We start from the raw sequence: 72089 nt of genomic DNA, 5'->3' as shown, positions 1-72089 counted from the left end.
CTGGCAAGGGGTTGTACAGGCAAGTGGACAGGTGGGGCAATTAGCTTAAGTGCACAATTTCTGAAAGGAAAGAGGATTTTTATGCAAAGTAGCAACTGTAGTGAGTCATCTGTAGAGGGATCTCACTGTATTCGATGTGCTGCGTCCACTCAAGGTGATCGGAGTTACTATTTAGTGTAAGTGTTATTTTCTTGAAATGAACAAGAGTTCTGGGGCTTGTTGGCAGGATCCTAAGTCTGGGTGAGCAGAGGGCCCTCAAAGGGGCATCCTGCCTTACTCTTCTCACAGAAACCCCCTGTGAGTCCTTAGGCGTTATAAAATGTCATGGCAAAATGCCACCTGATACAGGGGGGTGAAATTATATCCCTCCAATGGAAAGCAGAGCAAGAACTCTGTGGGTGTCACAGCCCTGCTGTTGAGAATGATCTGGCTCCATTGCCTTGTCTTCTCTGCAGCATCCAATATATTCAGTGGGTTTTTATCTGGGGTGGGTTGTGACTACATTACCCCTTTAAGAGATGGTGTGGAGTGACTTTTCAGGGCTTGCAGAGGACGACTGTGGAAGGAAAGGACAAAGTAAGTTCTGCCACCAATATCATCGGGACCCATTATTGAGATCTATAGGTCCTAATACCATTAGGACCCACTACCTCTCCCTCCTCCTTCTAGGAGGATTAGGTTTAGGTGGGATGCCATCTTAGGACACAACTGCTGTTTTTATTATATTTATGGAAGTTCTATTATGATGATTTTATATACGGTTTTATGTTGTACACCGCCCAGAGCCCTTCGGGGATGGGGCGGTATATTAAATTAAATAAATAAAATAAAAATAAAATAAAATAAAAATTTAATATCTGTACTACAATCTGAAAAAGATTCCCAGTGTGAATGACATTACAAAAACACAAACATTTGAAACCTTTTAAACCATATTAAACTGTACACTTAAATTCACCAATTAGTCACAAAATTGGTAAAAGTGAGCAAACCGATACCCAGGAAGAAAAAGGAGAATCAACCATAAGGAGTCTCAACCATAAGGAATCTAAATACAGCCTATAAACTCCTTCCCTTCCTGTCCCCACAACTGACACTTCATGAGGTATGTGGGGCTGAGAGAGTTCCCAGAGAACTGTGACTAGCCCAAAGTCACCCAGCAGGCTTCATATGGAAGAGTGAGGAATCAAACCTGGTTCTCCACATTAGAGTTCACCACTCTTAACCATGCTAGCAAGTAGGCCTATATGAATATGTCTTAAATGTCATAGGAATATATCTTAAGTGTCAATTGAGAAGTAATTTGGCTGCCTGACATGTTTTGGTAGGTAGCAAGCTCTCCAGTAAAGGGAGTAAAAACTGAAAAGACTGCTTCGTGTAACTATCTCCTAAGCTTCAGGGTTGTTGGGTACTCTCAGAGGTGGGATCCAGCAGGTTCTCACAGGTTCCCAAGAGTAGGTTACTAATTATTTGTGTGAACCGAGAGGGGGTTACTAATTGGTGATTTTGCCACATGATTTTTGCCTTAGTTATGCCCCTCCTCTCAGCAGTAGTGCACAGAACTTGAAGCAGTCTAGCAGGAGGTGCACCGGCATGTGTGGCAGCCTGCGCCTGCGTGCGTTCGTTTCCTGCCCAAGGACCGGTGCAGCAGCTGCATCCTTGCCACAGCCCCGCCTAGGAATGCCCCACCCCCGGAATGCCCAGCCATGCCCCTGTTGTGCCCCGCCCACCCCCATTGGTGCTACGCCACAGTTTGAATCCCACCGCCATGGAAACCTGTTACTAAAATTTTTGGATCCCACCACTGGGTACTCTGCAAGTCTCAGTCTAACAAAGTAAGCATATATCAACATATATCAACAGCTCACTGTGGCAAGGACTGATCTGGTGGTGAGTTGGCTGAAACTGAATCCATCAGAGATGGAAGTCATGTGACTGTAGACTGCTAGGTTGATGGGGGTTAGAGCTCTTAGCTATTGATAGGATCCAACTGACACTGATGACCTGAGTGAACAGCTTGGGTATATAGCTTGATATGTCACTTTCTCTGGATACACAGTTGTCCCCAGTGGTGACATCTGCATTCTTCTATCTTCACCAGGCCTGTCTGCTGGCCCACTATCAATCTGATCTGGCCACAGAGAATCATGCTGCAGTTACTCTAGATTGAACTACTGCAATTCACTCTACACAGGGTTTCCCTCAAAGATGCTGTGCATTCTTCAGGTTATGAAGAATGCAGGCACTGGTCTGTTGACTGGTTCATCTTGGTCTATGCATATACAGCCAATACTGAATCAACTGCATTGATTGCCAGTTGGTTTCCCAATCAAATTTGAAATGCTGGTTTTAACCTTTAAAGCTCTAAATGGTCTGGGATTTGTGGTCTGAAGGATCGCCTCTCCCACAATGATCTCTTACACTGCCTCCATTCTTCATCATGCAATCTTTTGATGGTGCCCAGCCCTCAAGTGTCTTTCCTTTCCTCCATCAGGGTTAGGACATTCTCTGTGATGGCCCTTTCCAGGTGGAATTCTTTACCAGAGAACACACATGCTCTGTGTGACCCTTGTTGGCATTTGTGGGACTTGCAAAACAGAGCTCTTTCAAGAGACTTTTAATGAGTTGTTGTGCATGTGTTGTAGTTCTTGTATTGTTTCCACTGGATAAGATACAGCCATGTTCAATAGAAAATTTATATGCAGCCCTATCCACAGGGCTGAGGTGGTTAGGCACAATGCTGCTGCCATGCCTCCACACCACCTACTGAGGGATTTCAAACAATGCAGGGGGGGCAGCAGCAAAGAGAAATTCCCTGACCACCTGCAAAACCCTTTATAACCCAGAATGGTGGTGTAACTCCAAACAACAGGCCACAGCATACCTGGCTCCAAAGCCTGTGTGGAAGCCAAAGTCTGTTCCACCCCTACAAATGCCCTGGCCTGTCCCCTTTGCCCTGGAATCTGATTGGATGCCAGCATAGATCCGCAGTAGCACCTCCTCCAGGGTTTTGCTGCTGCAGAACTATGGGACACCTAGATGCTGGCATTTGTGCCCTCTCTGTTGGGAAGGATGCCCCTTACACCAGTGGAGTGGGCAAAAAACAACAACCTGATGCAACCCTGCTGCTCCCAGAAGCTATTCTGCTTCCCCTGGATTGGGCCAATAGTTGGTTTTAAATTGTGTTGTATATTTATTATTATTATTATTGCTTTTAAGCCTGTTTATTGCCCTGTATTTTATTTTAACCTAAGCCACTCCAAGCCTCACTTGTCAAGGGACTGGTGGAGCATACATTTGCTGAATAAAAATTTAAAATAAATACCCTTACCAACCATAATTGGACACCACAGATTTAAATAATGATCAGTCTGCCATTTCTACAGAAAAGTCTTGAAAAGGTCATAGTGAAACAATTCTAGGTACTCTTGGATGGGAGGAATGATTTAGATCCTTTTCAGTCTGGATCTAGCTTGGACATGGCATGGAAATTACCTTGATTGTTCTACTAGTGTGTCTTCACTGATCAATTTATTGATCAGTTGTTGTCCTCAAACGCTTAATGGTTGCTGATGCTATTTGACATTACCATTCTGATTGACCTGGTCAATCTGAGCATGAGAGGCAATGAGAGGGTAGATCCAGAAGGTATTGCTGGGGGACTTTTGTTCTTTACCATGACCAATAGCGCGGGGGGGGGGGGGGGATCAATAGTGTTCCCTCTTGTCTACCTTATTTATTTATTTATAATGTTTAGATGCCAGCTTTTCTTCCAAGCATGTCCAGAGCTAAAGTGGGCACCAGCAACAATATAGAAACAATTTGATAAAACAATAACGTTTAAAAGAATAATAAAAATAATGTTATAAAGAATGCATCTGCTTGGTTATTATTGTCTACCTGTGTCCCACCACAACATCTTTGCTCATCTAAGTATTTATTTTACAGAATGTATACCCTGCCTTGGTGTCCTTATAAGGGCCACCAAAGTGGCTAACACACATTAATTAACATTGAAAATATGCACAATAAAATCACATCTTAAAAGCCATTAAACCCTACCAACAGAAAACATATCATTAAAACAATTAAAACCAGATCTCAAATAGGCACACAAAGCCATAAAAACCACTATTAAAACATTGTGCAGGTAGAAGACATAACTGAAGGCATGCCAAATGAAACAAAAAGAAAAGACTTTAACTGATGGGGCAAGATGGTAATAGAAGGGGACAGATTTATGTCCCTGGGGAGACAATTTCAGAATTTGGTGATGGGACCAAGAAGGCCAAGGCTACCACCTGCATATTCTCAGAAGGCAGAGGTATCCAATGCAGGGCCTCATAAGATGATGCCAGTGGTTGGTTAGGTTCATAAGGAACTGGGTGGTCCTTAAGGTATGTTGGTCCCAAACCATATAGTCAGTGTTTTGAAAGTCAACTCCAGCACCTTGAATAGTACCTGGAACTCGATTGGGAACCTTTCTGTAAGTGGTCCATGTAATTTTCTACAGCCACCACACCACTATAATTTTGGAAACTATTTAAAATAAAATTATTCAAGAGGCCATTTTTATAAATGAAATAGGGGTACATAATGACCGATTTTAAAGGACAGCTATATTTCAAAATTTTTTGTAATTCCTTGTATTAAATTGCTTACTGTATAACTTTTGTGTAATCTGAATGAGTCTCAGTGAGTGAGATTATCAATTAATCAATCAATAAAACATAATTATATTATATTATTATATTATATCATATATATAATTTTCCTAAAATGTGTTAAGGAACATTAACAATTTGGGATATGCTGACAACACCATGTTACTAAAAGAAAACAGTGAAGACTTCAAACAACTATTGATGAAGCAGGAAGTACCAAAGCAGGATTACAGTTAAATGTCAAGAAGAAAAAAGTAATGATTATTGGGGAATTCACAATGAAGAAATTGAAATTGTTCAAGATTTTCAGTTCCTCGGCTACATTCATCAACCAAAAAGGCAACTGCAACTGAGAAGGAGAAACTGGGAAGGGCAACCATAAAGATCGATAATTCATACCATAGTATCCCCCTTTACTATCTATGGGTGTGAAAGTTGGGCAATAAAGTAAGTCAACAGTGCAACCAAACCTCTTACAGTGGACTGTGGCATGCTCAAGGATTTTTGAGTATTTGAAATCTGCTTTTATAAAGGAGCTGATTCTCTGTAGTGTGCAATGGAATAGCTCTCTTGTTGCACATCACCTGCTTATTCCATCTGAGTTGCACAGGAGCATTTCCGAGTGGATTTGGCCCCTTGCTTTTCTTCCACTGTATTTTAAACAAGATTGTACAAAATAGCATCTGGCAATTATGCTAAACAAATTAATTGTGCAATCCTATGCCGAATTACTCTAATCTTAGCCCATGGAAATCGATGGATTTATATTAGGATAACTCTGCATAGCATTGCCCCGCAATTGTTTATGCCTCCTTCTCCCTCGCTCTCCTTGTAGTTCTTGCCAACTCTCTTCCCACTGAAATCTATAAATACCAAGAAAGCAATTACTATAACAATTTCTATGTTTTATAATAAATTACACTGAACCGACTATTCTCATCTCAGAAATATGTTTTCCCCCCACTAAATGGCTAGCTAGAAATATAGATTGTAGCAACACAGATATTTTCCACGGGAAGTGGCAATTTGACATAAATTACAAGCAATAACATGGCATGTTTTTCTAGTGGTGTGATATAGGCAGCAAATAATTCTAAAATTATAAAGTCACTGAACTTGGGTGCAATAGATTATCTTTAACAGTTCTAGCACACTATTGCTGAGTCTTTGATTTATACTTGCAGCTTCAATTAAAATAAATAAATGAATAAATATACTGAGTCAGGAAAAAATATAGTCCTTGGTAGGGTTAAATGGTTTCACCTTTTTTTCCAAAAGGCATGATTTTAGAACAATACGTCCATGTTGGCATGCTTTGGACAGTTCAGTGTTTTTTTCCCCTTATTTTCTTGTGGCACTACGAAAAGTATACATTATTTTATTGGCATTGTGTCACATTTCAAAGTGCCTAATGGGACAGCATTGGCACTTTATGGTGTGTGTTACCTTGTGCCCCATTGTAAAATATTGTGATTCTTTCTCATCCTTTTTAATTAAAACAGCAGTCTTAGATGGACTTGAAGCGACCAAGTTGGCACCAAAGCATTTCCAATCTGGACATTTAACAAGATGGAGTACTTGGATTTTATCCAGTTCCATCTAATCATGGAGCCAATGTTCAAAAATATTCACCTCAATATGGTTTCCCAATCATTATTTAAATACAAATATTATGACTTATGTAGTGATTTGGTGCTTGCGCAGCCCATACACTTCGAGATGCTTTAAAAAGGCAGCTGTCGCATTGTAAGTCCATGTTTCTTGATTGCTGAAATTGACTCACACATCATAAAATGGGTATTTAATTTACAGAACAATACTTTGTCTCCTGAGAGTCATGACTCAAACAAACCAACATGGACAGGAACTTCACTTTCACAGTGTGACCTCTACAAAAAGTTAGGAGGCTGATCATTTTGGAGAAAAGCTGTTGCCTCATGAATACCAGATCGACCACCCATTTTTTAAAAATGATAGATAGAAGAAATATGTTAATTTAAAATTTGCAACATTTGGTCTAACCCATATTTCCCCTACAGTGTAATTCCCAGTCCTCATTAGAAGAATGTTCATGTGCAATAAAAGACAAGCCAATGGAAACTTCTCAATGAAAAGTGAGCTGTTGTTTTAGCATTCATAGAAGCTGCCTGCAATTTGTTACTTATTTATGGGTTTGATCTGAGAAGTATTTCACCATCGCTCATTGTCAATAAACAGAAGTCAATTGATACCTCACATACTTCAATATGATATTACAATTGATACTGTTTCAGAGTAAATAGTTTGTGGGCTGAAACCTTTAGCTCCTATCCAGTAATATTTGCATGCTGCAATTCTAAATACTGAAGATGTGAGAAGCAAGCATAGAATTCAGAAGTATTTCCAATCGTGCTGAGAAATGAACAGCACAGAAGAGAACAGACATATACTACTGGGATTGGGCCAAATAGCATGCACAACACCATGTTGAGCCCAATTCTAAACATGTAAGGACTTACCGTTTTAAAAGCAGATAAGTAGATCAGATAATTTATTTTTTCCATCAGCATGTAGTATCCATATTTATTTATCCAGATAATTTCTGTGCAGCCTCTCCAGGGAACTTGGCATTTTGTGAATGCACAATTTCCCTCCTGAGACAGAGTGGTATTTACTGATTTTCCAATAGGTAGCTTAGTATTGGGATTTGGAGATGATTAAGAGGTGGACAATCATGATCACTCTTAGGCCAATGATGCACATAGTGTCTGCTATGCTGCAGGAGTGAATATCGGGGCAAGATTTCTTGTACGGATGTATTTCCCTGAGCCTCGCTTTTACTTTCCAGTTTCCCTATGCCAAGCGATGTCACTTAAAGCGTGAGTTTAACTTTCTTTGCTCCCAAAGCAAGGGAGATTTGCCAGTGAGCATGGCTTTGTCCCAGATATATTCCCTCTGCCTACCACCAGCCTATGTAGCTTCACCCCTCCCACTGTTGTCCATGCCTTCCCTCTTTCCGCTGCTCCCTGTGACCAGTTCCTTCCTGCTTCTTCCTCATTCCGCCAGATTGCTTTTCCCTCACCTGTTAATTGCCCCTGACCCTCACTCCTCCTGTGGTAGCTGGGTGGACGGCCATATCCTTTGATCTGGACCAGAAGAGAAGTGTTTTTTTGGTAGCCAGCAAATGGAAGGTGAAGCAGCAGCAGCAGCAGCAGCAAAACAACACAGGCTTAGCAAAATGTACCAACCTTTGAATTCTCATATTGATATTTCAATATTTTAATATAAAAATAAGAGAGAATCTTGGGTCATCTTGGGTTTGCTTGATCCCCAGATCTATTTTTTCCATCACACACCCTATGTACCTGTGCACTCAGCCCCCCACTTTTCAAGGGATGGTGGAGATCTCCCCCATGCACCACAGTGGTGGCTAGGACTAGGAGCAGGACTCTGTGAAGAGGGATGACGAGGTTGTATGGTGCTCATTTACATCCAGTGACAAATTGAAGTTTCTATGGATATTCCAAACATGATGAGTTTATAAAAGTGGGAACAACGGGTCATTATTTTATGTAGTGTTGGGGGCCCATCAGCAGGGGCCACCAGTATAGATTTGATCTTTACCCCTAACCAAAGTCCACTGCCCGCCTTTACCTACACCCCTGGCTAATGGGAGGGGCAATAGAGAATCCTCAATTCTCCCTTCGACCAGTCTGTAGGTTTGCTGGGTGCTTGAATTAATGGGATGGCATTCCCTGGACTGGCTGAAGGTGGGAATTTAGAACGGTATATATGGTGCTGTTCTTTGCTGCCATCATTTAACTTGCAAGAATCTCTAGCATGTTTCTCCTCGACTACTTGCCTTCCACGGAACATCATGGCAACTGCCCGAAAAATGATTTGTGTATGTGGGGGCTCCTGAATGGAGTAGGAGACCCAGGGAGAGCACCAGGTGCAAGAGGCTGTGGGAAGCAAGCATCGACACATTTTCAAACAAATCTTGGTGGAGATGGCAGCCAAGGACCATAGCCAGTCTGCCACAGAGTGCAGGACCAAATCAGAACCCCTCCAACAGGACTACAAACAAACCAGAACACCCAACGAGGTGTCCAGGAACTCCCCCAACACCTGCCCCACTATGCACAGCTGCATTGCATTTTCAGGGTTGACAACAGCATCATACTCCAGAGAGTCTCACACAGCCTGGATCTCTGAGTGGTTGATCATCTGCACAATTGAGGACCTGTGAAAACAAGCAGAGATTACCCTTCCCTGGACAAATCTTTGGCACAAAGGAATACAGTCAATGCAAATGCACATGTCCTCAAAAAAACAGCTGGGTTGAAGAGGACAGGGCTGTCGATCTAATGAACATGATGATGCCTCAGTCCTGCGACAAGAAACATCACAAAAACCTGAGTAAAGGATAATGGCTGCCCCACTGTAGACAGGGTGAGAAGCATGGGGAAACCGGCCAATGGGTACTAACAGCAAACATGCCCCAAACAAAGACTGCATGGGGGATGCTACTTCTGATCACAGTAAGTTTCTGTGAGTAATGGAACTTAGATGGCATTTCCTCAAACCACTTTTTGACTAAATGGTTTCTCAAAGAATTTTTGAAGCAATGAAACAGTCATTTGGAGTGTGAGTTTAAGAAGTCTTATGGCCAGCTTTGCTCTTCTGCCACCACTGTATCTATAAAAACATGTATCAACCATGCTCTGATAATGTAGTGTCAGAACATACAATATTCTGGCCGTGGATCCTCTTTAGAGTTCCAGTAATACCTAGTTCAGCCATTAAAATGAGACATATTAGTTCCAAAGAATAAAGGGGCAATTGTTGCTAATATTTCCCTTAAAAGGAAAGCAGTGCCATTTTTTGGATGTCATTTACAGAAGGGTCATTTTGACCACATTATAATGTACAGGCTCCCAGATAAACCCTGTTACTTGCCTCTGAGGCTTCTGCTCTGGTTCAGATAGTACATCTCCCTCCTGTGCTGGCAGGAAGAATACTGAGTGCAAACAGAGATGTATGGATGTGGAATAATGTAGCATAAAACAGTAATAATTATACAAAAAAACCCCAAGGAAAGGGCTAAAGTAAGGGTAGTGTAGAAAGAGTTTTGATGTGGTGTCTATAGCATCTTCTTGGAAGTGGTCCAGAGCCTGCATGTTTTATTGCTCATTGTGTCATAAGATCTTTTTAAATTTTACAAAACATGAACATGAAATGTCTCCTATTCCAAATCTACATTCTCATATAGCAGCCAGCCTCTCAAATAAATGGAGGCCGGGCCAACATGGAGACAGATTCTTAATGCTCTGCATTCTCTACATCTCATAATATTTAAACTTTCCCTATATAAGGGGGTAAAAATATCCATCCATTGTGTGGAATGGGTTTGGGGGACTGTCGATGGACTAGCTCCCTATTGTAAATGTAACTGGGTAACTCCCTATGCTTCCACATTGTGCTGTGGAAAGTGAAGATACCACAGCACAGTCCAGCAGCACAAGAAGTGCTGGCATGATTGTCTTGAAAATGGTGGCTTGTAATGACACAGAAGTATGTATTTCTAGGACTTGGACAGTGAATTTTGGTAGCTAATAAAGCTTATATGTGATATGAAGGTGAATATTATGAACCTGAGGTCTTATCTGACTCATATTGAAGATCCAGGTCAGAGAACAGCTGTCCCATATCCTACCCCTCCTCTCCCTCACTTTGCTGATGCTGTTATAATGACAAGTTGGCTGTGGCAGCAGCCAGACAAGTAGACAATGGATGGGTGGAAGGACATTTGGTATGTGCCATGATTGCCTGGAATCTCACAACAAAGGACAAAAAAGGTGGGGACATAGCTGTGAAGAAGCAGTGAGCACTGGCTGCAAATAGGTGAATAGTTGAAAGTCAGGATTTCAGGGAACACTGCAGTGACTTTAATCTGAAAATCTGCAGGTGAATGTTCAGTGCAGCCCTAATCTATATGATAATTTACAAGAAAGAAACTTACTGCAAGATGAATAACCCTGCATGAATAGTATCTGCTTATATGATGAAGAAAAAATTACATCAGATTACTAACCAGATATCCATACAAACAAGAATGGGTTGATTTCTGTGTACCACATCTAAGGCTGCATCCACATAACAATAACTGTCTGTGTTGCTTGCATACTGCTGCAAATGTGTGCTAGTGATGCAGAAGGGGAGTTTTCTGCATACTTTCTTCCCCCAGTTTTTCCAAACTTTCTCTTCCACATACTTTGCATTGAGTCCATATTAGCTTTTGGGAGAGTGGCAACTCACTGGCAACTCACTGCCCCCTATTTTAAAGATGGTCTTATTACAGGTACTACAGTATTGCACTACGCTAATATTTCTGCACCTGAAGTGCTGCCATTTTCCTTTTCTTCCCCTGATACATAGAGAAATTATTGTGTGGTACGGTTTGAAATAATTAAATTCCTGCCCTTTTTTTGTGCTTGTTTTGTGCTTGTGCTTTAGAAGTATATGTCCCTTTCTTGGAATACATTGGGAGGTGAATGGCAATGCAGTGAATCTTTAATGCACTGACAGGAAGAGTACATAGTTGGAGACCAGCAATCGGATTTTGGGTAACTGGACTTAACATAAATATCAAGCACAAATACCGCTTCTTGAAATGTAGAAATAATTGCCTTTTGTCTTATCCCTCTAGAGTTTTTGGGAAGAACCTTCATAGTATATGCTGCCATTTTTAGCACTTATACTGAAATTAATTTGGGGGATGTCATTAGTCCTGTTCAAATTACAAAGAATGAACCTACATCCAAGCATGTATGTGCATACATACATGCTTGCATACATGCATACATACATGCCTGCATACATGCATACATGAAACCAGAGACAGTATCTGGATAAATGTGTGGCTTCCATCATATGTTCAGCTGTATATGTGTTGAAAGCAATATGATCATTGTTCCATACATGCATAAAAACAATAAAGGGTGCACTGTAGCTTGTGAACAGGGCTATTGTTACACAAATTCTGAACATTTCATATTGCTAATTCAAAATTTGAATTTGTGATTTAATTTGGTCTGGTTTATACATTATATATAGGTACAATTTATGGGGTACAGTAATCTACCAGGAAATCTTGCCCTTGTTTATATTTGACTTGGCTACTCTTCCCCACAAGTTACTTTTAAAAAAAATTAACTCTAGACGATAATTTCTACAGTTAAATATTGCCTGGGAATGTACAGCCATAATTCCAACAGAAACCCTTTCCTATCCCCCCCCCTGGTATTTTATAAAACTACCAAAATTACTGTATACCATCTGATTTATTATTTCAAATATCTGAAATACATTCCAGAAACTCCACTGATTAGAAGGTACATTTCGGCCATTGTATGGTGTTGAATAGAAGTAGCATTCTTCTTCCTGATAAGTTTCACTCTGGCATCTGTGGCTGGCATCTTCAGAGGATCAGATCCTCTGAAGATGCCAGCCTCAGATGCAGGCGAAACGTCAGGAGAGAATGCTGCTAGAACATGGTCATACAGCCCGGAAACCAGACAGCATCCCAGTGATTCTGGCCGTGAAAGCCTTCGACAATACAACTCCACTGTTATTGCAGAGGTTAGAAGCAAACACCTAAAAGACTGCCAGCAACATAGGTCTTTGGTTTCCTTAGAACAGAATTGTAGAGGACATTTTGGGCTGCCACAGAAGAGAATTTGGAAAACTTGTTCTTTGCAAGTACAAGTGACTGCACCTGTGAAAAAGCTGGTCAGGATCTAATCCTTGTCCCAGAAATCCTATACAAGTGCTATAAGGAATATATCAGTTTGAATCAAAGCAATGACAGCACACATTTGGATTCCAGTACTGAAAAAAATGCAGGTATGTCTAGGACACAAGGGAGCAAAAGAGATGAAGTGGCTAAAATAAATGAGTCATTCTTTGAATGGCTTTTAAAGATGAACAGATTGCATCAGCCTTTGTTGAACCCAAAAGATGTTTACTCTTATAATGGGACAAAGCATGTAGGCTGCCAGGCTCCAAAAATCTACCTTCCGCACATCCAATGTATTTTGTGATTCCTGCACTTTGAACAGCAGAATCTATGCCATACTGAACATTAGTTTCAAAAGTAGGTTGATATGTGACGTGAGGAGGCTGGGAAAGGCAAACAATAAACAGTCAGTATGACAATTGATTTTCCTCCTATAAAGCTGACTTTTTTCCCTTGGTCATATTTGTAGAATGCTCAAGTACAAGATGGCATATACAAATGATCTAACAAGTCTGGCAATGGAAAACTGGCTGGCTAAAACTGGCATGATCACCAAAGGTACTAGTGAAAGACCAAGTTTAACCAAAAGTGTTGCCAGCTGTGGGTTGAGAAATACCTGGAGATTTTGGGGGTAGAGCCTAAGGTGGGTGAGATTTGGGGAGGGGAGGGACTTCAACCGTATATAATGCCATAGAGTCCACCTTCTGAAGCAGCTGTGTTCTCTAACTGAACTGATCTCTGTCACCTAGACTTTTCTCATTCCCACAGTGGTGTGCTGGTTAATGTGTGAGTCTTAGGACTGAGGGAGACCTAAATTCACATCTCCATTCAGTGATGGACCTCATTAGGCAATCTTGGCCAATTTTGTCAGCCTTACATTCATGGCTGTTGTGAAGGCAAAACAGAGGAGTGGGGTGTCATGTATGTTACTATCAGTTCCTTAGAGTAAGGGTGGGACAAACCTGTGGTCAATAGATTTTACTTATATGCTGGAAGGTTAAATAAGGTTATCTGTACAGGGTACTAGGCAACTCTACAAACCGAATTCTGAAGTGATGTTGAGCCCCCAAATTATGGTGTTTAAGGTGGTTAACAAAAGACTTTTACTTTCCTATAGTGAGAGTGCTCAAGAACAGGCATGTTTGGAAATCAACAACTGTTTGAGAGGCAAAGTCTGCAGAAAAGTGCTATCAATTCCTCAGGTACTGCATAATAAGGGATCTGTAGCTTCAAAAATAAAGGACAGGTCTGGATCGTTGTCTTCTTCTTTGACAGTCTTGGAAGTCTTAGATCTTGTGTTCCACCAGTCTACCTGAGGAATGTTAAAGATCTCCCATTTGCCTGGGAATGCTTGTCCTGGGAAGGGCTGACTATGTACCACACAACATATTAATAACTCTGCAAGAAGTGAGTCTTGCAGTCTAAAACTGTTAAGACAAAAGCCGTTTTAAAATATTTAATGTGTTTAATATATTAAATAATTAAATATTTCATTGTGTTTATGAAACAAAAGCCCGCATACACTACACACTGAAAAAGGATGTTAATAGCGTGGGGATGAGCTGAAGTTTTAAATTCTGACTAGACTGGACACAAATAAACACTCAGATACTAGGCAGAAAGTCTGGATGTATTATTAAGTCTGGAGCAAAATACACAGAATGTTAGAATCCAAGAGATCATCTTCACAAATTTACAATGATACATAAATGTATTTATCCAATTAGTACCAGGGTATATCCAGATCTTTACCATACCTGTAATAATGAGAAAACCCTGTACTAGTATGTATTGAAAGAGAATCTTGACAGCTGCAGTTGGTACTTCATATAAACCTCACCATATATTCTTATATTTTAATTTTTAAAAAGAAAACATGTCTAACAGTATGGAAAGCAGAATTCTAACAAGCCCAATGTTGGGTTCTGAGCATATTTGTAATGTCAAATGAATCTTTATAGACAAACATGGATTGCCATCTGTCAGTAGTGCTGTTGGTGTATTTGCTGATAAGCTTTGGGATTAAAAAACAAATTTTAAGCCTTCAAAAGACCATGAAGAATAACATGGGGTGGACTTTTAAAAAATATTGTTATACCATAAATACAGATCCAGTTGTGTAATTGACAGTTGGTTTGATAGACATGCATGCTGCCTTTTCAATTGGCTTTAGACAGTATTCCTAAACTTGCTTCCCTCCGAGGCTAGCTGTATGTACTCAGCTGCGAGGAAATCTTTTAATGTATTTATTTGGATTTATAAAGTCTGCTGTCTCCCTGTAGCTTAGGGTTTGAATCACATCAGTGTTATATAAAAGGCAGGCAACACACTAGAGTCGATGAAGGACTTCAAGCCAAAGCTCACTGACGGACTTGGGACACCAGAAGAGGAAGAGCAAAGAAAAAGACAGGACTGTACAACCCCTTCCCCCCACAAAATGAGATGCATTCAATTAAAAAAGCTCACAGCTGCTGTGAGTTCTCCTTATTCTCCCTTTCCAAAGGCCCTGAAAAGCATATCTATTATTAATAACATGCATATTTTAAAAATTCAATGTAGAATAGAAGTTATAGTTTAGAAAAACAATCTCAGTTGTTGTTTGATTTCTTGCTCATCATTTGATTTTAAACATTTAACCACTGAATGCTGAATGTATTATTGTGTAAATAGCTGCCTTGAACCAAGAGGTAAGTTGGAGTACAAATATTTTAATAAACAAACATACAACAAACAAATAAATAGATTTCAATATGTCGGTGCTTGCTGTTTTGTTTTCCTAATCTGGCATCTCTGTTGTTTGTGGAAAAGGAAAATTTAATGTTTGACCTAAGTTACAGTATATACAGTACAATGATTCACTTGGGAATCCAGGTCTATTGCACTTGCCATGCCAGATGGAGCCCACCAGCCACATATTGTGACACACTTCCTGTTTCTGTCATTTCAAGTAGACAGCAATGCCTAATCCAGCCCCTGAGAGGCCACCATATGAGACTGGTGGGCTGTGTTCAGCTTGGTGGGTCATAAGCTAATTTATCTGTTTATATTCCATTCCCGTAAGAGAAAAGGTTTTCAAGACTGCGCCAGTATAAAAATAAAAAGGCAATTAAAAATAGATAAAAGCCCATTAAAAAGCAGGAAAACACCATCATTTACCACAAATTAGAACAGCAACTAAAAGTTAGGGTTTTTATCATTATTTATAGTCTGTCTTTCTTGGACTCAAGGCAGATTACACAGTCAATAAAACCAACAGGATGGGATAGTCAATAAACAGTACAATAGGATTAGAACCCATCAGAAATCAGAAATGAAGCACAGCATAAGTGTGAAAATGACACATTAAATGATGCAAAACTTACATTATAGAATCCTAGTTTCAACAAGCTGTACATAGTAATATAGAACATCATCCCTAATGATTTATCCAAGTTACTTTGTGAATAATTTAGTACACTGCATCTCTAATGCCTGTGTAGAAAAGTCCTCTTGAAGTTTCGTATAGTTTGTGGAAAGCGGGGAGAATGGGAACCTTCCTGATCTCCTGAGGCAGGCTGTTGTGTGGAGGCCATAACAGAGATGGCATATGTAGTTTAAATACAATAAAAAGTTAATTCAATATAAAGATGCAAAATCAGCCAACCTGTTATTAATAGAACTACATATACAATAACCATGTAAAGAGAGAAAGAAGGTGGCATGTTCACAAGGTGGTATATTCAGAAGATGGTCGAGGGGTGGACACAACCTCCAATGGAACAACTACTTAGGTTGGAGGAAACCTTCAGATTTTGTGCCATGATCTGCTCAGTTCTGGCCCAATCCTGCCATGTCCTCTGGGCAGGATGTAGGATCCTCTCTCCATAGGCTGCCTCCTCCTTCCCTGTGACTTCTATCTGTTCTTTGTCTCTAGGTTTTGTTTTCCAGGTGAGGACTAATCTGCTCATTAGATACCTGCTGGCTTTTGCACTTCAAATTGCTGGGAAGTTTGGGTTGTTTTGTGCTGAGTGAAGGCTGTACTGTCGCCTTCCCATGAGAATGGAGGGGCACCATTCCTTGCTTGTAAACTGATGCTGAAGGGTGGTGTTATGTAATGTGGTGGGGGCATGGAATGGGGGTATAATGGAAGATGCTTTGGCGCTTCATTTTAGTTCTGGAAATAGAAGTCTAAATGCTCTTTCCTGATGCTGTTTTCTATTTAAAAAATTGTCTGAGCATGAAGTCTCATTATTGAACAGACCAGGGATACACCACTTTGCTTACTGAAGTGGTAGGCTTGGGTTGGATCTACCCCAGCAGTTCTAAAACCTCTAATATGATTGGGAATAGTCTTATTATGCCAGCTCCCATTTCCCATTCATAGGACCTGCGGTTCATTGTAGAGGGAATTCTAAGAGCACTTTTGGGGGGATAGGCCTCACAGAAAATATTGATTTCAAGACAGCTCTTCTGAACATTATTTCCTAAATGGTTGTAGAGAACTAGTGAATTAATCTGATATACCCTCTAGTGAGAAATGTGGAAATGTCAGCTGATTTAACATGTATAGTGCATTTACTTGGATTAAAATGTTAGATTAATTGATAACAACTCAACATTTTGTGTACAGAAATTCCCATGTTCAGTCCCTAACATTTCCAGTTAAAAAGATCTGGTCACTGCAACGTGAAAGACCTAAGACTTTAGAGAGCTGTTGCTGAACAGAGTAGATAATGTTGAACATGATGCACCAGTAGTCTATGAGGCAGTTTCAGGTGATCTTGCAATCAAGTTACTGCAATAAGATGGGTTTTCCCAGAGGATAGTTCATTTAAACAATATGCTATTTATTAAAATGTCTATGCCTTTCCTTTCAGTATTCCTGGTCAGTTAACAAAAACCACATCAGATGAAAATGTTAAAGCAACAAAGCAAAGACAATTACCAAATGGATATAACTTGAAGTAACTGCACTTTCTTGGGCGCTCCAAAGCTACCTGGCAGAGAATTGCCTGTCTAAAGCTCTAAAGGAGACATACCTACTGTGGCAGTTCTACAGTTTTGACATCATTACAAGGAACACTTACTCCCCCATACAACAAATGCAGCTGTGCTGCCAAGAGTGATCTTGATGTGCAGGTGGGTTTGTATGGGATTAGGTGGTCCTTTCTCTTGGTTAAGTAAGGCGTGATTTAATTGTGATGCTTATTTGCATGGTGCACGTGATGGGATAGACTCAGAGAATAGGCCTTGGGAAAGATATTGTTAAGTTTTTAATATTTTGTACACTCAGGACCACAGTAATAGCAGTGTTCTAATCTCCCTCACATTATAGTGTGTCATTTAAACCATGAAATGTACATGAATAGTTCTGGCAACACTGAAGCAGTTCAAAATCCACACTTCAATGATTGAGTCTGCTATCATGCTTCAGCCTTACAAAAACTCTACACTTCCAATAAAACAGTTCTAATTAATACCCATTGAACTTCGTGGCTCAGTTGGTTTGGCTAGCTGGATCCAAAAGTGTTTAACTATGCACAGGACTAAACTCTTGAAGCTCCTAAGTCCGCTTCTCTTAGATGTCCCGTTGAACTTTCCTCTCAAGTAAGGTGAAATAGGATTGCAACTTTACCTCAAGGGTGCCAAATGGCTGCTTTCTAGAAATATGAACCATCTTGGATTAGAACTGAGTTGATGCCATTCACTAAAACCATCCCTGCACATTCACACTTCAGTTTCAGTGGGTGGAGGATTTGACTCAGGGTGAGCTTTACCTTTCCCCCATAATCAATAGCAAGATAAAATAAATAGTCCAGTGAATACATCACAATGTGGTGATACCATCTAGCTAGAGGTTGAGAAACCCATTAGCCTTTTAAAATTTTTGCATGTGCAGTTGGGAACATCTGCAGGTGTTCTTGGGAGAAACTGTTAGCACCCCAAAGTCTGATGAAAGGCCTTCTTGTGGTTATGGGAAGAAAACATCAAACTGGGCACATGTTATGGAGAGGAGGGGCCCTAATCATGCACAGGCTGCATAATAATCTCTCTGTGAACTATAAAATAATAAAAGCTAGGGCCATTTCGAACATAATCTCTATCAGCAAGATGCCAGCGCTTTCCCAGATTTCCTAACGGGTCTCTGCTAATTCCATGCCAAAACTAGCAGTGGATTTCTTCCTTTTAATCTCCCCTAATGCCTTATTCGATTATTGTCACAGCTCTCCGACCGGGCGGGCACCGTCCCTTCAAACTGTAATTCCACAACCGAAGGCTGGAAGGCTTTGGGGGGAAATCAGTACCCGCTTTCGGGAGGAGGAGGAAGAGGAGGAGGAGGGGAAGAGGCGACCCGGGAAGGTGGGGCCGCCTCCATCTGCCCATTCGCACTTCCCTAAAGCCGTAGTTGCACGGAGTCAGCCGAAGGGGAGGACGACAGGGAGATGGGCTCCAGTTGACCGGGTGGGCGCCAGGGGCTTGGGGCAAGGCGCAGACATGGCTTGGTGGCTCTCTTGGGCGTGCTTCGTTGTCTGGTAAGTTGTCACTTTGGTGGGTTGGCTGGGCGGGACAGGAAACGTCGGGGGCTGGTGGTGGGGGGGTGTCATTGAAGAAGAGAAGCAACTTGTGTAGGATGGGGCGGGGGACGGTTTGGATCGGGCGACGCTCTGGAGCCATTGCCTTGCACTTGCAGCCTCCAAGAGGTGCTGGCGGTAGACTTGCACGCCTACGAGGGCAACCTGTACTCCGAGAACATCACTCGCATCCTGGACAAACTTTTGGATGGCTACGACATTCGGCTTCGACCCGGTTTTGGAGGTCGCGGCAACCCAGGTACTTTCTCTTCCACTCCCCCCCCCCCCGTGTTTTTTTTACCCTTTTGGAGGGGAGCTTCCAGCATCTAACAAGGGATTGACCGCTCCCTTGGAGATTGCAAGTTGTTTAAGGAGGCAGCTGTTAAACTTCTGAAGGCGCCAGTCTGGGCCTGCAACAAGGTTTACTCCCGAGGGGGCTTACCCAGGTGGGTGCTGGAGAGAGGCTCTTTGCCTCCAGGCGTGGCCTGCTGAGTCTCCCCACCTCTGGCGCGTTTAGGCACGTTGTTTGATAAGGACCAAGAGCACAAATCGCTTTGAAGTTGGAAGGGCGCTTCTGTTGGGGCAAAGTTTGCAGGGCTGCAGGTAGAAGCGCGGTCCCATCACCAACCTGCTGAATTCTCTTTCTCTCCCGATGCCGACTGCATAACAGGAGCTGTGACAGAAGTCAAGACCGACATATATGTAACCAGCTTTGGTCCTGTGTCCGACGTAGAAATGGTGAGAATCAGACCCCCCCTTCCCTGGCGCTCCCCCCGCCGCAAGTTCCGTCTAAGTGGTGACATGGGCTATAAATGCCAGAGTGGATCAGGTCCCTTTCTCTCCCCCCCCCCCGACCCCCCCCCCCCGTCTGCCCTGTTGTGCAGGATTCATTACGGTAGCATCTGAGTGGACTGTCATTAGAGCAGATTACTCGCTGTAATCTCCTTGGCAGTCTGCCCCGGAAGGATCTGGCACTGCTTTGCTTGCTGGGGCTGTGCAGAGAGAAGGGCCAAGCAAGGCTCCTTGGGGATTTTATTTTGGGGTGTTCTGAATTTCAAGGGGGTTGTCAAAGTGAGTCCTTCCCTTACCCCACTGCTTTCCTCGTTTCTCTCGAGCCTTATGGCATGGTGCTTCCAAGGCTTTTTGTTGGCATCAAGGAGGCGTTTGAGTTGTGGAACTGAAGTACAACTTTACTCAGATGCATTCCAGTCAAAGTTGGAGTGTTTTCTTTGCTCAGTGGAAGTCCTGTTGGATAAATAAATTCCAGCAACAGCTCCAATAGTCCAATCTTGTTAGAGCTTGGAAGCTAAGCAGGGTTGCTGCCACAGGAGGTGGTGATGGCCACTAACCTGGATAGCTTTAAAAAGGGCTTGGACAGATTTATGGAGGAGAAGTCGATCTACGGCTATCAATCTTGATCCTCCTTGATCTGAGATGGCAAATGCCTTAGCAGACCAGGTGCTCAGGAGCAGCAGCAACAGAAGGCCATTGCTTTCACATCCTGCATGTGAGCTCCCAAAGGCACCTGGTGGGCCACTGCGAGTAGCAGAATGCTGGACTAGATGGACTCTGGTCTGATCCAGCAGGCTTGTTCTTATGAGTTAGTACTTCAGTGGGAGACCACCAAGGCTGATGGGGGCAGGAAGGCAAGGCTGCTGTTCTTTGGTTGGAAATTTCGCTAGATGGAATTTAATGGGATCACTGTGAGTGGGTTGAGACTCCATGGAACACTTGATAGATACTAAATAAATAAATACTAAAACAAATATAATTAAGTTCAGGTTTTAAAAACATTAGTTTTTTTAAACTTTAGTTTAAAAAAACTTTAGCTTTTTTATATACTCCAAAAGGCTCAAAGGGCTTTTTACCTACAAAAACATTTAGCAGATTCTTGTCAGCTGTGCAGCAATGAATTGCGAAAGGATCTGAAATGGGGAGAGTCATTAAGTCTTCCTACAAATGTCTGACGGATCCTATAGACCTAGGTTCAGATCTTTGCTTGGTAACCTTAGGTTAATCACCATCTGTTAGTCTTTACTTAACAAAATGGTTGTGAGGACAAAATGGAGAAAGGTATGTCACATTGCGGTCCTTAAAGGAAAGACAGGATGAAAATGCGCCAAATCAATTCCTCAATATTGTTGTGATGCCATAAATATTAGTAAGACTTTTGGAGTGAAAATGATTGGATTTATTAAAAGATTGGGAACCATTGAAATAAAGTTTTCTATGTTTATAGCCAGTTTAGTTGCTTAAGAGTTGCAGCCTGTCTTGTCCCACAAAACACAGAGTAACAGCTCCACAGTGATATTTGCAAGAAAAGGGATGATCAAAAAGTAATCTTGGGCCTGCTTATCTTTGCTTGTAGCCCATTCCTCTGAAATTAACTTCCTCTGCACATTGCAAAAATAAACATCCCTCATTATATCTCTTTACATCCCCTTCCTTGGTTCCTTTCCTGGGAAAAGCTTTGACTGATTCACAACCCCATTAAATCAAAATATTTGCTCAGATCACACCTTATATCACACCAATAATGATATCAGGAATTAAATTCTGTTTCAGGAATAAAAACAAGATCTCCATTATAATGGAGGAAGATCGTTTGTTGATTAGTTTGGAGCTACTCACCATGAAATGGGATGTGTGGTATTTTTTTTCCTCATAGGCCAACTCGTTAGCACCTGCTTAAGGGTGATAGGTTTCAGTAATAAATGCGGTTAACATTTATGTAAGCTTGAGTAACCATAAATGCTGCTGGATTCTCATTGTGGATTGTCTTGTTTTCCTCAAGGAATATACAATGGATGTTTTCTTTCGGCAAACCTGGATTGATGAGAGGCTGAAATTTGGTGGGCCCACTGAAATTCTGAGACTAAACAATTTGATGGTCAGTAAAATCTGGACCCCAGACACCTTTTTTAGAAATGGAAAAAAGTCCATTGCTCATAATATGACGACCCCTAACAAACTTTTCAGAATAATGCAGAATGGGACAATTCTCTATACAATGAGGTAAGGTCTCTATCTATTTTTTCCTTTCATATTTATTTCCCCCCTCTGATGATGATTCTATTTAGTCCAATTCTGCTTTCCTCCTTTCCAGACTTACCATTAATGCAGACTGTCCAATGCGTTTGGTAAACTTTCCTATGGATGGGCATGCTTGTCCACTGAAATTTGGGAGCTGTAAGTCTGCAACCAGTTTATATCTTTCAGTAGAAATTGTGCCTTAGTAATTTGTAAGTGCAAAGAAGTCTGCAATGTCCCACATCCCCAACAACTTTGTTGTAAGGTGTGAATTTTTAAAATAGTATATTTTGAATTGAAAATGATACCTAGAAAGCATATAAACAGTCATGCCATTTGACAGAGAATATTCCCCCTTTCCCTGCCAAATCAGAATGAAAGGACTATATCTGGACGTCCTGAGGGTCTAATGAAACCAAAAGGAATACAGGCAATAGTTGGAAAACAGACTAACGAAGTCAAAGGTGGATTGTAAAATAGGCAACTTGACAGAAGAATACTAGCAAAGACTTTTACAAGTTAAGAGAATTCTGATTAAGGAATACAACACTAAATTGTACCTTTCCCCCAAATTATTGTTCCTCTTAGGCAGTCTGAGCTTATTCCTGGTATCTCAGAAGTACATCTCTCTGGTTTTAATGGGATTTACTCAGTGGTGGGATCCAAAAATTTTAATAACAGGTTCCGATGGTGGTGGGATTCAAACAGTGGCGCCGCCGCACACCCGCACCTCCAGTCCCTATTGGGCAGGGAGGTTGCTTTAGTAACCCCTTCTCGGCACTCAGAAAAATTAGTAACCACTTCTAGAGAAGTGGTGAGAACTGGTTAGATCCCACCTCTGGATTTACTCCCAAGTAAAACATAAGAATGAAACCTTGATTGTTCCATATATAAGGATGTGCTTATATGTGCTTTTTATCAGTTTTCATCTCTCTTTTGAATGGGTGGCCATTGTAGACTAATTTATTGAATTCCAAGGAACACAGTGACTCTGTTTCTTTGCACATAAGTGAATAGAAGTGTGGGATTTGACTGAAGAAAGAATCCTTAGTTTTCTGGAATATTTTTTAAAATCAATATAATTAGGAAAATTAGGTGTTGTCTAAGCAGCTAGAATTCTCACTCTGGAGGGCTTTTAGTGCTGAGTGGTTCAACTAAGATATGCCTTTAGTTTGTGACCATTCTGCCTCTCTTCCCATTTAGGAAGATGGGAAAAATTCACATTATGGACCATGGTTACAGTAGTGTTACAATATAGGAAAAGAATCTAAGACCAAACCAGAGGCTGGATGAACATATGTTGGGAGTGCTTTGATTGTGTGTTCCTAAATTACAGAGGGTTGGACTTGATGGCCTCTTCCAACTCTATGATTCCATGATTCTATTCTATGACCCGGGTTCAAATCCACACACTGCTCTGAAGCTCACCTTGGGTAACCTAATTCATAGAGTTGTTGCAAGGCCAAAATCATTGCAAAATTGTTATGAGGCTCAAACAGGGAATTTCTGTTGTCCCGAGCTTTCCAGGAAAGGAGGTATTAAAATGTACTACATAGATATTCTTGAGAACTGTTGGTCTGAAGACAGAATATATTACTCCTGTCCTAATTTCTCCTTCTGTTTTTTGCTAGAGCAATACGTTTGCGCAGTCGTGTTAGAGTGAGAATGAAATGTCTGTGATACTCTATTTTTTTATAAATCAAATGCAGCATAAGAATGAAAACCTTACTGCAACCCAAACTACAATCAGTGTTGCACATTTATATGGCATTCACTGACACATTGGGCATGTCACTTGGTGAGAGCCAGCTATGTTTGGGAACAATACCTGCCTGATTTGGCAGCCTTTACTCTTGGATAGATATTTGTTCAATGTGGAGAAAGGGAGTGAACATCTCCTCCTTCTGTTCTCCTTGGCTCAGTCAAACCAGTAGCCTGGAAGTTTGCTACACCAGGAAGAAATACTAGGAAGACAGAAGCTTGGCCAACTATCCTGCACTCAGTCTTGCTCCCATGGCTTTTATTAGCCCCTGAGACTGTCCATTAGGCATGCAAATTATCATACTTCAAGTTTCAAGTTTAAAATAACCATCCCATGGAATTCAGTTTGGAACTATCCATTAATTCACTTTGTGTTCTTTCTGCCTCGTAGGCTTTCAGGAGAATCAAATACAGACTTTTAAAGTTGGATGTTCAAACTCTATTTAATGCTGCCTTCAAGATCTGCTCTCCTTTGGGTTTGGGGACTCCAATTAAATATGGTCAAGCAGCTGATTATCTTTATCATCTGCAGAACCCTGTCCAATGCAGCATTTTTTCTCGAGCTAGATTTAGTGTTATGCCTTCTGTGTTACTGTATGGAAGATTTCATAATGTTCGTCGGGAAGAGAGGCTATGTTCCTGTGGGATGGGTGGTGTGAAGACTGTAATTAACATTTTCTTTTACTGTCCTTTTTATGATGTAATCCGTGAGAAATATATAGTTGCCATTTTAATCTATAGAGCTGGACTTCCTGATATTGTACAGCTATGTTGTTTATTAAATACTTCTGATCTATCCATATGTGAAGACATAGTTAGTTTTTTTGCAATCAGCAATAGAGCTTCATCATCGTGTTAATCTATAGGGCTTCTTAGTACAGTTTGTTCCATATTTTTTACTGATTCCAGGACTGATTTGATGGTTCCCTCACTCCTCTTTTTAAAATATTGTATTTGGTGTTTTATAACCTAATTTTAAACCCATGTAACTTTATTTTTGAGATCTGTGGTTTATATTTATGTGATGTCAGTAAAGGCTATAGGATGGAATGGAATTCAGTTCATCCAGCTTGAAGAAAAAATATAAAATCAAGACAAGATAAAATATTAGACTTTACATCTTCCTAGTCAATTATTTGCTCTTATGAAAGTTGGAATTACCTATCAGCTTTCAGTATCTAAAGGGAGACATGTAAGTTCTCATTTGCAGACCCAGAGTGAGGAAGTGAGTCTAAAGATGAAGTTGAGAAACACACAATGTTCTCACTGCCTAGTTCAGACCCTGGGGTGGCTGGGAACGGTACCTCCAGAGGTTCTTCCACAGTGGTGTGGGGAGGCAGTGAAAAGCAGAAAACCCCCAGCTGTCTCTTTAGGGTTTAATGGAGTTATGCCACACTTTTTGTCAACCGTCCCGCAGGTGTTTCTGGAGCCAAAGCCCAGTGCAAGCCAACTAGTATTGGCTTCACCTCCAGGAATGCCCCCAGAACACCCCAAATTGTGTTAACCTCCATGTTAGGCCAGCGCAGTTGTGCTGCAGAGCTCCATGACACTTGCCTGTCTGCCTATTTGCCCTTCCAGCTGGTGTAAGGGCCACTTATGCCAGCCAGGAGGGCAAATGCATCGGTGTGAGCCCATGCTGTCTCCTGTTGCCATTCCCCTGCCCATCTGGATTGGGTCTCATTGCTCTTAAATTCGTATAAAGATAGACATATATTTTTTGTCATATCCAGATATGTTGATGATCATGAAGAAAATGATAATGTTATTAGAATCAATAGGAACTGACAACTTCTTAATTGCAATAACATGTTAAAAATAAGACTCAGATTTTCACTGTTCTTCAAAATTAAATAGCCCAGGCTAGCAGTGGCGTAGGAGGTTAAGAGCTCGTGTATCTAATCTAGAGGTACTGGGTTTGATTCCCAGCTCTGCCGCCTGAGCTGTGGAGGCTTATCTGGGAAATTCAGATTAGCCTGTACACTCCCACACATGCCAGCTGGGTGACCTTGGGCTAGTCACAGCTTCTCGGAGCTCTCTCAGCCCTACCTACCTCACAGGGTGTTTGTTGTGAGGGGGGAAGGGCAAGGAGATTGTAAGCCCTTTTGAGTCTCCTGCAGGAGAGAAAGGGGGGATATAAATCCAAACTCTTCTTCTTCTTCTTGATCTGGTGAAATCTTGGAAGCTAAACAAGATTGACCCTTATTAGTATTTGGATGGGAGACCATCAAAGAAATCCAGCAATGAGATGCAGAGGCAGGCAATGGCAAACCCCCTCTGAATACCTTTGGCCTTAAAACCACACAGGTCCCCATGTCAGCTGTGACTTGATGGCAAAAAAGAAGTTCAGTATGCAGATTCCATCGCAGGAGGAATTGAAAACATTAGTAATATTGTCCTTCACTTTCACCAATGAGATGACGGATAGTATTTATTATTTATTTAATTAATTTATACTACACCTGGAGACTCAAAGCAGCTTACATCCTCCTCCCCTTCTCCACTTTATACTCACAACAATCCTGTGAGATACGTTAGGCTGAGAAAGTGTGTCTGGCCCAGGGTCACACAGTGAGTTTCCATGGTGTGAGTAGAAATTCAAACTTGGGTCTTCCAAATACTAGTTGACTTTTAACACTACACCATACTGCCCATTTTTCCTGTGAGATAAGCCTGAAATACATTGTTACTGGCCTAACAGGGGTAAGGGTTTTATTGAAGGGAATCTCCACCAGCTGCTAAAAGTGTAACAGCACACATATGGTTTTAAAAGTAGTAAAGGGGAATGAACTCACATTGGCAGCAAGAGGGGCCAAGAGGAGATCTTTTAGACAGTATAATATGGGGAAGGAATTCTGGCAATGAATATTCCACAGAGTAATGCAAGAGTCCAAATGGAGTTTAAACATTTTATATAAATTTGGTTAAAAAATGCATACACACAGTAAGACACAAAAGCACATACATTCAAGTTTCCTAGGATATAAGCAGGTTTGAAAGATAGATTGGATGATAGAGAAGGGAATGGGGGTTGTTGCGGGGTAATACGTTACCTAACGATTCTTAGAAGAGTAGAAGTGGAAGGCAGGGATTCCATGCCAGCACAGAAACCCAATGAAGGACAAATTCATGTCTCAACACCAACAAGAACATGTGGCAATGAGCAAACTGTTGCAGGTGAACTAAACTTTTATAAGGTGGGTCGTTCCTTGGTGGGAAAGGAACCAATCACACTAAGTTTCACATCTGTGCTGGGTTTGGGGGTGCTGAGGTAATTAGTCAGCTCATCTACTGCTAAACCTGGGACAATGGGGCCAAAATTGCTTTGTTAAGCTAAATGAGGAAACGCTGAAAGGCTTCCATGCAGATTAACTCTTGAGAGTCACTGCCCAGGATATTCAGATTTGACAGACATTTAGATCAGGATAAGGTGAGTGGTTTAGGAGAGTCATAACAAAGGAAAGGAAATGCAAAGGAACAACTATTTGTTGCTGACCTGGGTTCCCAGAAGAGATAGGAAGTGCAGTGTTTGATAGCAAGTTGGCTTTCCATATTCTTTGTCTTTAACAGTTTCTATAGCAAGGTGTGGTAATCAAGCATTCTAGTTACTCAAATGAGACCTCCAGGTTATGCTGGAGTAACTCATTATCTTAGCTTTTGTTAAAGTAGTTTTGACCTTTTGGCTGTGGTCAGGTGATCATGCGGCTACATACACCCATAGGAGTGCTTTTTGGCAACTGGCTTTTGCCAATATTATTTTAAAGCAGAAATATATATAAATAATATTCTGGGGGTCCTTTGGGTTGTTACAACATCAATATGTGGCATAATTCATGGCAATTCTGGATGCCCATATACTTCAATCCTAATATGGTAAGCTGGAAACCCAAGTCCTATTTTGTATTTCAGCAAATTGGCCTGGTGGATATCATTGCTGAACTAATTGGTAGGACATTGTGTTTGTGAGAACAGCGCATAGAGCAAGAATCACACCATTCCTAGTGTTCAAGGAACACCTACCAACAAATGTAGAGTTGATTCTTGTTTTGGTACTGAAAGTGAAATGTAATGATTACTTTACATTACTTTAGATGCCTATCCTAAAAGTGAGATGATTTATACCTGGAAAAAAGGACCACTCTATTCAGTGGAAATACCACAAGAATCTTCCAGTCTTCTCCAGTATGATCTTATAGGACAAACAGTTTCTAGTGAAACAATTAAATCCAATACAGGTAAGATAAGACTGCATGAGGAGTGTTAACATTTATTTGTTTATATCCTGCCTTTGTTTGTGGTTCAAGGCAGCCTTGACCCTGCGCATGTTGATGACGACATGGGTGGGGTCAAGGGCGCCCGAAGATGACGAGGTTTTGCCGTCTTCCCGGTCATGTGGAGGGTGGGGGGAAGAGCCATCTTCCTGGTCACATGGGGGGCCAATTTTGTGCTCTCCACGTGACCAGATGGTGTGCGCCCGGGGACATGGAGTACCCCATGTCACCAGGCAGATATGCTTCTGTCTATAGGCAATTGTACAGTTCTCACTTGCCCAGGCAGGTGTGAATTTCCATTCTTTAGTTACTCAAAGCTAGCAAGTGTCTATTTTTGAACAAAAATAGAACAAACTGGTGAACCCTTCTCCACCTTAAGTCGTTGATTTCTGACTCAACAGACTTTTGGTAGTGGAGCGTAGCTGGAGCTAAATGCTTCAAGCTCCAGATTAAGACAGAGTGGGGTTTAGGGCTTAGTTCCTGTAACCTGCATATTCTGTTTCATTTCAAAGTAGATGTCTCTATTTTTGCTTTGTTTGCATATGAATGGAATATTGCCTGACATATTCCCCTGCTACAGCTAATAGCAGCTGAGGGGAAGGAAGATTAGAAAAAGAAGTTCCACTCCTTTTAAATGGAAGTTTTAAAAAAGTTATCAGAAAAGTTATCCTCACTGATATGTCATGAGGAGAGGGGGCGGGGGGAGAGACCTTAGATCCTTTTTCATTGCAGGTATCAGGTGCCTTATTCAGTTGTCCCTACTTTACAATGGAGTAGGAAACCATGTGTTTTGTTTCTTCCTCTCAGTCTGCTCAAATTCAGCAACAGGCAACCTGACTCAGAATATAAGCCACACAAGTGTCCTTGTTCACTGCAGGAGAACTGCCTTATTAGAGGTGGTGGGACAGTGTAGCATAACCTAGTCTCTGCTTCTCATCCCAGCACAGGTTGTAGCTGCCTGACTCCTCAGACTGCAAGCAAATGTTTGCACCTGCCCCCATGGGATAAATTGTCTATGATGGTGAAGCCTGTGCCTCTATCCTGCCCAGGATTCACAGTTCAAAGATAGACGGAAATCATTTGCCTTGGCAGTGCAGACAACAGAGCAGTAGGGCAGAGAACAAAAGAGCAAGCAAACAGGGTTCATATAGATCCCCAAAGTCCTTTTGAAGCTGGTCAGCCAGAGCAGTGATTGATGAAAAGTGAAAGTGTTGTGCATAGGAATGCTGATCTCTTTTGGTGGAAATTAGTTAACTCTCTTGTGGAAGATGTCCTGTCAGAATATCTGCTGAGTCAATGCCCTGTTTTACTGCTGCTACCACTGTCCTCACTTGAGGCAGGTACAAAAACATACCGAAAAGCACAATAATACATTGCCATTTATGACGATTACCAAACATCAGTTTATTTCAGGGGTCCCAAAGTGGTGCCTGTGGATGCTGTAGCAACCATTAGCCTCTTTTCTGGCACCCGCTAAGTGTTTTTAGGAAGTGGGTGGGGTCCAGGAAGGCCTTTTGTGCAGCAAGGCTTCTGATTGACTATTGGAGATTTGATTGGGTGTGCACAGTTTTTCAAATGTTGCTTTGGCAGCAGCTTCTACCACAGCCCAAGGATCTACACTGTGTTACCAAAGTTAATTTTGCGACTGCCTCCTGTGGCAACCATTTTGTTATGGTCGTTTGTTGCTGTGCCTACCATCCCATGTTAGAATTCCAAATGTGCCTGCAGGCTCAAAAATGTTGGGGATCCCTAGTATATTTAATGGTTGGATACGTTGGACTGATAAAAGATCAAGTTGATTGCATTCTGATTTTGATTCATTAATATTCAAATGCATGTTCCCAGATGGTCTTTTACTCCATTTATTTATTTATATTTTGTTTTCTGTATTTATACCTCTGCCTTTTTCCCCCACTGAAGACCCAAAAGCACTTTACATTGCTCTCCTCTCCTCCATTCTATCCTCATGGTAAACCTGTGATATATATTAGGCTGTATGTATGTGAGTAGTCTAAGGTCACCCAGTGTAGAACTTTGAACTTCGGTGCCCTAGATCCTGGTGTGCCATTCTAAACACTGTACCACACTGGCTATAAAGCTAGGCAGCAATTAATGTTGGGTAATGGGGGGAAGAATACAGAGTTAGAGAGTGCAGTGTGTCATAAGGGAAGTTTGAGGCTTGACTGCACCATCAACCTTTAGAGATTGCTTTGGCTACAAATTGGAAAAAAATAAAATTTACTAGGCCTTTGTAAACCATGGGGCACAGAAAAAATGCATGATATGAGATTAGGCACAATTTTTAGTATCCTGAACATTGCATCTTTCATTTAAAAATCAAATTCCTAGTCTATATGGCTGTGATATGATAAAATATGTTGGCAGAAGGATGGCTGCATGAGTTTTCCATTCGGGTATAATGTTTTGCTCCACCCGTGCCACAATGACTGGAAAAATCACAGTGGTCTGTGCATAATAGTGTGAACATTTGCAATGCAAAATACAGAAAAATTTGCAGATTTATTCAATGTACATAACTTACACAAATTGCAGCATGTAACTTTTCCAGCCATAAGTAGGATGCATGTAAATTTACCTGTTAATCTATTTAAAACTTTCCAAGATTTTTCTAATATCTGGACAAAGATAAATACATGGACAAAGATAATACTAATATACTTGTTTCCTAATAGGTGAATATGTAACAATGACTGTTTACTTCCACTTGCAAAGGAAGATGGGCTACTTCATGATACAGATATATACCCCTTGCATCATGACAGTCATCCTTTCCCAGGTGTCTTTCTGGATCAATAAGGAGTCTGTTCCAGCTAGAACTGTTTTTGGTATGCCATATTACAGTTTTGGTTCCACACCACATGACACTGGTGTGTTAATTTGTTACTCTATATTTGCCTGTGTGTTTGCTTTATGTGGATATTCACTTTAAGTACTCTATTATCACCACCAAAATAAAACTGGTCACTCTGTCGTTCAGACATAAATTTTGTGCATAATGACTGTAATCTTGTCTTAAGTTATGTTTGGAATCAACCATGAATCTGTTCCAGCAAAAACAATGTCTGTATCCACACAGAGGCACAAAAATGCACTCCCACCATGGCAGCAGCAGAGGTGGTACAGGAATAGTGTCCATACACCCTCTTCCTCAGTCACACACTACTTTCCCCATTTTTCTATTGTACCTTCTATTACATCTTCAGGCACAATTTCACTGGAATCCCCATGGCCCAGAACTCCCTGCTTCCCTTTTCTTTCCACACTGAGCTGCATTGAAACACTACTATGCCTTGGCAGGTGAAAGGAAAAAATGCCCTTTAAATGGATGAAAGGGTGGGAAAAAACATGGAATGTAGCTCTACCAATTTGACAGCTGAGCTTAACTCTGTTTCCTTCCCTGTGATGGCTGTTGGGGAGAATCCACCCACCCACAGTTGTCCTACAATCTTCCCATTACTTCATAAAAAATGAGCTTTATGTTTTGTCAAGAATAAACAGAGAAAACCAGGAGCTGTGCACACATTGAGCATGACATTATTTGAATGCTCCCCTTTATTGTCAGGACTTCTTTTATTTATTTATTTCAGTATTTATATTCTGCTTTTCTCTCTGAAGTCACTTACAACAAGAACAGCAAATAAATAAATCAAATAAACCAATTAAACTGGTTCCTCCCAACAGGACCTCTGGCCACCCCTAAGCTTTGTAGTACCTGTATGGAGAGGGAGAGAAGCAGCCCAGATGGAACTTAATTGTTGCCAGAAAGACCTCTCAATCTCGCTCTCTTTCCCTCCCCCCCCCATTCCACCCCAGATGTCAATATAGGGAAAAATCCCTGAGTGGAAACAGCATGTTACTGTTGTTGTTGTTGTCGTTGTTGTTGTTGTTAATGATGATGATGATGATAATAATAATACACATAACAACACAGCACAAGTGTCTGGGATTCATCTCTGAATATTGAGTCCCTCCCAATGACCTAGGATATTAGGGGTATTTGCGTGGAATGTGTGCAGTTCCTAGAAGTGTTGCTTTCTGCAGCATGTGGACTGATGTTCTGTCCAACTTCAGGCTTTTCAGATGCTTTTCAAGGTTTCTTGGGATTCCTCCTGGATCACCGACTACTATTGGGATTACTGTTGTTCTTTTTCGCCACAATCGCTTGACTTCAATTTGTAGGTCCTTGTATTTCATGATCTTTGATTCATCATCATCATCATCATCATCATCATCATCATCATCATCATCATCATCATCATCATCATCATCAATAATTTGCTCATTCAGAATGTTGAAAACCTGCTATGGAGATCAAAGTTAGCGTTTTAAATTAAAGGAAAAGTGATTGAATGGATGAATAGACTGAAGTGCTTTCATAAATCTGTACCTATATTTTCCCTTGGATATGCTGTTCTTGTATATTTTGGCAGATCTCTTGATTATTCATAACTTAAGCCAATGTTGTATAGTCTAAGGCTGCAATGATTGGGGAGTAAATCCACTGAATTCACTTGGTTTTGCTTCCAAGTATGTGTGTAGAGGATCAGACACTAAATAGGAATCATGTTGTGTTTTGCATGCTTCCTTCTGAATAAAAATGTGACATATTGGCTACTGTCCTTTTATTTGATGGTAAGGCCTACTGAAATAATTGTGGATAGGCTTGGGCTCTTGCTGAGGTATAAGTCTTGAACAGTTAAAATTATTTCTGGTAAACATATGTAGAGTTGCATAGCATGGCTAATGTTCTGTGCATTGATACCAGGGAGTAAGTTCTATTGAACACTACAAAAATTTAACTCTGATTGAACATATCTGCAATCATACTATACAGCTGTAACCCAAAAGAGAATGATAGAAGTAAGCTCCAGGAAAAATAAATAGGATTACTTCCAAGAAAACATGGTTAGGGTCAAACTGTAAGGCAACCAGCTGATTAGAAGGGTATGTGGGAGTTACACTGAGGTAATGCTAGCTTGCATTCTTAAAAAGGATATACCTAAAGGACCTAACATCATCCCTTTTACTATTTCTTTCAGGGATTACGACTGTCCTAACAATGACCACACTGAGTATCAGTGCCCGCCACTCTTTACCCAAGGTGTCTTACGCTACTGCCATGGATTGGTTCATCGCCGTGTGCTTTGCCTTTGTCTTCTCTGCACTTATCGAGTTTGCCGCTGTCAACTACTTTACCAATCTTCAGACTCAGAAAGCAATGAGGAAGGCAGCCAGGGCAGCTGCACTAGCAGCCGCCCTCTCCGCAGCTACCATACCGGCGGAGGATGAGATAGTCTCGGTAATTGCTCACATTTCTGATAATAAGCATTCTATAGGAAGAGACAGCAAAAGTAGTGAATGCCAAACAACTGAACAATGTTAAAGTGATCTTCGTCTGGAAATAGTTACATAACTAAGGCACATCAGTTCAGGAGCCGAGTAAGTTGTGGCTGGATTTATGAAAAATGGAAGCTCAGGGATTTCGAAAATGGTCAGTTAAAACCTTGTTCCATGCCTTTTTATTGCAGTTTTTTATTTTATTCAGCTTTTTAGATTTGCATGGAAGAAAACAGCATAAGATTAGACAGTTTCACAGACATATTCTTGAATATCTGTGTCACAGAATACTGTTCAAAGGAACAAGAGTGTACCTTGGCCAGCTATTCTTGGATCGGTGCTCACTGGCATTCTATAAGTGGGTCATTGGGGAAAGGGGGAAATTAGACTTTACATAAACTTGTCAATGTCACATAAGCTTGGCTGTGCTGGTGGCAGTCCAGAAAAAGACACAGGAGTGCAACTCTCACGACAAAAACACAGCTGAAGAATGGTTTAGCAGCAGAGCAGTGACAATGTGAGAGATTCCTCAGTACTTTTTGTTGGCTTCCAAATATCTATTGGTTAGAGCTTATTATTCCAATACATTTTGTTGCTTATTCCTGCCAAGGCTTCCCTTCTGTTCCATCACATCATAATCCTCTTTACATGAGTTAAACAGGACACGGTTCCTGTGTTTCCAGGTTTCCCTCTTCTACATAGCTATTAGAGTAGGTCATCCATGATGAAGAGGGAAGGACCCTTGATCTCATCTGAATCAGGTCAGCCTGCTTTTACAAGTACTATCCGAAGAAATCTGGGTGTGCATCCTTTTAAAAGAAGTCCTAGAAAGGGCGCACAAAACCATGAAATGTTGGGAAAAAAATTGTGTCCCAATCATAGGAAATGTGTGGCCAGTCCTATTGTTTTTCTTTGACCCCTTGCATATTGCACAAGTGTTCTTTCTACCCACCAAACACTGGCAAGATCTATGATTCAGTCACATTTAGAATGCAGTACAGATTTCTCTTGGACCCTTTTAAAAAGTATTATTATTATTTATTAAATTTGATAAACCGCCCACCCCCGAAGGGCTCTGGGCGGTGTACAGCAAAACCACAACTAAAACAATGTGCACAATAAATAAGTGATAAATAGTTAAAATTCGTAAATCAGCATTCTAAAACCCTGTAAAACAATATTTATAATACTAATGATGGCTCCCAGTCCCAAGGCCGGGAGGGGACAAACAATACCGAAAGATGTCACACCAGTAGTGCCAATGATGGTACAGCACGCAACACAGGGACATCCAATCTGCGGCTGGCCTCCCCAAAAGCCCGGTGGAACAATTCGGTTTTACAGGCCCTACGGAAATCACTAAGATCCCGCAGGCCCACACCACTGATGGAAGTGTGTTCCACCAGGCAAGGGCCAGGGCCGTAAAAGCCCTGGCCCGGGTAGAGGCCAGCCACATCACAGAGGGGTCAGGGATCATCAGCAAGTTGGCCTCAGCAGAACGCAGAGGCCTACCGGGGACATATGGAGTGAGACAGTCCCGAAGGTATGAGGGTCCCAAGCCACGAAGGGCCTTAAAAGTTAACACCAACACCTTGAAAACAATCCAGAATTCCACTGGAAGCCAGTGTAGGTGGCGCAACACCGGGGTGATATGGGCTCTAAAAGAGCCGCCCACCAGAAGTCGCGCCGCCGCATTCTGGACCAGTTTCAGTTTCCGGATCAGTCTCATGGGAAGGCCCGCATAGAGCGAGTTACAATAGTCCAGCCTGGAGGTGACCGTTGCATGGATCACAGTGGCCAGGTCGGCTTGGGAGAGATAGGGGGCCAGCCGTCGAGCCTGGCGGAGATGGAAAAAGGCAACCTGAGTAACATGGACCACCTGGCTCTCCATAGAAAGAGAAGAGTCCAGGCGGACCCCCAGGCTGCAAGCCAGGGGAGTAGGGTTTATAGAAACCCCCTCCAGTACTAGCGTCTGGAAATCCCCATGCCCCCGCCCCCCCCCCCCACCGTGACCCAGCCAAAGAACCTCCGTCTTTGATGGATTGAGTTTTAACCTGCTCTGCTTTAACCAGTAGCTGGTCATAAATCAGAAAGCGTTAACAAAATGATCGTGAGGTTGGAGCACTGTTCTAGGAGCAAAGTTAGACGTATTTGGGACTCACTGGTTTTGAAAAAGGAAACAGGTGACATGACAGATGTCTATAAAACATGCATGATGTAGAAAATGTGGTTACAAAACATGATGCTAGAACTCCTGGTCGTTGATTGGCAGTTGATAGATGGATTCAAGACAAAACAAAATCACACACACACACACACACACACACACACACACACACACACACACACACACGGTGAGAATTCTGAGGAACTTGCAAAGGGGGCAGTGATGTAATGAGCACTACAAAGCATACATCACACATTGTGTGAAATTTGATATCCAAGAGATGGTGATGGCTGCAGATTTAAATAGCCCTAAAAATAAACACACATACTTATCAGTTTCTATTAACCATGACACCAGACTATTGTCATCATGCTGTTTGTGCAGGTGTCTTGAAATCATCTGCCTGGTCTCTGTGGGAAACAGGGTGCTGGACATTATGAACATTTGGTCGATTCCAATAGAGTTCCTTTAATCAAAACTAGGACTACTATATTCAGTGTGGATTGGTGCTGCTTTTCCATGGTATTGCTGCTGTCATTTCAAAGTTGCAATGTTGGGCAAAGCTGCACTTACTGAAGGCTTCTGCACTCTTAAATCAGCAGAAGCCTAATCTCCTACAAAATAGAACAACCTTGACTTTCTCTCCTACAAATTTTGTTGTACATGAAGCCTGTGCTTTGCACTTACTTGGAATGCATTTTACATACTGCAAAACAGAGGCACAAACATAAACAGAGTTCTATTTTGTACTACTCATTACATCCCCCCCCCCGTCTCAACTAATACACCATTCACTGCCTTTTCAATGGCCTACCTTTCCCTCTTTTTTGGTCATGGCCACTATTCTACTCTTAATCTGCTCAACTAGATAAGGTCAAGGAAGATCCATTCTAATCGATAGCTAGATTGTCTCAAGATCATGTTGACTTCCATCTTGACTCACCTCATGGATCTGCTACCTTTTTCAGGTTCAGGTCCAACATACCAACAGTGTAGCACTCGGACATTAAGCAGGTGAATCTTTTTCATTGCTAAAAGTTCTTGCTAAATAAAAATGAGTGCTAGGAACAAAATGAAATAACAGAATACAACTCTGTTGTTGTGTCTTGTGGAGAAAGTTCCTTGCTAAATGTGGTAACCTGAAACCTAATCTATTATAGGTAGAGTTGCCAACTTTCGGTTGGGAAATTTCAGGAGGTTTGGGGTTGGAGCCAGGGAAAGGTGGCATTTAGGGAGGAGAGGGACCTAAGTGGAGTATAATGCCATAGAGCCCACCCTCCAAAGAAGCCATTTTCTCCAGAGGAGTTGACCTCTATAGTCTGGAGAGCAACTGAAATTCCAGGAGATCTCCAAGCCTCACCTGGAGGCTAGTAATGCTACTTGTAGGCTCTCTATATACACGTTCCTTGGTGCCCTTCTCTGTTTAAAGAGGGTTATCCTGGATTAGAATATATAATTAGCAGTGCAATGATTGTATTATTTATACAATGGCATCAGTGGTCATGATGAGCATGGGCTGAAGAATACCAGTCCGTGCTGTATTCCTAAGGCTTGGTGAGACACCAGAGTGGGGTGGATTATTCTTTCTGAGGTAATATTTCATTCAGAGAGAGGGCCAGGAGGTGAGGGCAGAGGCTTCATGTGTTTTCTAGAACATTTTCTAGATAATAGGTTGAGAGTGGTTTTGTATTTCATTTCTGCCTGACCAGTACCTCTAGAGAAACACTGGGCACCTGGGTCACCTCAGCTTCTGTCGTGAGTGTTGTTGGCCGTGGGCAGGAGTTGCGGTGTAGGAGCGAGCGAGTCAGTGAGGGAGCGGAGTCGCTGTGGGAGAGGTGGAGCATGTCGTCTGTGCTGAGAACCAGCTTCTGCTGGAAGCCCCAGCGACCACCAGATGGTGCTGTTTTTTGGGGAAAGGATGGTTTACTTGGCACAGGTGAAATATGTGAGATATGTGAGAAGATGAAAACACACTCGGATGAGAGAGCAACGTTGTCTGAAAATTTCACAGCATTTGGTCCAGTAGTTTTGGAGCGCAATGATAAGAAACAAACGGACACTTTGCTTTTTATTTATATAGATGAGTGAAATACTTTGTAGGACAAAGATTGTCTCACTGTAAAGGAGAACATATTTCATGGGTTATTCCCCCCCTCCCAGTTCTACTGCAAATTGCCCAGCTTTCCATGGGAAAAACTGGAGTCATTAGATGTTTCCATGCTATGTATTCTGAATGTAAAAATCCCCTCATTAGACTCATTCTACAAAAGAAAATGATTCATAGGAGTTTCTTTTCAGTCTACCCCCAAATGTTCTATGGGGAAAATTGTTTTTAAAAGGCCTAGGAATGTTTCAGTTTTTTCTGTGGTCCTTCATATCTTTAATTATGCAGAATCTCTTTGGTCTTTGATTTCAGTTACTGATGTTGTCTTTAGTAACTGGTGACAACTGGGTGAAGCTTTCTTTATGATTTCATCTGTAAAGCATATAGAGGATCAGCTGTTCAATGTCTGCCTGTCATATAATTGTTTTAGGCACTGGAGTTAATCTTCTAACTTTATAACTACCACATCCACCATGAGAACAAAGATGGTTAAAAAGTGGGGTCTTAAGTCTGACAGTCTGACAGTGCCTGTCTATGAATGATATGACGATCCTCTTCCACATTCATGATCATGAGTTTAAAATTATGGAAAGGCCAGGACTTTTTCAGGCTAATGAACCCAGAGTAAAAAAAAGTGATGTTGAGTGATTCTAATGCACATATCCTCTCCTACAGCATGAACTCAAGATCACTGAATGCAAATTAGTTGTGCTTTAAATCCCTTTTACTTGCGGCCTCTCTCATGCATGCGGAAAGAATGTATCACTGTAGAATTTAGCTTCTTAAAAAGATTGCTTCCACATTAGATTTTTATTTAAAGTGGTTATCCTTCTCTCCCTCTAAGTAACACTGAGCAGCATACATGGTTCTATCTTCCCCAAGTTATCATAGCAACCCTGTGAAGTAGGTTAGACTGGCCCAAGGTCACTTAGCTGAACTCATACCTGAATCTGATTCTGTTAGATTCTAGTCTGAAATGTTAATTACTACACCACATTGGCCCACACGATTGGCTTTAATGTTCTATATGTTCACCAGAAGCAAAACTCTGATTGTGGAACCTCTATATTCAGAGACAGCAAACCTCATGTTGTTTCCTGTCATTGGCGTTCAGAGGTTTGCTAACGGTAAGATGTATTTCTCTCACCCTTGGTACAACTTGATTGTAAGGGCTTACAATCTCCTTTCCCTCCCCACCCCCCCACCCCGTCCACAGCAAGCACCCTGTGAGATGGATGGGACTGAGAGAGCTCTGAAGAACTGTGACTAGCCCAAGGTCACCCAGCTGGCATGTGTTGGAGTGCACAAGCAAATCTGGTTCACCAGATAAGCCTCCCCAGCTCAAGTGACAGAGCGGCGGTGGTGGGATTCAGCAGGTTCGCACCACTTCGGCAGAACTGGTTGTTAAAATGGTGCTTGTAAACAATCAGTTGTTAAATTATTTGAATCCCATCACCGGAACTGGTTGTTAAATTATTTGAATCGCACCACTGCAGAGTGGGGAATCAAACCCAGTTCTCCAGATTAGAGCGCACCTGCTCTTAACCATTACACCATGCTGGCATGCCAGAATAACTGTCTGCCCTCAAGGTAACACAAGGTATAGTGCTTTTAAATGTCATTGAGACAATATTGTGAATAGTGGCAAAGTTCTATGAATTTCCATGTCCAGTAAAGACATCCAAGGAGCAGGAAAAATGGTGGTCTGAGATCCTATAGAGCTAGTTCCTGTTCTGTTGCTAGATACAACTGGCACACATCATGTACTTATTAGTGTTCAAAAAATGCAATATGACTTTTTAAAAATGTCATGACATTTGAGAAGGGCTCAGTAGATACGACTGAAATACCATTTGATTTGTTTGTATCCTATTGCTTATTAAGTACAGAGTGTAACAGCAAATTAAGGTTACAATAGTAACACAATTCAGCAGTAGTGAACAACAGATTTTGGGGTAGCCATTCCATTTACTAAGGCTGAAGCTAGTGAATGTTTATTTGGGAGTCAGCTCACTGAACTCAGTGGCATAGACACATATATATGATTGGATAGTATATGTAATTTGTGGCACCTGCATCATAATCCTAAATTGACAAGATCTCTGCCTTAGCAATGAAACTTTACAGTTAGGCCAAAAGACCAAAGCAGCCAAAGGTTTAATAGTAATACATTTCTTAAAATGGAAGCTTTTCATTAAAAAGATATGTTCCAGTAAAAGGAACTGTTCAGATATATTGTTGAAGGCTTTCACGGCTGGATTCAACTGGTTGTTGTGGGTTTTCCTGGCTGTGTGGCCGTGGTCTGGTGAATCTTGTTCCTAACGTTTCGCCTGCATCTGTGGCTGGCATCTTCAGAGGAGTATCACAGATAAAAGTCTGTTTCTCACAACAAACTTTTCTCTGTGATACACCTCTGAAGATGCCAGCCACAGATGCAGGTGAAACGTTAGGAACAAGATCCACCAGATCACGGCCACACAGCCCGGAAAACCCGCCAGAACCGAACTGTTCAGACTTTCAGTTTCTGATTGTACCAACTTTAATTTCATGTTCAGAGAGGTTGCTTCTTTGAGTGCACCTTACATGCCCCATTGCATGTTTAAAGGGTGAATATAAAGAGAGGAGTCATGACTCAGTGGTAGGGGATGTGCTTTGCATGCACATCAGGTAGTGGGTGATGTGGAAAGCCTCTGACTGAGACCCTTGAGAGCTGCTGCCAGTAAGAATAGACAGTATTGACCTTAATTGACCAATAGTCTTACTCAGTATAAGGCTGCTTTTATGTGTGTTTATATCAGAAAGGAATCTTCTTTCATATCCAAAAACTTTTTGACGGGGTCTAGTTTTCATGTTGGTTGGTTGGTTTCATGTGATTGTCTGAATTCATGCTTTATTGTGGGGATGGAACAGTATTACTTCAGAATCCATAAGAGCATTTTGGCCACGGTTTCCCCTACCTCATCTATGTAAGTGCCCCATGATCTGAAATGTATCTATTATATTCAAGCAAATGCATTAATCAGAACTGAAACAACACAACATGAACTTATGTTCCCCAGGGAAATGTCTCCATTTTTCAGTAAGTCCACTCACTTCAACAAAAAGCCATATTCAAGTCCAATAGGGCCTCTGAATTCCCCCTCCCACACTATTTCCGGTTTTCTTCCTCCTGGCAGTCCTTATCCTTCTCTGCTTCCTTCTCTTTTCCCATCCCCATATTCAGTTCTATTTGTTATTTATTGAATTCATGTATATCCTGCCTTTCTCTTCAATATAAAGCAGTTTGTATCAGTTTTTCTGCTATTGACCTTTGACACTCTGAAGTCATATCTCAGAAATCTTGTCTGTCTCCAAGATGTTGCTGGATTCCAATCTAGATGTTCCACTGCAGATTAACATGGCTATCCTCTGAAACTCACTTCAATAGTTAACGTACAGCTGAGGTTATCACTGGGATGTGTACACTACTGACTTGTGACTCTGCTTTTCAAAGTCATATTTCAGGTCCTCAGTGATCTTTAGTAAATTGTTTTGCAATACAAATGCCATCTGAGTCCAATTTACACATTTCTGCTTTAAAATGTTACCACTAATTATTTTTGAGAAAGTCATATAACCTTGGGAAAGACAATTTGTTGTGATATATGGTTGTTCCATTTTTGCCTCAGTGGTTTTTTCTATTCTGTGGGCTGCTTCTCATAGAGCAGGGCTTAAGGTTTGTAGATGTAATACAGTGGTTTGTAGAGGTAATACAGTTGAATATTATGTAGTGTAATCCCAACCAAAGTTAGACCCTTTAAATCCAAGCCAGTGTGCTTATAAGAGTGTAACTCTGCCTGGGATGCATTTTAGTGAAGTACTTTGTGTAAGTGCAAAGGAGTAAGATCAGAAACAAGAAAAAAAATTCATGACCCAATTCTAGTCATGTTTTCTCAGAAGTATATTCTGAGTTCAGTGAGACTTAATTCCTAATATTAATTTTGAATGTTACACCTTCTATAACTACTATAGGCAACTACTATAACACTGGGAGCAATAGTGTTTCAAACTCATTTACAATCTTGATGATCCTGATGGTATTTTAAGTATCAACATTATGGCCCACAATGAAGTTCAAATATGCAAAAAGTGGAATTGTAGACCACAGCTCCCATGGAGATTTCTGGAGAAAGATCTGGTAATGTTGCAGAATAGGGTCTGGTGATGTCAGAGAGCAGTGGCGGAGCTATAAGGTGAGTGATATGATTGGATTGCCCCTGAAAGCAAACCGGAGAGCATATCTATTCATATCATCCTCTTTGAAACCTAGCGTTTTAAATTAAAGACAAAGGGCTTCTCCATCTACTCCTTGGTGAAGAAAGCCTGGCTGACTGTAACTCTGATTGTGACTTATTTGCTTGGAATTTTTGCAGATAAAATTGCTAATGTCCATCAGATTCCACTGTGACAGCATGCCAGTTTCCTATGTTATCGGAATAGTCATTGTTGCTTGGCTGAGTTGCAGTTGGAACAGACTTAAAGAGAAGCTTGGAGAAGTTGATATTGTTGCCAGTCAGAAATGAAAAAATCAGCTGGAGGGATCACACTCCTTCTGAAAGACAGAACAGCTTGGGGTTCCAATTACATCATTGTTTTAACCATAGAGGCTACAGCATGTGTTGCCTGTCTTTGCTCAGATTCATTGGTTGCATCAGCAGGGATTTTTCAGTGGGAGAGAAGCTTTGGCACAGTTATCTAGACTGGACAAATGCAATGTAGTAAGGCTGCCAACTGCAACCTGATAACTTCCTGAATATGGGGATGGTGCCTGTAGGAGGAAGAATTTGGGGAACATTGTACAATTTATTGTATGCCATCGAGTTTACCATCTGAATTTGCCGTTTTCGCTAAAGGAACTAAGTTGTAGTCTATGTAGTACATTTATTGGATACATTACAGTGGAACAGTCTGTTCCAAAATTGATATTTGTGCATGCTGATTTAGTCTCATTGGGAGGAATCCCTGCTGTTCAGTTCTGTTTGTTGGTTTAGAACTGTTCAACACATGATCTCCCCTGTCCAAAATCCACTTGCAGTATCTTCTTGGTAATAAATCAATGTCATTTTGAACACCTCTGTCTGTGTTGTGTGCACACGACAGCAGGAACTTCAGTGAGTACACAAACTATTTTAACCACAAGCAAAAGGGCATATTGCATACTGTTAGAAGTGGTTCAACTTGCAAACTTCAGGTTGGGAAATTCCTGGATATTTGGGGATGGAACCTGGGGAGGAATTTACACAGGACATAATGCAGTAGAATCCACCCTACAAAACACCATTGATCTTTGTAGACTGAAGATTAGTTGTAATTCTGGGAGATCTGCAGACCTCACCTGGAGGGTGCCAATCCTAGAAGTGGTCCTGTTAGTTCTTTGGATCTCCAAAATTGTATTTAAAAATCCAGATTATGCCATTTATTCAGTAATGGAGCATGTCAAGACTTCTGTCAGATGATCAGTTGAAATTCTGGAAGAACTCCAGGTTACATGGAGGTTAGCAATCCTAACTCCATGAGGACTGGCAAGAACTATTTAGAATAGGATTTTTAGGATTGTGAGAGGGCATGGGGATCATAGTGCTATGTGTGGCGTATAACTTCTGGCAAAAGAAAACATAGAAATGATGAAGGGCAGCTGTGGAATTGGTAGAAACTCTATGGTAAAATCATAGAATTTCTGGTGACTCCTAGAGCTACCCTGGAAATCGCAACAGGAGTGTTACTGACTAAAATGGCTTGCCTTGCACACAATTTGGCCTGGTCATGTGGGTGGCATGTTGTCGAGTCGCCCCACCCCCCACCCCAACTACACCATGTGGAGTTTGGGAGCAGGGACACAGCTGATCACTGAGCTGGCTAGCATGGGCTCGCCTCGTCCCTATCTGCATGTAGAGTTCGCAGTAGGGTGAGCCTGTTTAATGCTGGGCTTGGGTTGCCCAGGATCAAACTGAGAAGCCAGGCTGACTAGCTCCAGATGTATACTGTTGGTTCTGCTCCCCCAAGCTCCACCTGACCTTTTAAAGTTGGGCCTGGGCAAGCTGAGCCCAGCGTCGAATGGGCTTGTCTCTCTCCAAACTCCTCGTGGAGTTTGAGTTCGGTGAGCCCATGATGACTGGCTCTGCATTCAACTGCATCCCTGTTCCCAAACTTTTTGTTTGGATTTTTAAAATGTGGTTATATATTGCATGCTCTTTTCAATGATTAAGCTGTGTTAACTGTTGTTTGATGCATTAGTAATGCCTTGTTAATAACCATTTTATTGAAGTTTTCTGTGCATTTTATGAGGAACTTGCCTTAAAAACCATTAAGCTAACTGGTGGCCTATTTTAATAATGAATAAAGACATTTTTTATTTATCTTTAGATTTATACACACTTTAATGTTCACAGTATTCCTGTATCCAGTTTCATTATGTCAGCAAGAAAATGTTTGACTCTGTATAAAGTCATTCCTCCCTATTTTTTTTTACAAACTAGGCATCAAGAATGGGAATCGCAAAAAGAACTGCTGAATTTTGTACAGAAAAATATTTGTATTTTATATATCTTATGAGAGAGAGAGAGATATGTTGGCTTTTACATGGCATTGTGCAGTCAACATTTCTAGTTGCAACTGATTTCAATCCATGTGTTGTGGCCACAGGAACACACATTGAAATAGAACAACAACTCTGACTATAAGTACATGGAGTACATGGAAGAAATATCATTACTCTTTGAACAGCTGCACAAATTTGCCAGTTATACTGGAAGTCCCAGGCACCCAAACTGCATTTCAATGCTGAATTCATTTTGGATTGACAACATAAGAAGTAACATAAAATAGAATTTCAGATATTGAAATGAACATGACATTAAATAACTCAAACAAGGAAAAGAAGCCAAGTAAGTGATGCATGAGCTTGGATTGTGCATATATTACATATTACTTTCTTGACACTGCAATAATGCAGAAAGGCAATACATCTTTTTAAAAGAGTGCAGAAAAGCTGTTTACCTGCCAAGATCTTCTGTATCCCTGCCATGTCCTCTGGGTGCTAGTGTTAGTGAAATTAGCATTAAGAGCAGCAATTGCCAGCATTCCTTTCCCACCTGTACAGTGCAATTCTAAGCAGAATTACACCCTTCTAAATCCATTAAAGCTTTAAAAATATTTCTAAATCAATTTTTCAAACTGAAAACCGCCACTCAAAAAAGAGTAACAAACCCCCCAATATAACAAAAATGCATAATATTGAATCTGATTATTGACAGAGGCTTAGTGTTTAACACATTTTCCCATTTATCTTACAAATATACATAGGAGCAGAATTAATGGCATTGGGGATTTTTTTTAAAAAAATTCTTTATATATGTTGTACTTTGTTTCTTTCCCATAATCTTAGGAAGGGCTTAGATATTGAATACCTTTCTGATTTGTGCATGAAATAAAATCATAGCACATTTCATAGAAATCTGATATTTTAACTTTACCATTAACTACTCTAAGTTGATGTATCAGTTTTCCTGCCATAGCAATTTGCCACAGTTTGGAATACCAAGACTGTAATGTTAAAAGTTCTGTGGTTTCCCAACATGTTGCTATTACCCTATGGACTGCCTCAACGTAAACACTATTAATCCCTTGGATGCCGCTTCCTCAATTATCAATCACTGGTGTGGCATGAAAGATTGCTGTGCAATATTTGTCATTTCTATAAATATTTTTTTCCAAAACAGTGATGCTACAAGGCATAATTACCACATGTGGACATATATGCTTTGCTGGTTGCAACTTATCTAACATTATGTTTTATTTGTATTGCTTATTCCTGCAAAAAACACAGGAGTAATATACCATTGGTGTAGTAGTTTCAAAGAATTTTCCCCAAGTAGTGTTGATATAGTTTTCCTTGTTTGAGTCATGCATAATTTATTCCATAGATTTTGTTCTATTTTTAACCCAATATTGTCTTCCCTTATTGTTTTCAACCCATTTGACATATTTCAGTTAAATGGGAATATATTTTGGCAATGAATCCTTTTGTATTATCCCATATTTTATTAGAATCTGTTCAAATTTCATCATCGGAATTTACCTTATTGTACAATTCATAATCGGGGAGTATAATTGATGAAAAAGAATCCAATTCATTGATACTACTTGCAGTTTTTAAAAATTATAAATAACTTTTTCTTTCCATTTACCATATTTCTCTGGCTTGTAAATTGGGATCTAATGCAAATAGAAGCAATGGGGATCTAATGCAAATAGAAGCAATGGGGATATTTCTGGCATTAATTTATTTTTCCATTTATTCTGAATTTTAATGTAATATATAGAAAAGTTTTCTCAACATTTTATTTTTCTTACTTTTCCCCCTCCAAAGACATTTTTTCAAATAATTGTAGATTAATTTAATTTAATTAATTTAATATATTTCCATTAAAGTTAATGAGTTTATAGTTCAACTCTTCCTAGGATTGTACTATTAAATGGGCAGTGGTTAGAAGAATAAATGAATATGGCTTGTCCTTTAATAAATTTAGACTGTATATCTGAAGAGGAGTGAAGTTCTGGAAGAATCATAGATGAAAATGAACAATGCACACACAAATTAAGGTCATTTGTTATAGAAACTTGAGTGGTATTCAATATTGGGAGGAAGGACATATCTAATAGTTGTTTGCACTGGTTGCAATGGAAAATACATTTCTGGTTGTAATTTTCACAACCATTCACTCAGAGATTTTAGTGCTCACCCAATTGATCTTTCTTCTTAAATTCAGGCAGATGGCAGAAAACTTACTAGTTCTATTGGCAGTTAAAATTCTCAACTGCAAATTGGGTCCAGGTAGGCATAAATTATCCGTCAGCTTTTCTTTCTTTCTCTAGAATCCTCAAATGGACATGAGCATTTTTTTCTGTTTTTACAAAAGAGAATCATGGTGATGAGGGATCAAACTAGGGTTGAGCAATATCGAAAATAGTTGGTAAAATTTGGATTTGGGCTTATTCAGGCATAAAAGTATCTATATGCCTTAATAAGCCCGAATATTATATTTAGTATACCCAAATATATTTGGATTTGTCTGATTTTTTTTGCATTTTGGGGTGTTTTTGTGTTTTGGCCTGCAGGGGGCGCATTTTAAAAGCTAGCAGCACCAAAATTTCAGGGTACATCCAGAGACTCTCCTGATGATACCACCTGAGGTTGGTGAGGTGTGGTTCAGGTGGTCCAAAGTTATGGACCCCCAAAGAGAGTGCCCCATCCTCCATTGTTTCCAACGGGAGCTAACAGGAGATGGGGAGTACCCTTTGAGGGTACATAATGTTGGACCCCCTGAACCAAACTTTACCAAACATGGGTTATATCATCTGGAGCATCTCTGAAAGACACTCTGAAATTTTGGTGCAGCTAGCTTTAAAAATGGGCCCCTGACAGGCACCCCAAGAATTTTCCCAGATTCTGTGGTCTGAAGTGCCTTGGCTTCATTGCAGCCAATGGGGAATTTCTGGGTGTGTAAGCAAGCTGCACATTTTTCAAGGTAGAGGCATAAAACTTTCAGGGTATCTTCAGGAGACTGTCCTGATAAGACCACCCAGGTTTGGTGACTTGCTTCTGGGGGTTCAATTTTACAAAAGGGTAGAGTCCAGCTCCCACCACCCCCTGAAGCAAAATTCACCAAACCTGGGTAATGTTATCAGGAGAGTCTCCTGAAGATACCTTGAAAATGTTGTGCCTCTCCCTTAAAAAAGGTGCACTCCACAGACACCCCCAGAATTTCCCCATTGGCTGCAATGGAGTCACTTCAGAGCACAGAATCTGCCAGGCTCTTCAGCAAGTTCTATAGTGGGAAAAAATTATTGTTTTTTCCTACCATAGACTTCAGTGGGGTCTTGCTGTTATGCCCAGCTGGCTCTGTGCTGGAGATGTTATTGGGGGGCTCTTGCTCTAGGTGGGACTGCTGGTGAGTCTCCTCACCAGCAGGTACCAGCCAACTTTGCTGACCCATAGTGTCTAATCACGATGGTGGGAAAAAACGGTCCCTGGGGCACTGTTCGCACAGGAGGCGCTACTGCATTCCTGGCTCCCCTGAAGTGGCGCAAAGATGCCGCTTCCAAAACTCGCTTGGGGGGGGGGCGAGTTTTTTGGAATATGCCGGTTGCCACCCGTTGCTGAGCGAACAGCAGCGGGTGGAAGCCAGCGTATTCCCCCGGCGCTTTCGAACAGCTGCCTACCTTTTCCCTGCCTTTCGTTGCTCTGAGGAGGGAAGGGGACATGCCTCCTTGCCTCCGTCACTTCAGCCGTCGCTCTGGCCAGGGGGCATGTCCCCTCCTCAGAGCGATGAAAGGCAGGGAAAAGGTAGGGAGCTGTTTGGGGGGCTGTGTGGCTGTGCAGAGCGTGCTCTGCCAGCCACGCAGCCTGTGGGGCTGTTCGTGCGAACGGCCCCAGGGCTTGCATCAACATCAATCATGCTGATGCAAGCCCGCAAGCCTGCATGTGCGAAACCGCCAATGTTTACTGGCAGACTGTTTATGGGGTGGTTTGCCATTGCTTTCTCCACTCATCCATACTTTACCACTAGCAGTGGCGTACTGCCCAGCGGGACATATGGGGTCAAATGTCCCCAGACGGAGGCCATTTAGTCACATGAGGGGGGTGGAACATTGTCTCTTATGACTCTCATCCTTCCCCCCAGAACGATGTTGTTTAGTCATGGTGGAAAAGGGCAGCAGCTACAACAGTGGCCCACAGCTGAGGACTTGCTCAGTAAGGGAGCTGGCAGAGGCTTTGGCGCTGGATTCCAGCAGGCTTGAGGGGACTTATCCTGAATGAGTGCAAAATGCTTCCTGACTGATCAAGGGCAAGTGACAACGTCACTTTTGCTCAGGCAGCTTATTCCCGTATGCCTCCTTGTCAAGCCCATTGGGGCCCAGCGCTGCTGTTCGCTCTGCGAGTTTCCCTTCCCGGTGCTGAAAAGGCACATCCGAGGGGAAGTGTGCAGCATTTCTAGGCTTCAAACCACAGTAGAGACGTCCCACATGGAAAACCTCCTATTAGTTAGACAGGATGTGCTGATGGGCATCCCTGAAGGCGTCACTCACCCCATCTCCTTATTCCCGGAACGACGTTGTTTGGTCATTGAGGTGGCAGCCATCCATATGGGGGGTGAGGGTGGAAAACTCAAATTTTGCACCAGGCTACATTTTCCCTAGGTATGCCTCTGACCCCTAGCAAGCTGGGTACTCATTTTACTGGTCTTGGAATACTGAGTCAACCTTGATCCAGCTACCTGAAACCACCTTGTGTCAGGATCGAACTCAGGCTGGTGAACAGAGCTTTGACTGCAGTACTGCACCTTACCACTCTGCACCACGATGCTCTTAGGAAAGCTGTATTCCAAACTATGGTCTGCCTTTGCAACCAGTACAGAAGTTGGAGATTAGTAGTGCCTTGAATTACCCTCTTCTAAACCCATTGATTTCAACAGACTTAGAAAGATTTGGGTCTACTTAGGAGGCACAGTCAGTATGCTACAACACTCATTGTTATGTCTGTGGAGTGAGGAAGAAGTGATAGCAGTCACAGAAGAAGTGATAGCAGTCACATCATTTTTATAAATTCATTCTTGAACAGTTGCAAGGATCCGAGAAACCCTTTTGGCAGTCAGTAACAATTATGCTTTCAGCTTCTATATAGTGATGTATCTTCTTGTTTAATTTTCTGCATTCATACTGAGCAATAATCTGATTGCTTTAGCATTACAGCGAACACCTATCTCCGGCTCCTAATGCATTATAGAGGAAATAAGAAAGGTGCATTTCCTCACTGTCGATTTAATGCTATTATCATTGATTTTCTTTTTGTTTCACTGTAGTTGCAGTAAAAATACATACTTACAAAGATGTAAGGAAATCAGAAATGAGAACAAATATATATTTGTTGGTTTGAAGTTTTATGGCATCTAGGAACATTTATGGCATCTAGGAACATATTATTTTTACGATATTGGCATATTGCATGCTGTGGCAGAGAACGCTGGGAGATATTTTAATACCAGTGTTTCTTGAAAATGCACCATAAAACATATAAAGATAGGAGTAAATTCAATTGTCTCTTTAAAATATTCCATGAAAATATATGACAGTAGTTATAAATTGTCTCTTTAGAGTACAATATGAAAAAAGATACACATAAAGTAAATAGTTCAAAGTGTCAGCAAGATGCAATGCAGAACAGTATAGTTACTGTGCATTACTTGGAAAGGCAACAGCTCAGTGCTAAAACATGTTTTCAAAGCATAATCTTTTATAGAAAATAATATGCTTTTTCCAGTTTCAACAGGTGTAAATTGGAACCAGGGGAATTCTTCTGGCAAACTTCAGGCACGGATGTGGGCTGTAAATTTGCACCAGAGTTGGTCAGTCTATTTATGGACAAATTGGAAAGTGTGTATATATCCTCATAGTATATATCAGTGGTGGCAAACCTGTGGCACTCCAGATGTTCATGGACTACAATTTCCATCAGCTCTTGCCAGCATGGCCAATTGGCTGGCAATTGGCCATGCTGGCAGGGGCTGATGGGAATTGTAGTCTATGAACATCTGGAGTGCCATAGGTTCGCCACCACTGGTATATATCCACATAGTCATTAACTCATCATTTGAAGTCATAAATTACCATCAATAGCTCATCAATCTTTCTAGTCTTCAGTGTGCAAAAAGCAAAAATCCTCTATTGACCAACTCTTAGCTACAAGAAGAAAAATATCAGGATTGCCAACAAGGAGAAAGACCCTATGAACAAATACTGCCCTTGCTCAAAACCATTGAAAACTATTAGTCTTGTGGAGATGGAAGTTTTAGTAGAAAACATGGCCCACTTTGCAGCATATACTAGAGGTCAGGGTCTTTTGGAGACATTAAATTGACCAACTTGTGTAATGCAAATAACTGCTTTCTGTCTGCCCTCCTTTTGTGCCTTAACTGTCAAATGCATTCTTTCCACACCATAATCAAACTGGATGCCTTGCCTGGTTTTTCTGCCTGTATAGGCAGAGGCAACTGTTCAAGAAATGATTGCAGGAACTGATTTCAAGATTAGCTGGGTTTAATAAACTTTAAAAAAAGATCTGTCAAGGTGGAATAAAATTCAGTAATCATTGCTGGGGAGAATTTCTGTGATTAAGATGAATGTATTATCAAGAATGTTATTTTTGTTTCAAAAATACTAGACTTGGCAAATGATATTCCATTTAAACAATGGCAGAAGGATATATGAAACTTTGGCAATGGAAAAACCTCATGTTAAGTATAAAATATTGCAAGATGCAAAGGAAGAAGGAGGTTTACCTGATCTGTAATTATCCTTTGGCACTTGCTGTTTCATTTGGCTGAAAAAAATGAGCAATGTTGAGTAATAATAGAAGATAGCTTGATCTACAAGGGTATGATTTGAGATATGGATGGAATACCTATTTATGGTGTGACAAAGTTAAAGTTAGTAAGACTTTTAATAATCATCACATTAGGCATGCCATTTTCAGAATATAGAATACATTTAAACAGACTGTCAAAAAAGTCAAGATGGCTCTCACTAAAAGAAGCCTTATTTAGATGAGAAATGATATGTGAAAACTGGTGGATAACATATTGTGAAATTCTAGACTTTTCACAAGGAAAATGTGAAATGAAATCAAGAGAAAATTAATAGCAGAAGGAAATACCTGTCATTTCTTTTCTATGCACAATCACTAGAAAGATTTAAAATAGACAAAAGATCTTGACTGATGGCCCTTGGGGTTTCTCCAGTTCTATGATTCTTATGGCTTTGGAAACTCTAAGGCCCCTTCCGCACACGCAAAATAATGCGTTTTCAAACCACTTTCACAACTGTTTGCAAGTGGATTTTGCTATTCCGCACAGCTTTAAAGAGCACTGAAAGCAGTTTGAAAGTGCATTATTCTGCATGTGCAGAATGAGCCATAGTCTGAATTTGAAGTGTATCTGTGTATGTAAGATGATTATGTTATTGCCAAAATGTATGAACTCTTGTTGAGGTTTGAAACAGAAGAAGAAAGAATGAAAGACTGTATGATGAAATGTACGTGCTCCTTAATGCGAGTCTGAATGCTGCGAACATAGCAACCACAAAACTCAGCATTCAGACTTGCATTAAGGAGCACGAAAGACACTGTTGGCTTAACCATCCTGAAAAATCTGCAGTTGCAGAACATGTGTTAAAACTGGACATAACATTTTATTTGAGAACACTGAAATTCTGGACAATTCAGGAGCTTACTATGTTAGACTGCACAAGGAGGCCATTGAAATTCACAAACACCAAGACAACTTCAACAAGAAAGAAGAGACTCTGAAAATTAGCAAAGCTTGGCTACCAGTACTTAAAAATGGACTGATAACCCCACCCACAATACAATGCACACAACCACACCTTTGCATAGCAAGTTCCACCCAAATACTTACTGATTGGTTCCCCACCCTGGGACATGGGCAATATACCCCACTAAACTTTCTCTTCTCACTAGACACAGTGTGAAACAGACTTTTCTCTGTGATACACCTCTGAAGATGCCAGCCACAGATGCAGGCGAAACGTTAGAAACAAGATCCACCAGACCACGGCCACACAGCCCGGAAAACCCACCACAACCAGTATATTAAAAAGGTTTGCTGGGTTTGAGGGCAAACATCAAAGACAAGAGCAACCCAATCCACAGGGCTCCTGCAGCTAGAGATGGTGTTGCTGCTGCATCACCTCCAAGGGGCTCTTAGGTGGTGCAGGGAGACAGCAAAAAAGAAAAAAAATCCAGTCACTGGGAAGCTTTCTGTAGAGCTCAATGGAGGTAAGGCAGCATTCCTGGCTTGAAAGCTCAGGCAGAGGTCATTAATATTAGCTCCACCCTGGGAACACCCCTAACCTTCCCCCAGCTATGCCAACAGCCAGGTTTAGACTGTCAGAGCTCTTCAGGGGTCAGACATTTCTGGGTCAGGTGCTGTTGAGCTTTATGGCACTCACCTTCCTCCCAGTTAGCTCTCCCCACTGGCGTGCCACTTATGTTGGGGGGGGGGGGGAGAATGTGATGGTTTAGCCATGCAATGGCTCCATATACCTTCGCCTCCCCCCCTAGATTGGACTCATTGAGACATAAACAAATGAATTCAATTTTAGTAGATTTTGTGGGTTTACTTTTCAAATGAGGGAAATCATAATAAGGTAACATTCCATTGTGAGATTCTGCTTTAGTCCAGTTTAGCATTTTAGCATACAGCAATTAGTCTATTACATGAAAAAGTACATCCAAGTAGTACTTCAAAGTAATAACGGATATTGATATAGTGCATGCATAGGAATGTTCTGTTTTCATTGATGAAGGAAAAGTAATACATATTATTAGCATAACATATTAACTATAACAGTGCACTAAATTGTTACATGAAATGTAAATATGTATGAAAAAGTGAACATATAATTAATTGAATGGGTCCAGTACAAATCCATCAGAATGCCAAAAGACTATTATGGTTTGCTAGCAGATTCCATCTTGATTAATCTTCTTCAGATAATTACATTTTCTTACCAAGTTTCTCTCTAAATCTAAATCACAAGTTTCTGTCATGTAAAACCATAATTCAATGTTTTAGCTCATGTTTAGGCATGAGAGAAAACTTCTGATTTAGAGCTCTTTAGTTTGATGGTGGGCCTGACCTTGATGGCCCAGGCTAGCCCAATCTCATTCTATCTCAGACACTAAGATGGGTTGGCCTTGCTTAATACTTGGATGGGAGAACACCAAGGAAGTCCAGGGTCGCTACACAGAGCCATGTGATGGCAAAAATCTGTTTCTTTTTTGTCTTGAAAATCCTAATGGGTGACCATAAATTGGTGGTTACTTGACAACACTTTACATACATACCTTAGGGATAGTGTTTTGTAAGAAAAAACATAGATTCCTTGACTAAAGTTTGAAAGACTATATTATTTTGTATACACCATGAGTCTTGAATCATGTGGTATGTAACCAGGTCAAGTACTGGATCAGGCATCAGAACTGTCTCATTCATCATAGCATACAATTTTCCATCAGCCATAATTTTAATCGTGTACCCATGAACTTTGCCACTGGCCAGTAATTGGTGTGCAATGAAGTTTGCCACCAAAAGGTATTTCCTACTGTCAGAACTGGAATGTCCTCCTGCTTCTTCACAGTTGGACAGGTTTTATGACTGCTGTGAGGAAAATTCAATTAAAGGAAAGCTGATATCCATTGTTTTTACCTGGATGGGTCAAAGGTGAAAGATGCCAGATAGGTAACTGTGTTAGCCTATTGTAGTGGCATAAAACAGAGGTTCAGTGGTGACTCAAGGACTAACTACATTAATTCCAGCATGAGCTTTTGTGAGTCAAAGCCCACTTCTACCAGCTTTCTTATTCACCTTGGTGTACTGAATTCCCACATAATTCCAGGTAGAACTAGAAGATGAAAGACAAAACAGCTGCAACTACATTGGAATTAAGCTGGTTCTGAGGATCCTGGGAGGGAAGGCATCACCGTATAGCCTAATCTTGTCAGATCTTGGAAAACTAAGCAGGATCAGATTTGGAAGGGCAATTTCTAAAGAAGCCTCTGCAGAGGAAGGCAATGGCAAACTACCTCTGCTTCTCCCTTGTCTTGAAAGCCCCATGATGGGTTGCCATAAGTCCACACACAGGTGAGGATCCTACGCTTGTGTATGTGACTTAATTGCTTGGGAGAGAATTTGCTTATAATGCCATGCTAAACAGAGTTACTCTTGTAGTTCATTGACTTCAAGGGATTTGAAAGAGTATAATTGCTTAAAATGGTACTATAGCTGTGCTAAAGATTTTTCTAATGATGCAAGTTGCCATGTTAAAAGCAGGCAGTGATCCTTTAATTTCCTTTGTAAGCATCCTATGTAGAACCTGATAGTGACTGAAAATGAAAACAGTAGTTCAGGCTCAGAGATCATCCATTTTTATAGCCGAGTTATTATTATCACAAACTGATATGGATAATCTCCTTTTTGCTTCTGTGACTTCTGCATGGTGTCATCTTTAAAATCTATTTTCAGCATGCTATGAAAGAGGAAAGTTATAAAATTAGATGTTTGTGCTTCCTATACAGAAAGACAGGTTATCTATATGTGTAGATTTTAGACATTTCCCTTGTCAATTGTATGGGAATATGAGAGTGATGGATGGATGAAGATTTAAGAGATGGACCATTGAGATAGGTGGTACAGAGACCTGACCAGGTATTTTGATGTATAGAAAACTAGATTCCTAGACCTAAACATTGAACTTGAAGGGAGGAGAGAACATATAGCTATGATATCATCATGGCTCCTTTGTATTCCAGATTGTAAAATTTAGGTTTTTGTGCTTTATTTAAGGCTTTATTTCTCAAATTGTAAAGGAAATCTCTGTTGCTAAGGGCATGAAAATGCTTCCAGTTGTTAGGGTAATGGCAATTTCTTCTGAACCCCTTACCTCAGTTTATTTTTATGAGTATGTCTCAATTCAATTAGAATATACAGATTGAAGTCCTCGGTCTCTTCACTTCGTTTAATGCTTTATGATGCTTCCTAGTAATACATTTTCATATTATTTATCATTGGTCCCAGATAGTCATTTTCCAACCTTATTTTAATTTTCCTGCTCTCAGACTTGCCATCAGCAGTATTAGCAACTGGATTGTTCATCTTATTTCATTACCTTTGGGAGGGAGCTGCATTTTTTCTTTTTCTTGATTGAAGAAAGATTACTAGGACAATACTGTAGTTATCGTACTTTAATATATAGACTGATGCCCATCACATGAAAGGATATTTATTGACAGTTTTGTGTTATGCGTTATCTGTTACAGGTGATGCACTTCAAATGATACACATTACCTAAATACCTGCCAATACATTACCATCTAACTGAACCTGTTAGGAGACTTTATACAAAGATCTGTAGAGTTGGGGAAATGAGACTATTTGAAATTGTGTTAGTGCCATTCTAACTGTAATTAGCTCTACAGATCTTTGTATAAAGTCACCTAACAGGTTCAGTTAGATGGTATGTTGTAGGGTAAAATGGAATCTTACACCACTCAATAGAATTATTTCGTTTTGTTTGTGCACTAGCACTGAAGTTTAATCTTTCATTATGTGACTCTATTCTTTAGACAGCCTTCCTGAAAACAAAAATGACACACATTATCAATGCTCCTGGAGGGAAGGAGGCCATACAAATAATCTTTAAAGAGGCTCCATCATTGTAAAAGTGCAGCTTTTGGTCTCAGGGATTTAAACAACCTTCAGTCAGTCTTTAATGTACCTTTTAAGAGGAGGGGCAAATCACTCAAGATGACTCAATTTCAAGCCATTCTGTGTGGAACTCCCCCTCCTCCCAACCTGGGGTGGCCAGATATGCCATCCTTCCTTCCCCTTCTTGAGCAGTTTTCTGCCTGTTCTTGGTCCTGTTGACTGGGAAGCAGCTGGTTCAACTGGCTAACTTAGAATCAGACTGCCTTTATTGGCATTTAAAACAAGAGGGTACAATGAAGCATATGTATAGTAATTCCTCTAACTGAGATTCCTGAATGATCTTATGGATATCACTACAGAAGGTGCATTAACTGAAAACTATGCAATTTCTTCACATTTTTGCAGGTTGAATCATTATTTCTGCTAAAAATTTAGCTACAGTTGCAGGTATGTCAGAATCTTTGCCACACAAGAGTAATTTAGTTGGTTAATCACCTTTTAGATGCATAAGACTGTAAGATATTGCTCTAATATTTTTTACTGTCAATTAGTAGATGCCTAAGGTAGTCAGGAACATTGCAACCAAAACAGCATAGTTTTTGCTGTAACATGTTTGTATGTTTGTATCTGCCAAGGATGACATTGGAAATTGGATGGAAAGGTGTTTAGACATGCCAGCATAAATGCTCGCTGATGTACTAAAAAATCCAAAGAGGATACATAAGGCATTTTGCTTTTATATAAAGTAGATGGATAAATTGAGGTGCACAAATTTTAATTTGTGAAAGTTTGCTTGTCTTGGTCCTCCAGTCGCTCAGTGATCTAAAAATATGACCAACCAAAATGTTTATATCAAGCTCTAATCAAAGTAATTTCTGCAGAACAAATTTATTCCAACTTGAGATAAAGGTGCCACTCAACATGCAAAACAGAAGGCTTGTGGATTGCGAGTGAAAATGAATTTTTAGCCAATATTGTAACACTGAAATCCATGCTTTTGTTTCTAATCTCTGTTGGTCTAATTTGGAGCAAATGATGGTATTGGTTACACTATTGGGTATTCTCAGCATCTGTTGGAAGAGATAAGATTGCAGGTTTTCTATTTTAGAATTAAAGGCCTTGATCCAAACGAGAATCCCGTAAAGCATCTGTGGAACCATTTTTGCCAAATAGATTTTGAGGATGGCTGGGACATATTTGTTGCCAAGGAGATTAGGGGACCCTTGGATGCTTTTATAGCTTTGATACAGTGAGCCATCCAGCTGTTATTAAAACTAAAGGTTATACCTAAGTATTTAAATTGCTTCACTTGTTCTATTGTAAACCCTTCAATTCTCCAAAAGAAGTGGTATCAAGATTTAGCAAACACCATGATTTTGGTTTTCCTGTAGTTTATGGTTAGATGGTTTAAATTACAATATACGTGACAAGCTTGGCTATAACAGCCAAGGGCCAATAAACGTGCACAGGCCAATAAATGCCGGTTAACAATGGTATAAAACCCATTGGGGGGAACTTCACATGGATCCCACCCCTAATGTGAGTCTGTCCTGTGTTTCCCCCCCCCCCAATCAGGTTTTTCAAGAATCGCTCTATCTGTGATTCTTTTTAAATAGTGCAGGTTGCAGCTGCTTCCAAGTGTGCAGCTGGGCGGGAGGCGCTTGTAATGCAGCTGTGTGTTCTGGGTTTTTTCTTCCCCACCTGACCTTTACATAGCCATGCAGGTGTACAGGGTCATAATGTGTGACAGCATGACTGTGAGGGTTCAGCCGTGCATGCCTGCATAGCTATGCATCAGTGGGAGGTAGGTGAACAAAACAAAGATGCGCCTCTGTGCGAAGGCGTAACAGCAACCCGCATTGCTTCCATGGGCTCCGTTTGCTGCTTGAATGGAAACATGTGAACGCACTGACTGGAAAGCAGGTTGCTTTATCTCAACTGCAACGCACTGTACTTTTGCTGTGCAGAAGGGGCCATTATAAACCAATTTTTATTTTTGAAAGGATCACCATGCATATAGCAGAACTGGAATAGGGTGCATTCCTAATCTAGGTGGGTGACCATCCACTAAATTTAAGGTGGGTGAATGATCATTCAAGAACAAATAAAATGAAGGGTGGGGGGCTAGAGTACACCCTTGTTTGACACCCTTAGAAACAGGAACTTCTGATGTCAGTTTACTATCCTGGGTATACTTACTTTGGCAAGTACTGGCCATGTGGAGTTTTATGATTAAGTGTTACAGTCAGAGTAAGCAGCTGTAGAAATCAAGTCACATTCTCCAAACAACTGCAAACAACTTTTAGAAATCCTTCCACAATCTCTTCCATCAACAAATGTCCTGCAGACTCCACCACTAGCAAACCCAAAATCACCTCTAATTGCTGCTGAGCCCATTTCAGATGATTACCCATGGAAGATATCAGTGCAACTAGTTGAGTTGCCACTAGATATAAATCTAGATATGAAATCTTTCAGAGTCCTATAGCTTGAACCATGCTTCATTGAAACTGGGAAATCATGGGCATAAGAACTAGGTGAATTAGATCATCAATCAACTGTTACCCAGAATACTCCTATTGAATCTGCTAGCCAGGAAACTCAGGAAGGCAGTGATTTCCAGCCTGTACTTGATAATCTTTTGCTCAATGCCAATGACTCTGGAACGCTAGGTCCTAGTCATAACATTCCTTTGTTGGTCCATAAAGACAACTCTCCCGTTACTAAATGTAGAACTCCATCCCCTAAGACATCAACCAGTCAAAATTGACTAAAATTGACAGAATTGACTATTACTATCTTGGGATCACAATATAAACATGCTGTCCAGGAACATAGTGGGATGGAAAAACAAAAATGGTGACAGCTACCTTGCTGAATATTTACAACATCATCTTACTTCAGGAGACATGGTCTGACACTGTTATTTTTGTAACTAGATATTCTACTTTCTATCTTCCAGGTTATAAATTGAATAACAAAGGCAGGTCGAAAGCAGTTTTGGGTATTTTAGTTAAATAATCTGTAGATCAAGAAATTTCCTGCCTTGAACCTTGCCCTCCCTGGTTCATGCCATACTGATTTATTTTGATACTATGGAAATAATTTTTATAAACATTTATGTACCTCCACTTCCCAAAGGGAATGTACACTGGACCAAATTAATAAACTACATGGCTTTGCTTAGTAATCAGTTCCCTAAAGGCAAAATGATTTTAGCAGGTGACTTAAAACATCAGAATCAGGTCAAATAATGATGTTTTGGAAAAACCAAGAGGTTTTGACAATGACTGTGAAGTCCCATTACCCTTGTATACGATAAGGACTGTGAAGTCCCATTACCTTTGTATACGATAATTGACTCTTCTGGAATATTCAGGCTATTAGGTCTACCAACCATAGTATCCTTCTGGGACTGACGCTGTATTTCAGTGATTTCAATCCATTCTGTTTATCAGATCTAAGATGGTGGTACGACAAGAATACCATTCTAACCTTGGTTTATGTGGTATCTTTTCTTTCATGCTGTTTAATATCTACATGAAACTGCTGAAAAAAATCACCTAGAGATCTGGAATGCAGTGTCTTCACACAATCCTGTGTTGGGTTACTTATGCTTTCTCTGCCTAACCGACCATTCGGAGTTGTTGTGAGAACAACATATAAGGAATAACACAGCCCTGAACACCTAGGATGTATAAACTGCATAGATAAAATGTATAGTTAGATATCAGAAAGCCATGAAAAAGATCCTGAAATCCTTAGCTAGAAAAGGATTGCATAACATTTAAGCAATAGGCAAGAAGCCCCTTAAGCTCTATGCTTCTGCCTTCCAGCTCCACATGGAACTGGGACGTGAAAGTATTTGCTGCAGATCTGAAACAGCTCAGATCATGCCAAATTTCTGAATCCATTTAATCTTCAGCCTTTTTTCATGCAGTGCCCCCCCCCCCCCGATACAGATAAGGTTTCAAGCCTTCAGTTAAAGCTTGACCCAGCCAGACTGTGTCTAGGGTCAAATTGAGTGCTGGGTCTGATTGACTTTATGCTACTGGCTCCCTCTCTAAGCTCCACCTGACCTTTGGAGGTGGACTTGAGGGGCAGAAACAGCAGTATAAAGCTGGAACTGATAAGATCTGAGGCGTACTATCCTAGGGACATGGGTCAAATAATGATGTTTTGGAAAAACCAAGAAATAATGATGTTTTGGAAAAACCAAGAAAAACCATGTCCCCAGGCACATACCGTTCAGTCACATGGGGGCTGCCGGAGGGACCCCCCACATGACCAAAGATGTCTGCTGACAGGCAGTGCCCCACCCCCCCTCCCGGCCTCCCTGCAGGCCGGCTTCTGCAGAAGCTGGCCTCCAGGACATGTGTGTGGGAGTTTGTATGCCAATAAAGCCTTGTTGTGTGGGAGTTCTGCTCCGCCCCCTGCCCTCCCCCTCAATTTCACCCCTATCTACCCCTAACTTTTAAAAGCACGTAGCTGGAGGTCGGCAAGGGAGCCCGGTGGAGACGGGCCTTTGGGTGGGGGGGCACTTTGGGTGGGGGGCACGCCTTCTGAGCCCTGCCCCAGAGTGTGGGGGGCACTCAGAGACAGAGTTGTCTCTGGACACCATTTTCTCACTGCATGCCTTGGGATAAGATCCAGTGCTCAGTTCAAGATTGGGTCAGCCTAGCTGGGTTGAGCTTTAACTGCAAGCTCAACGCCTTCAGTTTAAAGTTTGAAACAATCTCAAACTGAGCAATTGGGCTTACCAGCTCCAGCTTTGCACTGTTGACTCCTCCTCCAAGCTCTACCTGAATCAAACAAGCTCCCCAGCATCAATCAGAGTTCGGAGTAGGGCCAGCCTGGTTGAGCACTGGCCATTCAGCAGCACTCCTGCCTCCAAACTCCACATGGAATTTGGGAGGGAGGTCAGGGCGGTGGCCCACTGAACATGACCGACTCAAGTGGCACGTGGGTCTCCAGCCTCCTCATGGCCAACCCTCATTATTCTACTGGTTAAGGAAATGGTGATGTAGCTAGCCCAATTATTTTCAGCCAGGCATACCTTGAGCCACGGGGAAAGCAGAATTTCTAACTACCTTTGAACTCAGACCTTTTGATACACAGGATGGATCCCAATATTCTCTGTGATGCATCCATTTTGTCTTTGATATCTGTGGCATCTATGGCACTCTCTATCAGGGGAGGCTGCCTACAATCTGATGGAGCTTTGACTCTGGAAAGCTTATACCCTGAAACTCTTGTTGGTCTCTGAAGTGCCACTGGACTTGAATTTAACTTAATTCAGAAAGCCACTAATACAGAGAGAATTATGGGGTGGGTTCAACCAATTTTTTTTGGAAGGGGGGTAAAAAAGAGAGGAAGAGTCCCTTTTGACCACTTAAACCAGGGGTAGGGAACCTGCGGCTCGAGAACCGCATGCGGCTCTTCTGCCCTTGCACTGTGGCTCCACGAGCAGAGCCGCCGACCCCATCCTTGCCCACCCTGCAGGCAGCAGGGCAAGCGCACCAACTGCCCACGGTCGGCTGGGCCGCGCTGCGGGCTTCCCCTCTCACCCGCCCCATTGGAGTGGGGCGGGTGTTTTCCCAGCGGCCGGTGAGGCCGAGCCGCTGGCCCCATCCTTGCCCGTCCTGCAGGCAGCAGGGCGGACGCATCCATGCGCTTCTCAGAATGAGCGGAGTAAAAGGTAGAAAAAAACCCCAATATATATAGTGTTATCTTTATTTTAAATGTCAAAAATTATTTGCGGCTCCAAGTGTTTTCTTTTCCCGTGGAAAACGGGTCCAAATGGCTCTTTGAGTGTTAAAGGTTCCCTACCCCTGACTTAAACCTTCTACTATTACACTGATTGTTATTGTCACTGTTTTGATATGTTATGGCTGCTTATCTGATATTTATTTTATATTGTGCTTTATGTTTTTTAATTTATTGATGCATTTATTGGTAATATTTTGAAATTCTGCTTACAAAAGTTGAAAGGTAGGATATTAATTGCCTTACTAAATCAATAAATAATGTGATTGTGCAAACTTCAAAACTGAAAAAAATACTTCAAATCCAGAATGCAGAAGCTGCTACAAGATATAGTAGTTACAGGAGAGAAGAGCCTATGGAGGCAATTTCATGAAGTTAAATTGTTGAATGAATGTAATATCCAAGGTGAGAATCTGTTCTTGACAATAACGCGATTTTTAGAGGAAATACATTTTATTGCTTTTCACCCTACATATTTCACTTTCTTTTTTCAATCTCATTTAATAAACAGTCATTCTGCAGTCTTATGTAAACTGTGTTTTTTCATATCATTTTAAGTCAAAGCATTCTACCAAATATAATTTGCCAAGCAATGATTGAGATCAGAGAGATGAGATCCACAAACATATATATCTGACTGTTATCAAAAATGACTTTCAGTGTTTCTGAGTTTTTTTATTTCATGTTAATTTTAACATGATTTTTAAAGAAAAAATATATAAAAGTAGAAGTACAATGAGTAAAACTTCAGAATTTAGATTCCTGTATGCTGTACAGTAAACCATGTTTTTTACATACAGCCCTCCAATGCCAACTGCAACCTGAAGAAGCGGATGAACGCTATGAATTCTCCAACAGAACAGTCTCCTGAAGCAGCCATATTATGCAATAGTGCATCCCAACGTCAGCCACCAACTGTTCCTTCATCATCACCACCAACACCTCCACCCATTGGAGGGACAAGTAAAATAGATCAGTATTCCAGGATTCTCTTCCCAGTGGCATTTGCAGGATTCAATCTAGTCTACTGGGTGGTTTACCTTTCAAAAGACACAATGGAAGTGAGTTGTAATCTTCTATAATGATACACCACTGCACCATGAGGTTCTGCTTTGGTCCAGTACTGATGTTTAGCTTGAATATATATGCAAATAAATATAATCACTATTTCAAAGATAGTGGAATTTTTTTTTATATGGAGCTTATATGATACATAGGAGTTTTGCAAAGATAAGGGATTCGATGTATAACATTATTCATTAACTAATGAAAAACTAGAGACACGTTCACCCACATCACAATGGGCTGTTGGTATGAACAGCGGATGTGAATCAATGCTTTCTTGATCCTAAGTGACCCGTGACACAGTTGTATGTGTTAGAGCTGTGCATCCAGAAAAATCTGAATCTAAAATAAACCTGAGAAAAGCTGTTTCGGCTTTTCTCAGGTATATTTTCAGCTGAAAAAATGGCAGCAATTTAAGGAAGCCAAAATGCAGATCCCCACAAATGCCAAATTTCTAGCATCTTGGGGCCACTTCAGTCCTGTCACAATTTTTAAAAATGGGAGAACGCCTCTCCCCCTTCCCTTCCCTTTCTCCCTCACCTGCTGAAGCTGGGCTCAGAGGTAGCAAGCAGCAGAGAGCTGAATGCTGGGCTTGACTGGGCTTGGCCTAGCATTCAGTTCTTCCCCACTGGGTCATATTTGAAGCCTAGCTTTTGAAGCTGGATGTTGGGCTTGGAAAAGGGCTTTGGAGGCAGAGAGCTGGGTGCCAGACTTGGCTCAACCAAGCCTGGCATTCAACTCTCCAACCCCCATTTCTAAAACCAGTTTGGACTTCAGAGGTTGCAGGGGAGGCACAGACCTGAATGATAACTCAGCTGAGTTTGGCATTCAGTTCTACCTGCCACCTCCAAGACCCCCTTCCAAGCCCACATTCAACTCTGCGGCTTGGAATTTTTCAGGTTCAGCTTTAAAAGCCTCCCCCTCCCCCAATATTACAGCCATAAAGAACAGTATGAGAATTCAGCTTTTTAAAAAAAATCTGGGTTTTTAAAAGTCAAACCTGAAAATACCCCCCCACACACACACCACACAAATGGTACACAGCCCCAGTATGTGTGTTCTTTTTGTGTGAACCTCAAACTGGCTCAGTTTTACATCAAGTTTAGCTGAATGTCAGATGGAGAAGTCTGATCAGATGGATCAGATATGAAAATGTAGACATTTTTAATCAAGTGGATAGATCAGAAAAGTATGATCCAAAGAGGAATGACACAAGAGTTAGTAAGTCTTTGTCAAACTGCATTTCAGTGGAGAGAAAAATTGGTATAAATGAAACCGCTAGAAAGTCATTGTCATGCACACTTAGTATTGGGTCTTATAAAGTCAAGTCAGCTATGATTCTTCTATACAATATGCTGCTGATTTGGGCCTTGCGAGACAAATGATAATCAATAGTAGCTGTGTTGCTTGATTGACTGACCTGCGGAGAGTACTTGACTGAATTTTCTTTGGAATCTTTTCTTCCAGTTTTTCGAACCTACTGCAATGCATCTCCGAAATGACCATCAACTCAACTGATGAGTGCAAACTTATGTGTGACAGAGGAGAGAACAACTTGATGGGTGAAATGACTTTAAAGGATGCTCGTGAAACTTTAGTTACTGTGACTGCATCATACTTCAGAGTTCTGAAAAAAATTGAAGATATGAATTCTTGGCATGTAGAAGATATAATCTATGCAATGTGCTGAACTCTACCAATGGTTACTGAACAAACAAGTTCTACTGTTGGGTCACTTCTTGTTTTAGTTAGTTTGCTAAATAGATCAGCGCTCAGACCTGGGGTTAATACAATTTGCTGCTGCAGAATCATTACTCACTACAAAGTGCTGCGCTAGGCTATGTATAATGTAGTATTACAACAGTAAATATCACTGTTGCAATGTGAGAGTGTCACCAGAAAAAGTTTCCAACAAGAGTACTTCCTTTTATGATGATGTACAGCCCGATGTTCTGAATTCAGAAATAAGTCCCATTGAAAGTACAATTCCATGCAGAGTTACCCTGGGTAATCACACTGAAATATATTACACTGGAGTAACTCTGAAGTTATTTCTTGGTCATGGTAGATGGGATTGCAGCTTTGGTTCCATGGACAAAAAATGTGACAAAAATGGTTAATACAAGAACTGCTACTATATTTAAAGATTTCAGAGACTAGTGCACTATAAAATTATGTCTGCATCCCACAAAACAGACGAATAATACCATCAAATCTTCTTACCATTTCTTTGGACTCAGAGTCAAAGTGCTAAAATGGTGGAATTACTTGTGCTTTATCTTATGCTTAACAGGGAATCTGACATTCATGACTTTGAATGGAATCCTATGAATCATGAGTGGAAGATGTTCATGGACCTTGTTTTATCCCAGACGCTGATGCTGGAGGACTGGGGAGCCTCAAGGAAAAATTCTACAGACATGGGGGCCTGCAGTATAGAGCAGGAATCAGGTGTCACCACCCCCATCTTTCTTTTCTGCCATTGCAGAAACTAGCTCAGGATTAGAGGAATGGAGGCAATCCCCCCTCCCATTTTTCCCCTTCTTGCTGCAACCACAATGAGATTCCAACCACCAGCACTAACATTTAATGGAGGAATGGAAAAGCTGAAAAGGTTTGCTTCCATAAGCACCTTTGTATTTGCCAATTGTAGGATCTAACTGTATGACCAAAGAGTGGCTGTTATTTCAGATTAAACAATACTGAATACATAGGTGTATGATATATATGTTTTAGACACTGGTTTCTATTTTATACAGAAGGTCTCTGATACTTGTGAATACTGTATGCTATGATGAATGTTTTGATCAAAAAGCAATATCTTTCTTAAAGTATTGCATGACATATAGTTTACAATGTGATATACAATTTGCATGATATACATGTAAGTAGGTGTTACCTTGGCAAAAATATGATTCAAATATCATGTTTTTCTACTAAACAAGCATGGGGCAAAAGGATATTTTCTTATTAAAGTTTGTCTTGCCTTTCTACTAGAATAGTTGTCAAGGTGAGTTAGAAAGTAAAAGTTAAAACAAGACTGCAACACAGTTCAAAGGGCTGAAATCTTAAAAATAACAAAACAACAAGAAGTACCTTATCTGTCAGTTATGAAACTGCAAAAAGCAAAGATCTGTTGAGAGGGATGGAGGTATAAAAATTAAGAAAGTGTCTTATAAATTAAGAGCTTTTGCAATTACTTGTTGTCGAGTTTGAAAAATCCCTTAAAGGGAACTCAATTTTTAATGTTAAAACTAAAAGGATTTGGTGTATTAGCAGGTTTTTAAATTAATAAACAGAAAACAAAAGTTTTAACGAAAAATATGAATTACATGATCAAATAGAGCTGATAGAATTGGCTTTAAGGTTGAAAAAAGGTGAAATATCAGGGTATTGCATTAAAATATGAATTGTATATTATTTCAAAATAATTATGTTAAAACATGGAATGAAGTCAAAAATGATTTGCCAAGATGGAATAAACCTCAACTATTGTTGTTAGAAATAATTTCTGTGATTAAGATGAATATCTTACCTAGAATGTTATTTTTGTTTCAAATAATGCCTGTGTATCAACTGATATTCCCTTTAAACAGTGGCAGAGGGATGTATCAAATTTCTTTTGGCAAGGAAAGACAGCTCAAATTAAATATAAAATCTTACAAGATGCATAGGAAAGGGGAGGTCCGGGTTCATATGACTGGAAATTATATTTTCTAAATGTTGTTTCGTTTTGGTGGAAAAAAAGGTTTTGTTGAGAAGTGAAAAACTGCTGGAATTAGTCGGAAATGTGAGATTTGGGTGGCGTACCTATTTATGGTATGACAAAGTTAAAGTCAATAAGAATTTTAAAAAACATTATATTAGATGTGTCATTCTGAAAATATGTGACAAATATAAACCTAGGATGTGTCAGAAAACACCATTATGGCTCTCATCACAAGAAGCCCTATACCGACAAGAAATGATATTTAAAAATAGGTTGTTAACATATAACTTTATGGTAGATCTCTCAATGGAAATGCAAAATGAAATCAAGAGAAGATTTAGTAGCAGGTCATACCTGCCATTTTTTTCTATGCACAATTATTTAGAAGATTCAAAGCAGATAAAATATCACATGGTTTTGAACATGGATGTATATTGAGGGGTGGAGGAACTCCTGATCCAGGCAACACTCACCTTTGTAACATGGAGGGTGCTTTCAGCCACATACTCCCTCCCTGAAGCAGCTTTTGGGCTGCAACTTGCCTCCTGCCACTGCTGCAGCTTGCCTGTTGTGCTGTTGCTGCTGCCTGCCCTCATGCAGAGAAAGAGGCAGGAAGAAGAAGAAGAAGAAGAAGAAGAAGAAGAAGAAGAAGAAGAAGAAGAAGCAGCAGCAGCAGCAGCAGCAGCAGCAGCAGCAGCAGCAGCATAGTAGTTTGGATTTATATCCCCCCTTTCTCTCCTGTAGGAGACTCAAAGGGGCTTACAATCTCCTTGCCCTTCCCCCCTCACAACAAACACCCTGTGAGGTGGGTAGGGCTGAGAGAGCTCCGAGAAGCTGTGACTAGCCCAAGGTCCCCCAGCTGACATGTGTGGAAGTGTACAGGCTAATCTGAATTCCCCAAATAAGCCTCTACAGCTCAGGCGGCAGAGCGGAGAATCAAACCCGGTTCCTCCAGATTAGATACACGAGCTCTTAACCTCCTACGCCACTGCTGTGTAAGAAAGCCAAAGAAGTTCTCCCCCATTGCCATCAAAGTAAGAGAGCCAAAGAAGTTCTCCCCCACTGCCATCAAAGCCTCTGATGACTTTAAAATTGAGCTTCACTTTTAGGTAAGGAGTGGCCTCCAGAGGAAGCCTGGGGGTCAGGACAAGGTCAAAGAAAGAGTGCCCCCTTGGGGCTGTTACTGCCCCAGGCTCCTTCTGACCGCAGTGCCACTTCTAAAAGTAAGTAGTCTAATTTTAAGGCTTTTACTTTTGCAGTGCTGTGGGAAGGCTGTGGGTGATGATTTCCCCTGCTCCCACCCTTACCCCCATTCTGCCTTTCCCCCTCCTTTTCTCTCTGTCTCCATTTGTATCCTTTCCCCCTCATTCTGTTTTCTCCCTCGTTCTCTCCCACTTCACCTTGTTCTGCCTCTGCCCCTCCAACTTCTGTTTTTGGTGTCATGGGCTGCAGCCCCCAACTTGCCCCATCCCTCCCCCACTCTGTAGCTTGGAGTTGGAGCAACTTCCAGATCATGGCTTGCACAAGGGTGGAAGCCTTTATAGCCCAAGCCCAACACCAGCCTGCTCCAAAAGCCGCACTACATGCAGGTGAGCGAAGGAGTGCAGTGCTTCATCTTATCTGCCCTCCTGTCTTACTCCTGAGTAGAGGTAGAAGCCTAAGGGGCTCTCACAAGCACTGCACATGCTCCACCAGCTCTGCTGCCTGCTGTGGCTGCTGCATTCAATGCCACCACTCACTAGTTCTCGCCCACTGTCTTCTCCACTGCTTTCCCAATTTTCTGCTTCCCCTGTGCTCTCCTTTTCCCCTGCTCTTTTTCACTGCTTTTCTTCTGTGAGAGGGAAAGTTGAAGGGGAGATATCCCAGGAGTCATCTCATTGCAGCAATTGTACTAGTGCACACTGTTAGTTATGGGAAGAAAATATGCATATAAAACAGGTCTCTGTCCAGCTTTGGAAGCTATTGGGGGATTGCCCCCAGGTGCCATTTTCTCTAAACATGCCTCTGGTTTTGAATAATTTAAGACTGAATTTGAAGTAAGACTAAGTATGAATCATCATCATGTTATTGCCAGAATGTATAAGTTCCTGTTGAAATCTGAAACTGAGGAAGAATGAATGAATGATTACATAATAAAACGAGTCTGTACCTTTGGGTACAATATACAAGAGGATCAATGGGAGTATATGTGGTTAAAGGGTCTTAAATTTACATTAAGCTCCAGTGTCAAAGGGAATTCTATAAAATGATGCCTCATTGGTGCTTGCCACTGGAGAAATTAGCAAAAATGTATAAAAATGCTGCAAACATGTGTTGGAAATACGAACATCATGATGAATTTTTTTTATCATTTATGGGAGACCAATAAAGTTAAATAATTTTGGATACAAATACATCCAGAAATCCAGGAAATTTTAAAGACTAATATATAAATGGAACCAGAGATTTTTCTTTTGAATTTGATGGACAGAAAATTTGAAAAAAAGGTATGGAATTTTGTTTTTATATATGATATTGGCAGCAAGAATATTATATGTGCAAAAATGGAAATCTTCATCTATACCCACAATAGAAAAATGGTTTGTAAAATACTGGAATTGGCTGAGATGGCTAAGGTTATTTCTTTGATTAGAGAACAGAATTTTTCTAAGATTATCAATAACTGGAAACCCATGAATAGACCTTTTGCTCCAAACAGAAAAAAAATGATGATTTGTAGATTTGAGGACTAGGACAGTGGTGGCGAACCTATGGCACTCCAGATGTTCATGGACTACAACTCCTATCAGCCTCTGCCAGCATGGGCTGGCAGGGGCTGATGGGATTTGTAGTCCATGAATATCTGGAGTGCCATAGGTTCACCACCACTGAACTAGGAGAATAAGAAAATGGACATAAAGGAGGAAAGTGTGAATCCTATATAATTATCAATAAGAATGAATTGGATTAGGATTTCATAATTGTAGCTAGGGAGTAACTGGTAGTTTTCAAATTCTGTTTATATTTGGCACAGAAGCAATCATGGCCCCTTTCTTTTCCCCATATAGTAGTGGGTTTTTGTGTGTATACTCTTAGTTGTTGTTTGTTTCCCAAAAAAATCTTAATACAATTATTTTTAAAAATGGAAAAGGAAAAGGCACATCATAAATCAGTAAAAGTAATAAAATCAGCAAACAGTAAAAATCAATAAAAGTCACTAGCATAAAAATAAATCAACTCTGTCTCAGGCAATCAATTAACTTCATCCATCACCAAGGATTAACTTAAATAAAATGAAAGGTTATATAGATCTCTAGAAGGTCAAAAGTGAGGGCACATTAGATCTCCTTGGGGAGGAACTTCCAAAATCAAGGGTGGGAGTCATAGATAGAAACGTTTGTGCGTTGTAACCATCAGTCTAATGTTATCCAGTATATTATTTCAGTTAACAATAACATGCAGTCATAGGTGAAATTAGGATGGCCAATTCTGAGTTGTAAAATTCCTTGAAATTTTGGGGTGGAGTTTGGGAAGGAGAGGAGCCTCAGCTGGATATAATGCCATAGAGTGCACATTTCAAAACAGGGAAATTGATCTCTGTCATCTGGAGATCAGTTGTAGTGCCATATCTTCAAGCCTCATCTGAAGTCTGGCAATTCTAGCATCTTTCAGCAAAGTGATGAAAAAGAGGCAATACAAATCAAGCAATTCCTTTTTTGCTGATTTTTTGCACATTTTTTATTGCAGATGTGCTGTAACAATGAAAGAGGGTCATATGTTGAGTTTCAGGTACAGAAATAACTCATTAATCTCCTCTTGGAAGATTGTTTTCCCCTTGCATACTATTCTGGAGGTATGAAAAGGAGAATCACTTCTTTAATTTATTTGAAGGTCTACTGCTTTAATATGTGATCTGAACGTTCTCTGTTTGACAGTCTGGTTTGTGCCAATACATTTTCTTTAATAAAATCAAGTGACTTTTCCATTCAATGTATATCAGTAAATATTCCACCTTAGTTTTGAAAATCATTTGAATAAAATATACAAAGGGGGAAAAGGAAAGGTAGGCCTAATATTCACATGCAGCAGAATGAGATGATAAAATTATGACGCTGAGGCTCAACCTGATTTTCTTCCAGGTTTTTTTAATTCATTTTTATTTTATTATGTGGAATACATATAAATTAATAGTCATTCTGACAGAATGATTCTACGTAGTAAAAACAGAGTAAGATCTACCACATCTATTAAGAACTAGGTTTTCTTCCAGGTTTAAGGGATCTGGAATTCTGAGAATCGACAGTATACTATGGAATACAGTTAAAGTACTTTCCAGTTAATCCATTTCAGACTTAAGTGAGAAGATCACATCTTTAATGCTCCACTATGTAACAAATCACTGTACATTTTTTAAAAGGAGCATATAATGAAGAAGGATTGCAGCCTAGCTTTTATATGCAGCACCAATTTTCCACTTACAAAGTATTATTAATGTAGGGAAACGTCAAAAATGTAGCCCCATACCTACAGGTTGAAATAGTATATTATATCCTACCACTTCAGAATTTCACCACCTCATTCTGCTGCTTATAAGGACCAAGCCTAGGGAGTGACATCTCTTCTGGCAAATAGTTGGAAATGATATCATGTTGTCAGCACAACATCAATGTGATGCTACAGGATTTAAACAAACTCTGTGGTAGAACCAAAGAGTTTTACCTGAATCTTAAGAGTGCTTCATTGGTGTCATACTAGTAACATCACATCACTTCAGAGTATTTGCTGGAAGTGACATTGCTCCATTGGCATGGACACCACTATTTAAAGTTTTCCCCTCTGCTAGGAGGCCAGAAAATATTAATATTATCTTGCCTAAACCAAATCAGAAAATTGGTAAATCTGGTTTTCAAATGTACTTTTAAAAAGTTGTCAGAACGCTCCACTTCTATATCATTCTTACTTTACAACTCCCTCTAGTTTTATTGTTTTGAAGAAAAATATTGGAGACCTAAAATCAGCATACTATTAACAAGTCACTTGGCATTGTTCAAATATGGCTCATTCAATGTTGAACAAGTCCTCTAGGTTTTACCCCGGCTTAATGATGATACAAACGCTGGCCAGTGGGCCTCTTGAAATAAATTCAGGGAACAGGATTTGAAGATGTTGTGGGGCCAGAACCGTGTTTCTGGTCCTACACAGCAAGATTAGTTTTAAGAAAAACTTAGAAATAAAAGCAAAAGACATCTGACATTAGAAACAAACAGACAGTCTTTACTTAGCAGAATTTAGAACGTTACAGAATGTGAACTTTCCCGAGGAAGAGACACGCCCCAGTGCTCTCAATTGAGAGACACGGAATTTAGAACGTTACAGGAGGTTGACCTCTCCTGGGTGACTCTCGAAAGAGGCACACCCCCTAGAGGAAGAACCTTAATTTTTATAGATGCAAAGAGTACAGACGTCACATAGTCCATCTCCTTACGTTCCACGTATTAACCCATACTCCTTTCACGTGCTACAAGCATGTATGGTCAAACCCCATTGGACAGAATTTGTCTCCTGGTCAC

General features: G+C 40.8%; 1 protein-coding gene across 1 annotated transcript; it reads left to right on the top strand.

Moving 5' to 3' along the window:
- Positions 1-18698: 18698 nt before the first annotated feature.
- GABRA6 (gamma-aminobutyric acid type A receptor subunit alpha6) lies at positions 18699-65791 on the top strand. The gene is made up of 10 exons (XM_048490408.1): positions 18699-18953; positions 19112-19251; positions 19663-19730; positions 21787-22007; positions 22099-22181; positions 27872-28015; positions 30745-30897; positions 33112-33371; positions 62567-62827; positions 64299-65791. The coding sequence occupies exons 1-10, from the start codon at positions 18916-18918 to the stop codon at positions 64347-64349; spliced, it is 1419 nt and encodes a 472-aa protein (XP_048346365.1). The 5' UTR covers positions 18699-18915; the 3' UTR covers positions 64350-65791.
- The last annotated feature ends 6298 nt before the right edge of the window (positions 65792-72089 follow it).

Source organism: Sphaerodactylus townsendi, linkage group LG03 (assembly GCF_021028975.2).
Source record: "Sphaerodactylus townsendi isolate TG3544 linkage group LG03, MPM_Stown_v2.3, whole genome shotgun sequence".
In the NCBI taxonomy this organism is placed as follows: domain Eukaryota; kingdom Metazoa; phylum Chordata; class Lepidosauria; order Squamata; family Sphaerodactylidae; genus Sphaerodactylus; species Sphaerodactylus townsendi.
This window is presented reverse-complemented; position numbering and strand designations above follow the sequence as displayed.

What these genes read in the sequence shown, in the direction of transcription:
- GABRA6 (XM_048490408.1), top strand. Translation starts at nt 18,916, where the DNA reads ATGGCTTGGTGGCTCTCTTGGGCGTGCTTCGTTGTCTG. An exon ending in CTGTGTCCGACGTAGAAATG is followed by an intron (nt 19,731 to 21,786) that starts GTGAGAATCAGA and finishes GTTTTCCTCAAG; the next exon opens with GAATATACAATGGATGTTTT. An exon ending in AACAATTAAATCCAATACAG is followed by an intron (nt 28,016 to 30,744) that starts GTAAGATAAGAC and finishes GTTTCCTAATAG; the next exon opens with GTGAATATGTAACAATGACT.